General features: G+C 36.1%; 2 protein-coding genes and 6 long non-coding RNA genes across 10 annotated transcripts; 4 read left to right on the top strand and 4 right to left on the bottom strand.

Annotated features, from left to right (window-relative positions):
• Positions 1-2,347: 2,347 nt before the first annotated feature.
• LOC141704764 (uncharacterized) lies at positions 2,348-5,414 on the bottom strand. The gene is made up of 3 exons (XR_012568070.1): positions 5,148-5,414; positions 3,451-3,673; positions 2,348-2,714 (listed from the first exon to the last, which is right to left on the bottom strand). It is a non-coding gene; the product is annotated as an uncharacterized LOC141704764 (long non-coding RNA).
• A 2,516-nt stretch (positions 5,415-7,930) lies between these two features.
• LOC141704762 (uncharacterized) lies at positions 7,931-11,135 on the top strand. Of its 2 annotated transcripts, XR_012568069.1 has the most exons (3): positions 7,931-9,654; positions 10,353-10,792; positions 10,875-11,135. It is a non-coding gene; the product is annotated as an uncharacterized LOC141704762 (long non-coding RNA). The 2 variants fall into 2 exon arrangements; XR_012568068.1 differs by having other exon boundaries at positions 10,353-11,135.
• Positions 11,136-15,462: 4,327 nt separating this feature from the next.
• Positions 15,463-17,377, bottom strand: LOC141704758 (uncharacterized). The gene is made up of 4 exons (XR_012568063.1): positions 17,181-17,377; positions 15,947-16,071; positions 15,696-15,860; positions 15,463-15,566 (listed from the first exon to the last, which is right to left on the bottom strand). It is a non-coding gene; the product is annotated as an uncharacterized LOC141704758 (long non-coding RNA).
• An 8,186-nt stretch (positions 17,378-25,563) lies between these two features.
• Positions 25,564-28,450, top strand: LOC141704763 (putative nucleoredoxin 1-1). The gene is made up of 3 exons (XM_074507943.1): positions 25,564-26,225; positions 26,568-26,715; positions 27,443-28,450. Exons 1-3 carry the CDS (start codon positions 25,564-25,566, stop codon positions 28,448-28,450), a joined length of 1,818 nt encoding a protein of 605 aa, XP_074364044.1.
• Positions 28,451-33,678: 5,228 nt separating this feature from the next.
• On the top strand, positions 33,679-34,196 carry LOC141704759 (uncharacterized). Its single transcript, XR_012568064.1, has 3 exons — positions 33,679-33,778; positions 33,865-34,029; positions 34,158-34,196. It is a non-coding gene; the product is annotated as an uncharacterized LOC141704759 (long non-coding RNA).
• A 7,976-nt stretch (positions 34,197-42,172) lies between these two features.
• LOC141704761 (uncharacterized) lies at positions 42,173-45,942 on the top strand. The gene is made up of 4 exons (XR_012568067.1): positions 42,173-42,329; positions 42,715-44,445; positions 45,144-45,585; positions 45,668-45,942. It is a non-coding gene; the product is annotated as an uncharacterized LOC141704761 (long non-coding RNA).
• A 4,325-nt stretch (positions 45,943-50,267) lies between these two features.
• On the bottom strand, positions 50,268-52,095 carry LOC141704760 (uncharacterized). 2 transcript variants are annotated; one of them, XR_012568066.1, is made up of 4 exons: positions 51,990-52,095; positions 50,753-50,877; positions 50,501-50,665; positions 50,268-50,371 (listed from the first exon to the last, which is right to left on the bottom strand). It is a non-coding gene; the product is annotated as an uncharacterized LOC141704760 (long non-coding RNA). The 2 variants fall into 2 exon arrangements; XR_012568065.1 differs by lacking the exon at positions 51,990-52,095 and having other exon boundaries at positions 50,753-51,001.
• Positions 52,096-54,571: 2,476 nt separating this feature from the next.
• On the bottom strand, positions 54,572-57,405 carry LOC141704765 (putative nucleoredoxin 1-1). Its single transcript, XM_074507944.1, has 2 exons — positions 57,262-57,405; positions 54,572-56,539 (listed from the first exon to the last, which is right to left on the bottom strand). The coding sequence occupies exons 1-2, from the start codon at positions 57,337-57,339 to the stop codon at positions 55,532-55,534; spliced, it is 1,086 nt and encodes a 361-aa protein (XP_074364045.1). The 5' UTR covers positions 57,340-57,405; the 3' UTR covers positions 54,572-55,531.
• Positions 57,406-64,923: the final 7,518 nt, after the last annotated feature.

Here is a 64,923-nt window from a genome sequence, read left to right as displayed (position 1 = left end):
AGGAAGTATATAAACCGTGTTTTGGCCCGTGTTCTGACAAATGTGGACTTATTGCATTGATCAGGACGGATCGATTGTTAGAATGAAAAAAGACCCTGAACTTGGAGAAAATATGGTATTTCCCTTTTATCAGGATGGAGATATGGAAAACGAGGTCCGCTGCATGTGAGAGAGTACATTAACATTAAATGTAAATTAGAATGTGTAAATAAAGGGCCAGACCAGAAGACTGCTACATGACATAATGATAATGAAAGTAATTCTGGATTCTGGTTTTTGTATATGTACTGTGTACAATGATGATGAAAGTAATTCTGGATTCTGGTTTTTGTATATGCGTTTATATGAAAGTAGCGACCAATGGTTGTGTGCTTGACTTGGCTCTACAGCTGTAACGAAATCTATGAAGGAGGATCTTGGGCATCTGATATGGCAGCCTCCCAGGTAACTATATTTTCTTTGAATCTGTTTTTGGGCCTGAGTTGTTTTTCTTGATTTCGTTGTGGTTTCTCGCTTCGAGCTGAGAGCTGCTGTAGTTTAAGTTGCGGTTTTCGGAGGTTTCTGAGCAATTTGAAAGCCGTAGGTATTGTTAGTGCTACTTTGGGGTCTGCAGAATCAGGGTCTGTTTCTTGGTTTTGTGTTGTTATCTGTTGAAGCTATGCAGATGGGTCTGCAGGTTGCTTTGTGTTTTTGGGGGGTGGTTCGATCCTGGGGTTTCAATTTGCTGCAGATTTTTGAATATTTTCGATACTGGGGGGTGGTTCGATCATGTGGAGGTGCACCTATCTGTCATGCCATCCATTCTGAATTTGATGGTTTTCTCCGTTTATGTGTTCTAGCTTGCTGATATGTTAGCACAGGCTACATACTATATTTTCCCTTTTTTCATCTCTTTTCATGTAATTAAAAGCTTTGTCCGAGGGGTAGGTCTAGTGAGTTTTTGGTGTGTGGTTGGGGGTTTCGATGCTGGGTTGTAGTAGATCAGAGTTTTGGGTGGTTTTGGGACATGGGGAGTGCCCGAGGTGTGGATTCTGTCTGGAGTGGGGGTTTTATTTTGCAGGTTTTTAGGTCTGAAGGTTTAGATGGGTTCTGTAGTGCTGTTGCAGGTCGTGTAGAGGGTCTGGTTTTTTTCGAATGCTGGAGAGGTTTTGCTCATTTTCAGTGTGGAGTTTCGCTTCGAAGTCGTGATGCTGTAGTTTCAAGTGGTGGTGCTGTTGTAACTTCGAGCGAAGTCTGCAGAATAGGGGAGTTGTTCGTGCAAAGTTTCTCGTGGTGTGACTTCTGTCTGGGGTTTTGGCTGGGTTCTGTTATTGCTGGAATTTTTTTTGGGCCCGAGTTGTTTTTCTTGATTTCTTTGGTAGTTGCTCTACTCGTACTCTCAGGCTCATTGTCTGGTATTTATCACTCGCATCAGACCGTTCCTTGGGCTGTTATTTTGGCAATAATTTCGGTGTATTGCTTGTGTCAGTGTTTAAGCATTATGCTCAGGATTACAACCCTTGTACCGATATAAAGAAAAGCTTCAACCTACGCAGGCTTCTTGGTGATATGCCTAGCATTGAAACTCTTAAGGGCAATATCATCAGCCTCTGGATAAAAGTTTAACAAATTAGATTTCTTTCCTTTTCTTAAATTAAAATATGTCTCTTGTGTTTTAATTTAATAATGTACATACATAGTTTTTGGATCCAGGTTTAACTTTTCACAATTATCTAACCTCAACAATGGAGAACTTGAAGACACTGAAATTATGTAGTGTTGCATTTAATGACGTGTATGTGATTTCAAATGCTCTGTGCTTGCTCAGAAGTATGCCCATGTTGGAATGACTTGAGATAAAAGTGGTGAGTGCTAGTACTAAATTGTGTATTAATTGTTAAAATATTGCTGAAACTTAGATGAGGCACCAACTGATAATTTGTTCTTGATTTCAACTCACGATGCAATGTATATGTTACACTCTTGTAATGCAGGGTTGTGACATGAACTGTGGGAGAAACGTAGAGTTAACAGCTGGACAATATTTGGAATCACCAGATTGTGAGCATGTAACTCTAAACCAACTCCAAAATGTGAGCTCCTTTTATTAAAGCTTTGTGAATAGAAATTCAAATCTATGAGTTCAATGCACCTTAAATTACGTACAAAAGAGACAAATAAATTAGGACGGAGGGAGTATCTTGGAGGAGTTGATCTGGCCTCCATGAATTCTATGAATTGATAATAGAAAGTGAAGGTGACAGGACAAATATTCATGCAACTTAATTCCTGAAGGATAGAAAACATGACCAGGAATTGGTCTTTGAGACATGAGACCTATTTCTTAAAACAGGTACATTCAGTCAGAAGTATGTTCAGCTATTGAGCATTTCCCAAGAGCACCGTCTATTTGCATTCACTCGCTAGTCTTTCACCTCTATTGTTAATAACTCTCACAAACTGCAGTCAGATATTCTTTTTGTAATAAATTTTTGGATGATAAAACTACTAATCAAACTGAGCTTTGGACAAGCCAATTCACGATGCTATGTCAAATACAGAGTTACGTTTTTTTTCCACTGTCAAGGCACAAGGAAAGAAATTGATGATCAACATTCAAGTAACACTTTATTACTCTATTAAAAAACCCGCCATATATTACCATTTCACAATAGAGTTCTCTTCACTCAGGTCCATTGTCAAATACAGAAATTTTGTCTTCACTTATATCAACACTGCAATAAAAGTGACTGATCAGCATTGTATGTCAAGAATGTAGACTGTTATTAATTTCAAACAGTATCTTAAGCCACAAGTATGAGCATCAAAAGTACATAATAATTGAAGTAGTCAAAATCAGAACGTTGTTTTATAACAGAAAAAATATATTGCAAAATCCATGAAATCTGGTAACATGTGACTTAGAAGCAAGATTCTTAACAGAAGTCCGCTTATCCAAAAAAATTCCAGTTAAAATATACTGATAGCCAAGATAGAAACAAAAAATTTGAGCAGAGTAGTGTTTTCTACGATTTAATAGCTGATCTAGGTTGTTACATGAGTAAAATGCCAGCCCACAAAGACAGATTGCTTAGCTAACTATATTTTCATAGATTCAGAGGGGTTAGATTTTACCAATTGAGCATGCAACTGGTGGAAATTTATAATGACAATATACATTTCTTAAATTAAAGAATGCATAAAAGGGATAGGGTATTTCCTTCAGACAGTGTTCATGAGAAGCAGCATAATGCATTCATATTTGGTGTAAATGTTAGAAAAATAATACAAGGTCCCTAATGTAAGATTTGGTGTTGATTACAGAGGTACGCCAATTGAATAATAAACAAAGCTCTTTTACATTTAGGAAGGGAAAACAATCAATCACAATGCACTCTGATAAATTAATAAAAGCATAGGATGATTCCCATAATGCCAAATTAGATAATCAGGCCCTCGAGGATTTCTTACCTAATCAGCCTTGTCCTGTTATTCTTGGACCAAATTGCTTGTAGAGAATTGTCTTGCTGGCTGCGTACACGTCCAAGACAGCCTCTGACACTACAAGCAGCTCCAAGTCACGCATTAGTTGCTCAAGGATTGTAAGTGAAACTAGGTGGTTACCAACTGTCTTCTCTAGCTGTGAAACGTGAAATGTATCTACTCGACTCATCGACTGCATCATGAAAGTATTCTACAACAATCAAATGAAGTAATGAATGATTAAATCACATTAACAGTAGTGAGAAAAATGAAGCAACCAGCACAATCTACACAATGTCTAATCTTTTATAATCAAGTGACAAATTTATAAATCCTGCCCATAATTAGATTAAAAATACACCATCTTACAGTGAAAAAGAAACAAAAAGGAACACTTTAGAAGCCCTCAATCTGTGTACAAGTCGGAACATAAACTCATTATTGTGCATCGAGAGCACAACTCAACAAAAGTATCAAGTGATTTATGCATTCAACTCTCATTGAATCCCTCGAGTCCTTCAGCTGGGAGGAAGCTCTCCGTGTGGCTGAGAACTCCTAGGAGGAAGCTTTGAGATGGAAATTCAACGTACTTGGTCTGTTTCTTCCTGTAGTCGTACAACATTTCTCCTAATCTAGTTTTTCCAAAAAACTGATTTGCACCAGAGTAGAGAAACAACCAATCTATCTCCTCCGAACCAGTGCCAAAAGTGAACATTTTGTTCCAAACCACCTCACCAGAAACTGCTATTGGTGTCCACAAACTGAGCTCCTTTTCAACAAGTGACCCGTCAGGAACAGTTTTAAGGACCACAGCCACGGAGCCCTCAAAATTCAAAACGTTGGACTTCCTTGCATGAACAAAGCTTGGGTACGAAATCAGTCCAAACAGTTCGGTATGCAAATCAAAAGTTATAATGAAATCCACACCTTCCATATACAAAACCCCGTCAACAACGGGACCAGACCTCAAAACAGGGGATGGGGGGTAATAGAGAAAACTTGGTAACTCAGTATCGACCTTAATGACCCTCCAGGAATCAGAATTTGAAGAATACAAATGCGCTGCTTCCAAACCCACATGTTTATTATCAATTTTCTGATATTCAAGAAATAAAACCTTAAAGTCACAGGATACACAATCAAATCCAAACCCAACTTCAAATTTGTAGGCTTTTAGGACTGGTCGTGGGTTGTCGATGATAACAGTGAAGGGTGTGTGCGGTTTGTCAATAACAGGGGTGTGGTGGTGGGTGGAATATTGTATGTCTCCTCTCCTCAGTCATGGTGAAAGCCGCAGGTGGAAGCATGAGTTTCTTATACATCCTAGTTAGGGGATTTAATAGATATAAATCAGCTTTAAAGTTATGAAAAACACAACAACACCGTTAGAAGAGCTTACAAATTGTAATAAATCAAAAGGGGGCATCAAGGGGATATTCACCGAATAGTGTTTGAGAGAATCGGGGTAGAGAATAGTGGCAGCGTGACAGCCTTCATTATCGTCTACTCTAGAAGTAATCATAATAATAGAGGGTAATTTATTTACAGAAATTAGGTGGTGAGCAATGTGGAATTTAGGTGTTGAAATGATAGAATGCCATAACTTACAAACATATTTACATCTGAACAGCGAAATGACACAAGTGCGAGAGAGTATGTTGAATATAAGGTCCTTCGATAAATACCTCTCAGCACTTGAAGATAAGATCTCGGCCCCTGCATTGTCTTCTTGAGTTGCTTTTGCTTTGCCCGGATTGTTCCTCTTATTCTTGGATAGGATTGTGTCCTGGTCACAATTCATCTTTCTCTTTCTAACATATCTGATGGCCTTATACACATCATCATTATTTTTACTACTGGATGATGATGATGATTTGTTATGATGTTGTTCTCTAGTCGTATAGTTGAACATCTTTTTGTTGCGCCTCTTGTTCCTATTAAGAGAAGTTAAATGGTTCCTCTTTCTCTTATTAGATGATGATGATGATGATTGGTTCCTCTTTCTCTTATTAGATGATGATGATGATTTAGCGTAAAGATTAGATATCTTCTCTCTCTTCTTCTTGTTTAGACATATTGTTCATCTTCCTCTTCTTCTTCTTCACAACGGCACAACGGATTGAGGTGCCCAAATCACTCCACATCTTCTTCCTCTTGTTGTTGATGGTTGATGATTTTGATTTATTCTTCCCCTCCTCCTCGACAACATCATCATCATCATCATCATCATGTTTACACAAAATCCACTTTCCAGCAGGAGGATCCATCGATTGATTGATTGAGTTTAATTTTAATATCTGTATTATTCTGGGTTTTACTTGTTGTGTGTGTCTTGCCCCAAATCTTCCTTTGCTGTGTGTGTATATATATATAATATAGGCTTCAGGTCGTTTATCTTCTACTGCCTGTATACTTCCTATTTGGCTGCACATGGGTTTGAACAAACCGATCAACGACACCCAACTCAACCCTTTTTCAACCCGAAAAACCCCACCTAATGTAAACCGAATTATAGATGAATTGTTTTTTATCAACCCGACATAAATGGGTTGGGTACGGATTACAAATATTTTTACCATAACCCAACCCAACCCGATTCATTAATATATTCTCCATAATTTTATATAATTTTTTAAGTTTGACATATATTTACGCCTCTTCTCGTATGTTTTCACGTAACTATTATAGTATCTTAAATGTGTTGTGTATTATTTTCTCATCTCCAATATCATATTAAGTTTCCTGGGTAATAATTTTATTTGTTCAATTTATGTTTGCATATTCATTTTCATCTGTAGATGTATCGTTAAAACATTTAGTTATGCATATAATTTACGATATGATATACATTACTAAAATTATGATGTTAATCAAATTTAAATATTAGTACTTTAACTATAATTATACAAATTTCATTTTTATCTAAATTTTCAAGATGAGTGATAATAAATAGTATTAGAACTTTTTTTATCGGATCATTCAACACATCCAAACCAACCCAACCCGACCCAAACCGATGTACGACGGGTAGGGTTGGGTAACGAAATTTATTTTATGGGTTGGGTTAAAAAAATTCAAGTCGATTTAATTGGGTCGGGTTGTAAAATCGCCTTTAACCCGGCCAACCCGACCGATGTGCACCCCTATTTCCTATTTGGCCGGCCAACCCTTTTTCGGGCTTTGTTTCCAAATATTTATTTATTTAGTTTTCAAAAATATTATTTTATTTAGTTTTAAAACTAAATAAAATAATATTTTTTTAAAACTAAATAAAATATTTTTATTGTATTCATAAATAAAAATATGGTGTTTGAATAATAGTAGAATAATATAATTATATTTGATTTATGATCGTACTAAGGACATACTTTAAATACTTATTCTAATAAGATATTATTTTTAATCGTCTACTTTTAATTATAGAACATTAATGCTTGAGATTGTTTTGACAGTATAATATCAAATTTTTAAATAAAAAATTTCTTACGCTTATGTTATGTCATCTTTTAGCATGACAAATATTTTTTAATAATCCCGTAATTTATTAATTATTAATTATGATTAATTAATATTAACCTTAGGCAGTTAACATAAGGATTGTGAATAAAGGTGAAGGTTAATTTGATATGCGTGCAAATCAATTTCCACACAAGAATTTTTTGCAACAACTGCGGCACTACCTATTAGGGCCGCTCATGGATTACGTAACCCGTCAAACCCGACCCGACCCAACCCAATCCTGAAATGAGCCGTTTAAACTGAACCGTTTAAAACCGTGGATTAATTGGGTTATTTTTTATTTAACCCGTTTATAATGGGTTGGGTAAGATTTTATCCTTTTAAAAACCTAAACTAACCCAACCCGGTTATATAACTAGGCCCAACCCATTTTAAATATTTTACACTCCCTGATTCCCTGACCCCGACCCATTTACAATATTACTTCAGAACTTCCCCCAACTAAACCCTAGTTAGTCTGTATAATATTACATTTCATATTATACAGCCGCTCCTCACTCCTCAGTCCTCACTCGTCACTTCAGTTCTATCTCATTGGCTCCAAATCTTCAATTAATTTGTAAGATTCTTTTAATCTCTTCAATATTTTGTTTTATTCATATGATTTGCTGTAAGTATTGATTTGTTTTATTTGAGAGTTGTATGATTTATTTGTCAAATCTTTGATAATCCTCAATTAGTATTTTGGCTAATCTTAATCTTTGGTAACTTAAATGACCTGTGGATGTGGTGATTGTAACTAAATGAATGACTTGTGATGATTTAATAGGTAGTGATATTCATTTTAAACTTGATTTGATTTGTTTATTTTAAATCTTTGGTATGATTTGATTTGTTTCTTGATTTAACTTATTTATTTGTTTTTAATAGATTAATTTATAAAGTCTTGACTGAGTGCTCAATCTTTGTTTTGATATATATTTATTTATTTGTTTGGATTTAGGACAAAAATATGGAAAAACATTCCCGCCCCCGATATCTGATTCCACTCAACAAATTCCTCCAGTGATCTTAAACACCACCCAAAACCCAAACACTTTCCTAACCCCAAACTCTGATCAAAACTTAACCCCCTGATGAACCCTCGATTACTAATGGTGAACTTAAATCCCCTAAAAGGGAGACTGATGATGTTGACCCACTTACAACCAAGAGAAAACCTACCAGAACTTCTGATGTGTGGGATCATTTTACCAAAATAAAGGGTGGAAATCATAAGGGTCCAAGATGCACATGTAACTATTGTGGAGCGAACTATGCTTGTCATAGTACAAGAGTTGGAACAAGTAGTTTGTGGGCTCACTTAAAGAAATGCAAGAATTATCCAAAAAATATGGCTGATAGGAAGCAAAAGGTGCTTAGCTTTAAACGTAGATTTGAAGGAAAGGGCAGTTTGTTGGTAGCAACATTTAAAAAAGTAAGATGTCGGAATGCCTTGGCGAAGTTTGTGGTGAAGGATGAACAGGCCTTCAATGTTGTGGAGGGGGAAGGTTTTAAGAATTTGATCAATGAGCTGCAACCTAGGTTTGTGGTCCCAAGTCGAATGACTGTTATTCGGGACATTTACACGCTGTTTTGTAATGAGAAATCTAAATTGATGAAAGATTTGACAGCCGCTGGACAAAAGGTGAGTCTAACAACCGATTGTTGGACATCCCGAACTCAAATGTCCTACATGTGTCTCACTGCACACTACATAGATTCTGATTGGAAGCTATAAAAACAGATAATCAACTTTTGTCAAGTTTCAAACCATAAAGGTGAGACCATTGGAAAGGTGATTGAGGGCTGTTTGCTTGAATGGGGGGTTGAAAAAGTATTTTCTGTTACACTTGACAACGCATCAGCCAATGATGTAGCAATTGGTTTTGTAAGGAGAAGGGTCAATGCATGGAAATGTGTTGTTCTTGATGGTGAACATCTCCATGTTCGACGTGGTGCTCACATCATAAACTTAATTGTCAATGACGGACTAACAAAGTTGCATGACTCAATAGTTGCAATCCGTAATTCCGTGAGATACATTCGTTCATCTACAGCAAGGCTACTTAAATTCAGATGTTGTGTGGAGAAGAAGAGAATTGATTATAAGGGGGGACTGGTCTCAGACGTGCCTACAAGGTGGAATAGCACGTATATGAGCTGGATGCGGCTCTGAAGTTTGAAAAAGCATTTACAAGGTATGAAGAGGAGGACGACAAATTTTTGAGCTACTTTATGGAAAAAGAGAACGGTAAAAAAATGATTGGACCTCCATCGTCTAATGATTGGGAGTCAGCAACTGTTTTTGTGAAATTTTTGTCTACCTTTTATGAAGTTACGTTGAAGTTTAGTGGCACTTTGCACCAAACTTCAAATAACTTTTATCATGAAATATGTGAGATTCACACTATGCTGGCCGAGTTAGTAGATCAAGATCATCCTTTATTGTCTACCATGGCTGTTAGCATGAAGAGAAAATACGACAAATATTGGGAAAATGCGGATAATATAAATCCAATGTTGTTCTTGGCTGTTGTACTCGATCCCGGGTACAAAATGAGGTACTTGAAGTACTGTTTTGAATCTGTATATGATGCTGAGACGGTTGCTAGGATTGTTGTGAAGGTGGAGTCGATTTTGCACGGCTTACATGTTTGTTATAGTACTAGAGTTAGAGATGGTTGTACTAAGGTTAGTTTTCTGGCTGCACTGTACTTTATAATCTGTTTTCTGATTTCTGTAGTGTTGATCAAGCAGTTTTAGCCTAGTCAGTAGATTTCTGTAGTGTTGATTTATGTACTTTAGAAGAAGATAATAGCTTGGTATAAATTGGTGTTGGTCAGTATGCAGATGATTGAAAGAACTGAACATGATGGAAAACTAATATATTTCAAATGCCTAGTCACGAGTCATGACCACAAACACAGGGAAGTTAGTTTACAAATATTGTTACTTGCTGTATTTTGGCAAGTATTAGTTTACAGTTTTAGCCTTTGACTTCCTGGAATTTGAAGTTATGTACTAATTAATAGAAAATAATGAAATAGAGCCCCATATACTAATATTGGAGTCTGGAGATGCTAACCACACCACTCCAGCAGGAAAATTGTTTTTCTGATCACCAACTCTTCTAGTTTGAAGAATGTAAATAGCTATCTTGTGAACTACATGACTCACTCTTTGCTAGACATTTGACAGTGTTGCCCAACAACACCTTAACAGTTTTTAGATGCCATCTTCTTTTGGACAGTGATCATGTTTCTGTATTGACTGTGATATACTTATTGCTGCTAGTGAATATGTTTATTATCTAGGTTCAGTCATGTTCTGTACTTCCAGATTAGTAGTATAACATACATGTTTGACTTGTAAATGTTAACGTGTAACAGGACAGTGGAGGTCCTTCTCCAGTTTAAACTGTTGGCAAAGAAACACGGAAGAGAAGGTTGTTGGAGAATTATATGCAGCAGCAGCAAATGGGAACAACGGAGAAAAAGAGTGATCTTGACATCTACTATTCTGAAGAACCTCTAGACCCTATGACCGATAAGTTCAACATTCTTAATTGGTGGAAAGACAATACTAGCACGTACCCAACTTTATCTTTGATTGCTCGAGATATTCTTGCTATTCCAGTTTCGACTGTTGCTTCGGAATCTGCATTTAGTACAAGTGGACGAATACTGGATGCTTTTCGGAGTTCTTTAAGTCCAAAAATGGTGAAGGCGCTCATTTGTACTCAAAGTTGGTTGAAGGGTAGTCATGGTGGAATTAAATCTAATACTTATTTGGAAAACTCAATCCTACGAATTTCTTGAAGTTGAAGAAGGTGAAAAACACTTTTCGATACATTTCTTGAAGTAGATTTTATAACATGTTTTCTGAAATTTCAAATATTGTATATTTTGTAGATACTATTGGAAAAAAGAAAGGCAGTGTTGGATCAAATGAGAAGTGCAATAGTAGAGCCAATGTTATTAATCTCATTGATCACTGATTGTCACTATTCAGCCTATTTTGTTTAAATTTTAGACTGTTTTGTAGTATGCTTCGGGACGTACTATTGATGGGTGATGTAATATTTGGGATTGCTTAAACTATTTATGGATGATGTAATATTCTGGATTCCGAACTATTTATGGATGATGTAATATTCTGGATTCAGTACTTAATTTCCTGCTTTTAATTTTTTAATTTTTGTATTTTACAATGAACATTAGTTATATGTAATTTTGACAGCTTTATTTCTTTCAACCCGATTAACCCAACCGGCCCCATCACATAGTTAATAGGGTTGAATTTAATATTTTTTTTGAGATTAATGATTTAATATTTATGCCGCAATAAACGGGTTTGGTAATTAAATAGGTAAAACCGGCCCAAACAAGCCCTGTTACTATTGTTTTTGTAAACAATACAATTGTAAAAACTACAATTAAACCGACGGAACATCTCCGATTATCCAACGAGATTAACTAAATTTGTTGACTATAATAATTATTTAAAATATAGATAACAAAATATATGTATAAATTTTAAAGATATTCACTATAAATTTATCTATATTTTTTTATTACCAGTTTTTAGACATCGGCTATATATAACCATTCATAACCACTTATCTATATTTTTCCTAAAGATTTTATTTTACCTATCATCATTGGATTGCATCAATTGATAAAATGAGTGCCACATAAGCTATTACTAAGAGGTTATTTAGTTTTAAAACTAAATAAAATAATATTTTTGAAAACAAAATAAAATAAATATTTGGAAACAAAGCCCGAAAAAGGGTTGGGCGGCCCAATAGGAAGTATACAGGCAGTAGAAGATAAACGACCTGAAGCCTATATATATACACACAGCAAAGGAAGATTTGGGCAAGACACACACAACAAGTAAAACCCAGAATAATTCAGATATCAAAATTAAACTCAATCAATCGATGGATCCTCCTGCTGGAAAGTGGATTTTGTGTAAACATGATGATGATGATGATGATGTTGTCGAGGAGGAGGGGAAGAATAAATCAAAATCATCACCCATCAACAACAAGAGGAAGATGTGGAGTGATTTGGGGACCTCAATCCGTTGTGCCGTTGTGAAGAAGAAGAAGAGGAAGATGAACAATATGTCTAAACAAGAAGAAGAAGAGGAGAAGATATCTAATCTTTCCGCTAAATCATCATCATCATCATCATCTAATAAGAGAAAGAGGAACCAATCATCATCATCATCATCTAATAAGAGAAAGAGGAACCATTTAACTTCTCTTAATAGGAACAAGAGGCACAACAAAAAGATGCTCAAATACTACTAGAGAACAACATCATAACAAATCATCATCATCATCCAGTAGTAAAAATAATGATGATGTGTATAAGGCCATCATATATGTTAGAAAGAGAAAGATGAATTGTGACCAGGACACAATCCTATCCAAGAATAAGAGGAACAATCCGGGCAAAGCAAAAGCAACTCAAGAAGACAATGCAGGGGCCGAGATCTTATCTTCAAGTGCTGAGAGGTATTTATCGAAGGACCTTATATTCAACATACTCTCTCGCACTTGTGTCATTTCGCTGTTCAGATGTAAATCTGTTTGTAAGTTATGGCATTCTATCATTTCAACACCTAAATTCCACATTGCTCACCACCTAATTTCTGTAAATAAATTACCCTCTATTATTATGATTACTTCTAGAGTAGACGATAATGAAGGCTGTCACGCTGCCACTATTCTCTACCCCGATTCTCTCAAACACTATTCGGTGAATATCCCCTTGATGCCCCCTTTTGATTTATTACAATTTGTAAGCTCTTCTAACGGTGTTGTTTGTGTTTTTCATAACTTTAAAGCTGATTTATATCTATTAAATCCCCTAACTAGGATGTCTAAGAAACTCATGCTTCCACCTGCGGCTTTCACCATGACTGAGGAGAGGAGACATACAATATTCCACCCACCACCACGCACCCCTGTTATTGACAAACCGCACACACCCTTCACTGTTATCATCGACAACCCACGACCAGTCCTAAAAGCCTACAAATTTGAAGTTGGGTTTGGATTTGATTGTGTATCCTGTGACTTTAAGGTTTTATTTCTTGAATATCAGAAAATTGATAATAAACATGTGGGTTTGGAAGCAGCGCATTTGTATTCTTCAAATTCTGATTCCTGGAGGGTCATTAAGGTCGATACTGAGTTACCAAGTTTTCTCTATTACCCCCCATCCCCTGTTTTGAGGTCTGGTTCCCGTTGTTGACGGGGTTTTGTATATGGAAGGTGTGGATTTCATTATAACTTTTGATTTGCATACCGAACTGTTTGGACTGATTTCGTACCCAAGCTTTGTTCATGCAAGGAAGTCCAACGTTTTGAATTTTGAGGGCTCCGTGGCTGTGGTCCTTAAAACTGTTCCTGACGGGTCACTTGTTGAAAAGGAGCTCAGTTTGTGGACACCAATAGCAGTTTCTGGTGAGGTGGTTTGGAACAAAATGTTCACTTTTGGCATTGGTTCGGAGGAGATAGATTGGTTGTTTCTCTACTCTGGTGCAAATCAGTTTTTTGGAAAAACTAGATTAGGAGAAATGTTGTACGACTACAGGAAGAAACAGACCAAGTACTTGAATTTCCATCTCAAAGCTTCCTCCTACGAGTTCTCAGCCACACGGAGAGCTTCCTCCCAGCTGAAGGACTCGAGGGATTCCTCCTACGTGTTCATTTTTGTTGGTTCTTTTTCACTGTAAGATGGTCTATTTTTAATCTAATTATGGGCAGATTATAAAATTTTCACTTATTATAAAAGATTAGACATTGTTGTAGATTGTGCTGGTTGCTTCATTTTTCTCACTACTGTTAATGTGTTTAATCATTCATTACTTCATTTGATTGTTGTAGAATAACTTGCATGATGCAGTCGATGAGTTGAGTAGATAGCATTTCACGTTTCACAGCTAGAGAAGACAGTTGGTAACAACCTATTTTCACTTACAATCCTTGAGCAACTAATGCGTGACTTGAGCTGCTTTGTAGTGTCAGAGGCTGTCTTGGACGTGTATCGCAGCCAGCAAGACAATTCTCTACAAGCAATTTGGTCCAAGAATAACAGGACAAGGCTGATTAGGTAAAAAAATCCTCGAGGGCCTGATTATCTAATTTGGCATTATGGAATCATCCTATGCTTTTATTAATTTATCAGAGTGCATTGTGATTGATTGTTTTCCCTTCCTAAATGTAAAGAGCTTTGTTTATTATTCAATTGGCGTACCTCTGTAATCAACACCAAATCTTACATTAGGGACCTTGTATTATTTTCTAACATTTACACCAAATATGAATGCATTATGCTGCTTCTCATGAACACTGTCTGAAGGAAATACCCTATCCCTTTTATGCATTCTTAATTTAAGAAATGTATATTGTCATTATAAATTTCCACCAGTTGCATGCTCAATTGGTAAAATCTAACCCCTCTGAATCTATGAAAATATAGTTAGCTAAGCAATCTGTCTTTGTGGGCTGGCATTTTACTCATGTAACAACCTAGATCAGCTATTAAATCGTAGAAAACACTACTCTGCTCAAATTTTTTGTTTCTATCTTGGCTATCAGTATATTTTAACTGGAATATTTTTGGATAAGCGAACTTCTGTTAAGAATCTTGCTTCTAAGTCACATGTTACCAGATTTCATGGATTTTGTAATATATTTTTTCTGTTATAAAACAACGTTCTGATTTTGACTACTTCAATTATTATGTACTTTTGATGCTCATACTTGTGGCTTAAGATACTGTTTGAAATTAATAACAATCTACATTCTTGACATACAATGCTGATCAGTCACTTTTATTGCAGTGTTGATATAAGTGAAGACAAAATTTCTGTATTTGACAATGGACCTGAGTGAAGAGAACTCTATTGTGAAATGGTAATATATGACGGTTTTTTAATAGAGTAATAAAGTGTTACTTGAATGTTGATCATCAATTTCTTTCCTAGTGCCTTGACAGTGGAAAAAAAAACGTAACTCTGTATTTGACATAGCATCGTGAATTGGCTTGTCCAAAGCTCAGTTTGATTAGTAGTTTTATCATCCAAAAATTTATTACAAAAGAATATCTGACTGCAGTTTGTGAGAGTTATTAACAATAGAGGTGAAAGACTAGCGAGTGAATGCAAATAGACGGTGCTCTTGGGAAATGCTCAATAGCTGAACATACTTCTGACTGAATGTACCTGTTTTAAGAAATAGGTCTCATGTCTCAAAGACCAATTCCTGGTCATGTTTTATATCCTTCAGGAATTAAGTTGCATGAATATTTGTCCTGTCACCTTCACTTTCTATTATCAATTCATAGAATTCATAGAGGACAGATCAACTCCTCCAAGATACTCCCTCCGTCCTAATTTATTTGTCTCTTTTGTACGTAATTTAAGGTGCATTGAACTCATAGATTTGAATTTCTATTCACAAAGATTTAATAAAAGGAGCTCACATTTTGGAGTTGGTTTAGAGTTACATGCTCACAATCTGGTGATTCCAAATATTGTCCAGCTGTTAACTCTACGTTTCTCCCACAGTTCATGTCACAACCCTGCATTACAAGAGTGTAACATATACATTGCATCGTGAGTTGAAATCAAGAACAAATTATCAGTTGGTGCCTCATCTAAGTTTCAGCAATATTTTAACAATTAATACACAATTTAGTACTAGCACTCACCACTTTTATCTCAAGTCATTCCAACATGGGCATACTTCTGAGCAAGCACAGAGCATTTGAAATCACATACACGTCATTAAATGCAACACTACATAATTTCAGTGTCTTCAAGTTCTCCATTGTTGAGGTTAGATAATTGTGAAAAGTTAAACCTGGATCCAAAAACTATGTATGTACATTATTAAATTAAAACACAAGAGACATATTTTAATTTAAGAAAAGGAAAGAAATCTAATTTGTTAAACTTTTACCCAGAGGCTGATGATATTGCCCTTAAGAGTTTCAATGCTAGGCATATCACCAAGAAGCCTGCGTAGGTTGAAGCTTTTCTTTATATCGGTACAAGGGTTGTAATCCTGAGCATAATGCTTAAACACTGACACAAACAATACACCGAAATTATTGCCAAAATAACAGCCCAAGGAACGGTCTGATGCGAGTGATAAATAACAGACAATGAGCCTGAGAGTACGAGTAGAGCAACTACCAAAGAAATCAAGAAAAACAACTCGGGCCCAAAAACAAATTCCAGCAATAACAAAACCCAGCCAAAACCCCAGACAGAAGTCACACCACGAGAAACTTTGCACGAACAACTCCCCTATTCTGCAGACTTCACTCGAAGTTACAACAACACCACCACTTGAAACTACAGCATCACGACTTCGAAGCGAAACTCCACACTGAAAACGAGCAAAACCTCTCCAGCATTCGAAAAAAATCAGACCCTCTACACGACCTGCAACAGCACTACAGAACCCATCTAAACCTTCAGACCTAAAAACCTGCAAAATAAAACCCCCACTCCAGACAGAATCCATACCTCGGGCACTCCCCATGTCCCAAAACCACCCAAAACTCTGATCTACTACAACCCAGCATCGAAACCCCCAACCACAACACCAAAAACTCACTAGACCTGCCCCTCGGACAAAGCTTTTAATTACATGAAAAGAGATGAAAAAAGGGAAAATATAGTATGTAGCCTGTGCTAACATATCAGCAAGCTATAACACATAAACGGAGAAAACCATCAAATTCAGAATGGATGGCATGACAGATAGGTGCACCTCCACATGATACTCAAAAAGCTACTCACCCGTTAATGGTATGGATCCAGTATTGTAAACCTTATACGACAAATAACATCCAAAATAAGTTTAATAATAATGACACCACTATTGGTGGAATATTACCAAATATTGCACCTAAATTACAACTTAAGCAGTTCAGCAAAGCACATTTAAACCTAAAGAAATAGTATAAAGGGAAAATAAAAAGCAAAAATTGTTTATAATTACGCCTAAAAGAATTTAGATACACAATTGGGCTAAATTTAAGATCTCACGACAGCCTATTATAACTTCCTTTTTTATATGTAGACACATATTATTTGGAAGAGAGATAATAGAGCTAAATATATGATTTATGCTTTAAACAATCAATTTTAAATCGATCAGAGATTCAAGGAAAATATATAGTTACCTGGGAGGCTGCCATATCAGATGCCTAAGATCCTCCTTCATAGATTTCGTTACAGCTGCAGAGCCAAGTCGAGCACACAACCATTGGTCGCTACTTTCATATAAACGCATAGGATATTTCAATTTAGTTCTTTGCTTTTTCCTTTAATTTCGTCTGTTTTTACAATACAACACCACCAAATCTGAGGGATCTGATAGGAAGCCTGGAAAAATGTGAATGAATAAACTTAATGTGGCTGTTGAATTCAATAGCATGCCTTTATGCATAACGCATTGTGGTCACAATTAGCGGCCTGAATACTTAACTAAAAAGAGATGTTCATAGGCATCCTACATAAATAAGAAAATATCTAAAAACAGAGAAGAACAAAGACGTACAAAATTAAAGATAAATTAATTATGTCATGCATCTTATAATGAACAAACAAAGCTCGGAAGAAAGTGATTATATATTTAAGGTCCAAAGAGAGTATGAGAGCTCAACATAAACTTCCATAAGATGGATAATCCGCAAAACCCAATTTATATGGAGCTCAATATAAACCTAAACCCCCACAGGATTAATATGTAAACTTAAAGATAAAATAAACACTGAAAGTAAGCATAATGATACCATGGCTATGGTACCTGGCCACTTCCTGAGAATTCCAAGGGCTGCCTGCCCATTTCCTATGAACTGCAAGGACCTGCATACCCTCAAAATATATGCATAAAAAATTGTACACGTATACACATACATTAATTCATTGAAAAGAATTTTAAAGTAATTATACATAAAATTTGCACGATAAAATCAATTGTGTTTGAAACGGAGGGCATTTCCATTGTTTTTTTCCTTCAATATAAACCTAAACCCCCACAGGATTAATATGTAAACTTAAAGATAAAATAAACACTGAAAGTAAGTATAATGATACCATGGCTATGGTACCTAGCCACTTCCTGGGAATTCCAAGGGCTGCCTGCCCATTTCCTAAGAACTGCAACGGCCTGCATACCCTCAAAACAGATGCATCAAAAACTGTACAGGTATACACATACATTAATTCATTGAAAATAATTTTAAAGTAATTATACATAAAATTTGCACGATAAAATCAATTGTGTTTAAAACGGAGGGCATTTCCATTGTTTTTTTCCTTCGCTCTACAACTTGATTTGAATCTGATCGAGTTTGGGAGAGAGAAAGCAAAGAGTCCGAAACCAACATATATCCTATATGAAAATGGGTTTCATTTTCTTTTAATGCACTATATTGCTTTAAACTTTTCCGGCAGCCAAAAAATTCTTGTGCCAAGATAACTTAATTGTAAGTGGATCATCCAGGAACATGGAGCATCACTGATAGCAGGTTTAGTAAAGCTTTTTTCAATGTCAACTTGCCTCCTACAGAAGGTCTGCAATTATGTTTCATGTTGGTTTGTTCATATTCAATTGCTTATTACCTTGTCATCACGTAATTCAAACTGTGGTCCAAATGACCCTCTTTCTGATTTTGTATACACATGTGGGAAATAATGGAACATGAGATTAAAGGAATTTGGAAACTTGCAGCTTGGATCAAGATATTTCATGACACAATCTTTAGTATATTTAATATTTCTTCTTATTTATGCCTAAACTCTTAAAAATCTTTTATTTGTATTATCTCAAAATTTTATAAATTTACATATTTGATTTGCGGCATACATGACTAAGAGGATCCATACTGTAGCTTCTTAATCCTTTAATATTGGATCAAAGATAAATTTTTTCTTTGTTTAATATCAAGTTAACCCTTATTCTATTAGTTCAAGAATGGCTTTGTTTGAGGAGTCTGCGTAGAATGGCGTTGGTCTTATGGCTCGTGACAGCAATAAGAAGTTGCAGATTTTCCGACATCAGAGTATCATTGTCATGCAATCAAAATTTGTATATGAAACGAAATTAAATCCTTCATATGTATTTGCCAAATAATGCTCTTCTTATGTATACAGTGTTTAATAGCAAGGCCAAAGAAAAAAGCTCTAAACAGAAAACTACCAATTTAAGCACAACTAAGCAAACATTCCTGATAATTTGTAATGGAAGGAGCAGTAAACACAAAAATTGAGCAGAAGATACAAACCTAGAATTCTGAATCAATTTTTTGTCCTCTTCTTGCTTCTCCAGCCTACAACCCAGAATTTTTTGATGCGAGTGATTAATAACAAATAATGAGCCTGAGAGTACGAGTAGAGCAACTACCATGGCCCCCATACTCGAAAGCATCAGTGAGCGCCGTCCGACTTTGTCTAGCAAAAATGTTGATATCAGAGCAAAAATAGTTTTGCAGATTCCAATACCTATGGTGGCGAGTAGCTTGTGGTCATCTCTCTTTATCCCAGCCTTCTCAACAATTCGAGGACTGTACAAAACAACAGCATCAACACCTATGACCAAGTATTACAGCTAAAACCATTTAGAATCTGTCAAGCTCGAATAAGTGTGTCATATCTTTTGTAACCCCATAACTTGAGTTTGTCCAATAGATCCTTATTTAAAATCACTTTGCACTCCCATTTAAAATTTATGCATGCCTTCAAGGGAAATCCCCCTAATCATGAGCTCTGAAAATTAAGTAAAAAAATGAACCAAGATATGCATGAATATCTTTATATTAGTATAAAATCAAAGCAAAAAGAGCTCAGTTTGTGCTACCCTGTTTTGGTTTTTGTAAAGGATTTTTTTTTGGGTAAATGAGGTCGAGCCTCGTAAAATCTAATAGACTAAAAGAATATACAAAGAGTTTGAACTAGCCACAAAGAAGACTTGAAACAAAACTCCAAGAATTCTAAGGACTAGCTTGAGAAAGAGAAAAACACTAACTTAAAAAACAAAGCTAGTCTAAGCAAATAGACCAGCAAATTAAACAAGCAAAAGGCAGCATTCCAAAAGAGACCATGACATTCCAAATTAAACACCAGGAGAAAATTGCCAACTCCCAGCCAATAGATGAAATCCACGCAGCACTACCTATGCCTCCCATCCAAGAAGAGAAAAACATGCACACTCCAAACACCAACCACACACCAATCACCAACACAAAAAATAGTCCATGAGCTCGACAAATCCAGGAAAATGCAGACAGAAAAAATCTCTATCTGCTCCCAAGGACCATGTAAATCAAACGCAGCACAGCAAAAACATAAACCTGCCATACTCCAGCAAATTCTCTACACGCAGCTCGAGACGTGAAGCACAAAAACCCAAGACCCCTGAACTGCTATAATCCAGAAATTGAACAAAGCAACAGCAGAACCCGAAGCAAAATCTTGCAGAAAAATGAAATCCCACAAAAAACATTGCACCAAATCCTCCCAGACTCGAGACAAAAATCTGCAGCAAATTGAAACCCCAGGATCGAACCACCCCCCCGAAAACAGAAAGCAACCTGCAGACCCATCTGCATAGCTTCAACAGATAACACACACAAAACCAGAGAAACAGACCCTGATTCTGCAGACCCCACAGCAGCACTAAACAATACCTACGGCTTTCAAATTGCTCAGAAACCTCCGAAAACCGCAACTTAAAACTACAGCAGCTCAGCTCGAAGCGAGAAACCACAAAGAAATCAAGAAAAACAACTCGGGCCCAAAAACATTTTCAAAGAAAATATATAGTTACCTGGGAGGCTGCCATATCAGATGCCCAAAATCCTCCTTCATAGATTTTATTACAGCTGCAGAGACAAGTCAAGCACACAACCATTGGTCGCTACTTTCATATAAACGCATATACAAAAACCAGAATCCAGAATTACTTTCATCATCATTGTACACAGTACATATACAAAAACCAGAATCCAGAATTACTTTCATTATCATTATGTCATGTAGCAGTCTTCTGGGTCTGGCCCTTCATTTACACATTCTAATTTACATTTAATATTAATGTACTCTCTCACATGCAGCGAGACCTCGTTTTCCATATCTCCATCCTGATAAAAGGGAAATACCATATTTTGTCCAAGTTCAGGGTCTTTTTTCATTCTAACAATCGATCCGTCCTGATCAAATGCAATAAGTCCACAATTTGTCAGAACATCGGGCCAAACACGGTTTATATACTTCCTTGCTTCTGAGCCCTGATCAAGATGAGCATGCATAAACCATGGGAAAGATGCTACAATCTTCTTATCACGATTAATATAGACCCCCTATAGATGTGGATAACTTCGAACTCATCGTCGGTGCCCTTCATCCTAATATACCTTGCTTTCATCTCCCTCCAAAAACTGTTAAATGTACCAGGGACGTTCTGAAATAAGATTATGATTCTCTTGCCAATATATTGTGAAAATCGAACTCGGGACCCATTTGTGTGCATAAAGACAGTGTCCAGATCCCAGAACATCTCCAGCTTTAATTTTTTTAACATTTCAAGCTCTAAATTGACAGCACTGCGAAAGCTGAACGGGTATGCTGGAGCACCATAACTCAACAATATATGAGTGCCCAACAGTTCGATGAATTTTCCATGAGGTCCAATAATCACCATCCTTGCCGGTACTGGCACTCCGAGCTCTTGGGGTTGTTGGAAAATCCTCTGCAACTTCTTACTACAATTTGTGTCGTTAAAAGGAAGTGCCAACCAAGGCATTATCTTAATTTCATTCAAGAAAGAATCTTCAACCATGCGACCACATGTATCCTCATGATGCTCGCACCAGCCGTGTGTGTATATAAGAACAATCTCAAACTCTTTCGAGTTTTCTGACAACTCTTGATAAAGCTTCTTAAATGTCCCTGTGGTGTGTAATTCATCATGTTCATCTAGACATGGACAAAAATATAAGCCCACTGCCTTATGATCAAGACCATCGAGGGGTACCTGCCAAATTAAGTAACATTTGTAAAGAAAGAAACCGATATTAGTAAAAGTATGTATAGTTGAATGTACATATGAAAAAACTAGTAATACAAAACAGCATACTTGTCAAGGCATACAGAAGAACAAAGACAATAGCGAACTGCGTGGATGCCTAGGAGGTAAGGTGCCCTCCTAATCGTCCATTAGGGGAATTAGGCGTTTTTCTATATATATAGGCGTATATATTAGATATTTATGTGCATACATTTTAATTGATTCTAACAATAATTACATTATTAATTTAAAGATTAGTCTATTTGATTGAAACAAATAGATTTTACTAACTTTTGTTTGTTTAATTTTGAGACTCTTGTTAGAAGTATGATGGTTCAATACTTGATTGTACAACTTTATAAATTTAACCACTTAAAGACGAAAATAGGCAAAATCAAATCATATATTAAAAAAAGCACACATTTACGTAGAGCTGATTGCCTAAATCTCCTAATGTATGCCTAGGTGTCGCTCACCTAGACTCTGCCTAATTTGCCTAACCTAGTAGAATCAAGACGGTTGATTTCAGCCTAGACGACGACTAAGCAACGTCTTAATAACTATGCAAAACAGACAAATATCTTTATTTTTTGTTAAGAAAACAGACAAATTTGTCTGTTTTCTTAACAACAAAACAGACAAATTTCTAATATCGTTAAAATCAAAAAATGGTGATTTAGCATGCATACCTGGTCTCCATTGTTGTTGACGAGATAATCACGTTCAGGAGTGGCCAAGAGTTTTTGAATGGAAAGAGGCTGCTGCATAAGTAGATTATCTTCCGAATTGATGGATTGTATTCTTTCGTTGGTAAAAGGATAAGCAGCAGCTCCGTACCTGAGAAACAAAGGGTCGGCATCATATTGCAAAACAAAACCTGTTGGGTCAATGATTACAGAACAAGGCATTCTGTGATAATTGTTAAACAGGTTTTCAAGGCATTTCCTGCATTCTAAATCTGAAAATGGAATGGCAGGCCATGGCATTGTGGAAAACATTTTCATAAAAATTTGATGAGGATCGGGAGAAAAATGATCATTAATTGCAACAAGGACGATCTCGAAATCACCTTTGGGCTGTAACTTATTATGTATATCCACCAAGTGTTTTGACACTGTGCCCAAATCGTCGTAATAAGCTGCGAGTGTCATAAAATATAAAACAACAAACTTGCCTGACAGATCCTTGGCCTTAACCCGCTGTTGGTTGGATTTGATAAGAAAATTCCTTTTTTTGGTGAATAAAAGGGCCGACAAATCGACTGTATCACCAATTTTAATAATGTTGCAACTAGTATTGTGCACCTTGTCTGTTTTTGCTTTGCCCGGATTGTTCCTCTTATTCTTGGATAGGATTGTGTCCTGGTCACAATTCATCTTTCTCTTTCTAACATATCGGATGGCCTTATACACATCATCATTATTTTTACTACTGGATGATGATGATGATTTGTTATGATGTTGTTCTCTAGTCGTATAGTTGAGCATCTTTTTATTGCGCCTCTTGTTCCTATTAAGAGAAGCTAAATGGTTCCTTTTTCTCTTATTAGATGATGATGATGATGATTGGTTCCTCTTTCTCTTATTAGATGATGATGATGATGATTTAGCGTAAAGATTAGATATCTTCTCCTCTTCTTCTTCTTGTTTAGACATATTGTTCATCTTCCTCTTCTTCTTCTTCACAACGGCACAACGGATTGAGGTCCCCAAATCACTCCACATCTTCCTCTTGTTGATGGGTGATGATTTTGATTTATTCTTCCCCTCCTCCTCGACAACATCATCATCATCATGTTTACACAAAATCCACTTTCCAGCAGGAGGATCCATCGATTGATTGAGTTTAATTTTGATATCTGAATTATTCTGGGTTTTACTTGTTGTGTGTGTCTTGCCACAAATCTTCCTTTGCTGTGTGTATATATATAGGCTTCAGGTCGTTTATCTTCTACTGCCTGTATACTTCCTATTGGGCCGCCCAACCCTTTTTCGGGCTTTGTTTCCAAATATTTATTTATTTAGTTTTCAAAAATATTATATATTATATAGGTGATATGATATGATATATATGTGTTTGAACAATAGTAGAAGAAGAAAATTGATTATAAAGGGGGACTGGTCTTAGTACGATCATAAATAAAATATAATTATATTATTCTACTATTATTCAAACACCATATTTTTATTTATGAATACAATAAAAATATTATTTTATTTAGTTTTAAAAAAATATTATTTTATTTAGTTTTAAAACTAAATAAAATAATATTTTTGAAAACTAAATAAATAAATATTTGGAAACAAAGCCCGAAAAAGGGTTGCCCGACCCAATAGGAAGTAGAGGTGCACATGGGTCGGGTTGGCCGGGTTAGAGGCGATTTTACAACGCGACCCAGTTAAATCGACTTGAATTTTTTTAACCCAACCCATAAAATATAATTTCGTTACCCAACCCTACCCGTCGTACATCGGTTTGGGTCGGGTTGGGTTGGTTTGGATGTGTTGAACGATCCGATAAAAAAAGTTCCAATAATATTTATTATCACTCATTTTGAAAATTTAGATAAAAATAAAATTTGTATAATTATAATTATAGTACTAATATTTAAATTTGATTAACATCATAATTTTAGTAATGTATATCATATCGTAAATTATATGCATAACTAAATGATTTAACCATACATCTGGTAATGAAAATGAATATGCAAACAAATAAAATTATTACTCACGAAACTTAATATGATATTGGAGATGAGAAAATAATACACAACATATTTAAGATACTGTAGTAATTACGTGAAAACATACGAGAAGAGGCGTAAATATATGTCAAACTTAAAAAATTATATAAAATTATGGATATATATAAAAATATATACTAGCATAATGATCGTGCGAGACACATGTAATTTTCTAGTTTATTATATTATAAGGATATAATGAGACTACTTTAATATAAACCAAATTTAAAATATAAACTAGAAAACAAATATTGTTTTAAAAAGAATTACTTCGAAATATAACACATATTGTACCGTTTGACATTACACAAATATCTGAATAAAAATATATTTTTAATTAAATTATGCAATAAATAATTTATGTTTGTTTATAAATAAACATCAAATATCTTATCACTCTTAATGAAAAATCTAACTTTTACTACTTAGTGGTGTAATTTATTTATATTTTCAAAAATTTTGAAAAATGAATCGAGCCGGAAGGGTGGACTCAATTGGTTAAATAGATGAAAAATTGTGCTCCCGGTCACATATTCAAATCACGCATTTGGAAACAAAGCCCGAAAAAGGGTTGGGCGGCCCAATAGGAACTATACAGGCAGTAGAAGATAAACGACCTGAAGTCTATATATATATATATATATATATATATATATATATATATACACAGCAAAGGAAGATTTGGGACAAGACACACACAACAAGTAAAACCCAGAATAATTCAGATATCAAAATTAAACTCAATCAATCGATGGATCCTCCTGCTGGAAAGTGGATTTTGTGTAAACATGATGATGATGATGATGATGTTGTCGAGGAGGAGGGGAAGAATAAATCAAAATCATCACCCATCAACAACAAGAGGAAGATGTGGAGTGATTTGGGGACCTCAATCCGTTGTGCCGTTGTGAAGAAGAAGAAGAGGAAGATGAACAATATGTCTAAACAAGAAGAAGAAGAGGAGAAGATATCTAATCTTTACGCTAAATCATCATCATCATCATCTAATAAGAGAAAGAGGAACCAATCATCATCATCATCATCTAATAAGAGAAAAAGGAACCATTTAACTTCTCTTAATAGGAACAAGAGGCGCAACAAAAAGATGCTCAACTATACGACTAGAGAACAACATCATAACAAATCATCATCATCATCCAGTAGTAAAAATAATGATGATGTGTATAAGGCCATCCGATATGTTAGAAAGAGAAAGATGAATTGTGACCAGGACACAATCCTATCCAAGAATAAGAGGAACAATCCGGGCAAAGCAAAAACAGACAAGGTGCACAATACTAGTTGCAACATTATTAAAATTGGTGATACAGTCGATTTGTCGGCCCTTTTATTCACCAAAAAAAGGAATTTTCTTATCAAATCCAACCAACAGCGGGTTAAGGCCAAGGATCTGTGAGGCAAGTTTGTTGTTTTATATTTTATGACACTCGCAGCTTATTACGACGATTTGGGCACAGTGTCAAAACACTTGGTGGATATACATAATAAGTTACAGCCCAAAGGTGATTTCGAGATCGTCCTTGTTGCAATTAATGATCATTTTTCTCCCGATCCTCATCAAATTTTTATGAAAATGTTTTCCACAATGCCATGGCCTGCCATTCCGTTTTCAGATTTAGAATGCAGGAAATGCCTTGAAAACCTGTTTAACAATTATCACAGAATGCCTTGTTCTGTAATCATTGACCCAATAGGTTTTGTTTTGCAATATGATGCCGACCCTTTGTTTCTCAGGTACGGAGCTGCTGCTTATCCTTTTACCAACGAAAGAATACAATCCATCAATTTGGAAGATAATCTACTTATGCAACAGCCTCTTTCCATTCAAAAACTATTGGCCACTCCTGAACGTGATTATCTCGTCAACAACAATGGAGACCAGGTATGCATGCTAAATCACCATTTTTTGATTTTAACGATATTAGAAATTTATCTGTTTTGTTGTTAAGAAAACAGAAAAATTTGTTTTGTCTATTTTCTTAACAAAAAATAAAGATATTTGTCTGTTTTGCATAGTTATTAAGATGTTGCTTAGTCGTCGTCTAGGCTGAAATCAACCGTCTTGATTCTACTAGGTTAGGCGAATTAGGCGGAGTCTAGGTGAGCGACGCCTAGGCGTACATTAGGAGATTTAGGCAATCAAATATACGTAAATGTGTGCTTTTTTTAATATATGATTTGATTTTACCTATTTTCGTCTTTAAGTGGTTAAATTTATAAAGTTGTACAATTAAGTATTGAACCATCATACTTCTAACAAGAGTCTCAAAATTAAACAAACAAAAGTTAGTAAAATCTATTTGTTTCAATCAAATAGACTAATCTTTAAATTAATAATGTAATTATTGTTAGAATCAATTAAAATGTATGCACATAAATATCTAATATATACGCCTATATATATAGTAAAACGCCTAATTCCCCTAATGGACGACTAGGAGGGCACCTTACCTCCTAGGCATCCAGGCAGTTCACTATTGTCTTTGTTCTTCTTTATGCCTTGACAAGTATGCTGTTTTGTATTACTAGTTTTTTCATATGTACATTCAACTATACATACTTTTACTAACATCGGTTTCTTTCTTTACAAATGCTACTTAATTTGGCAGGTACCCCTCGATGGTCTTGATCATAAGGCAGTGGGCTTATATTTTTGTCCATGTCTAGATGAACATGATGAATTACACACCACAGGGGCACTTAAGAAGCTTTATCAAGAGTTGTCAGAAAACTCGAAAGAGTTTGAGATTGTTCTTATATACACACACGGCTGGTGCGAGCATCATGAGGATACATGTGGTCGCATGGTTGAAGATTCTTTCTTGAATGAAATTAAGACAATGCCTTGGTTGGCACTTCCTTTTAACGACACAAATTGTAGTAAGAAGTTGCAGAGGATATTCCAACAACCCCAAGAGCTCGGAGTGCCAGTACCAGCAAGGATGGTGATTATTGGACCTCATGGAAAATTCATCGAACTGTTGGGCACTCATATATTGTTGAGTTATGGTGCTCCAGCATACCCGTTCAGCTTTCGCAGTGCTGTCAATTTAGAGCTTAAAATGTTAAAAAAATTAAAGCTGGAGATGTTCTGGGATCTGGAAACTGTCTTTATGCACACAAATGGGTCCCGAGTTCGATTTTCACAATATATTGGCAAGAGAATTATAATCTTATTTCAGAACGTCCCCGGTACATTCAACAGTTTTTGGAGGGAGATGAAAGCAAGGTATATTAGGATGAAGGGCACCGACGATGAGTTCGAAGTTATCCACATCTATAGGGGGGTCTATATTAATCGTGATAAGAAGATTGTAGCATCTTTCCCATGGTTTATGCATGCTCATCTTGATCAGGGCTCAGAAGCAAGGAAGTATATAAACCGTGTTTGGCCCGATGTTCTGACAAATTGTGGACTTATTGCATTTGATCAGGACGGATCGATTGTTAGAATGAAAAAAGACCCTGAACTTGGACAAAATATGGTATTTCCCTTTTATCAGGATGGAGATATGGAAAACGAGGTCTCGCTGCATGTGAGAGAGTACATTAATATTAAATGTAAATTAGAATGTGTAAATAAAGGGCCAGACCCAGAAGACTGCTACATGACATAATGATAATGAAAGTAATTCTGGATTCTGGTTTTTGTATATGTACTGTGTACAATGATGATGAAAGTAATTCTGGATTCTGGTTTTTGTATATGCGTTTATATGAAAGTAGCGACCAATGGTTGTGTGCTTGACTTGTCTCTGCAGCTGTAATGAAATCTATGAAGGAGGATTTTGGGCATCTGATATGGCAGCCTCCCAGGTAACTATATATTTTCTTTGAATCTGTTTTTGGGCCCGAGTTGTTTTTCTTGATTTCTTTGTGGTTTCTCGCTTCGAGCTGAGCTGCTGTAGTTTTAAGTTGCAGTTTTTGGAGGTTTCTGAGCAATTTGAAAGCCGTAGGTATTGTTTAGTGCTGCTGTGGGGTCTGCAGAATCAGGGTCTGTTTCTCTGGTTTTGTGTGTGTTATCTGTTGAAGCTATGCAGATGGGTCTGCAGGTTGCTTTCTGTTTTCGGGGGGTGGTTCAATCCTGGGGTTTCAATTTGCTGCAGATTTTTGTCTCGAGTCTGGGAGGATTTGGTGCAATGTTTTTTGTGGGATTTCATTTTTCTGCAAGATTTTGCTTCGGGTTCTGCTGTTGCTTTGTTCAATTTCTGGATTATAGCAGTTCAGGGGTCTTGGGTTTTTGTGCTTCACGTCTCGAGCTGCGTGTAGAGAATTTGCTGGAGTATGGCAGGTTTATGTTTTTGCTGTGCTGCGTTTGATTTACATGGTCCTTGGGAGCAGATAGAGATTTTTTCTGTCTGCATTTTCCTGGATTTGTCGAGCTCATGGACTGTTTTTTGTGTTGGTGATTGGTGTGTGGTTGGTGTTTGGAGTGTGCATGTTTTTCTCTTCTTGGATGGGAGGCATAGGTAGTGCTGCGTGAATTTCATCTATTGGCTGGGAGTTGGCAATTTTCTCCTGGTGTTTAATTTGGAATGTCATGGTCTCTTTTGGAATGCTGCCTTTTGCTTGTTTAATTTGCTGGTCTATTTGCTTAGACTAGCTTTATTTTTTAAGTTAGTGTTTTTCTCTTTCTCAAGCTAGTCCTTAGAATTCTTGGAGTTTTGTTTCAAGTCTTCTTTGTGGCTAGTTCAAACTCTTTGTATATTCTTTTAGTCTATTAGATTTTATGAGGCTCGACCTCATTTACCCAAAAAAAAATCCTTTACAAAAACCAAAACAGGGTAGCACAAACTGAGCTCTTTTTGCTTTGATTTTATACTAATATAAAGATATTCATGCATATCTTGGTTCGTTTTTTTACTTAATTTTCAGAGCTCATGATTAGGGGGATTTCCCTTGAAGGCATGCATAAATTTTAAATGGGAGTGCAAAGTGATTTTAAATAAGGATCTATTGGACAAACTCAAGTTATGGGGTTACAAAAGATATGACACACTTATTCGAGCTTGACAGATTCTAAATGATTTTAGGTGTAATACTTGGTCATAGATGTTGATGCTGTTGTTTTGTACAGTCCTCGAATTTTTGAGAAGGCTGGGATAAAGAGAGATGACCACAAGCTACTCGCCACCATAGGTATTGGAATCTGCAAAACTATTTTTGCTCTGATATCAAGATTTTCGCTAGACAAAGTCGGACGGCGCCCACTGATGCTTTCGAGTATGGGGGCCATGGTAGTTGCTCTACTCGTACTCTCAGGCTCATTATTTGTTATTAATCACTCGCATCAAAAAATTCTGGGTTGTAGGCTGGAGAAGCAAGAAGAGGACAAAAAATTGATTCAGAATTCTAGGTTTGTATCTTCTGCTCAATTTTTGTGTTTACTGCTCCTTCCATTACAAATTATCAGGAGTGCTTGCTTAGTTGCTCTTAAATTGGTAGTTTTCTGTTTAGAGCTTTTTTCTTTGGCCTTGCTATTAAACACTGTATACATAAGAAGAGCATTATTTGGCAAATACATATGAAGGATTTAATTTCGTTTCATATACAAATTTTGATTGCATGACAATGATACTCTGATGTCGGAAAATCTGCAACTTCTTATTGCTGTCACGAGCCATAAGACCAACGCCATTCTACGCAGACTCCTCAAACAAAGCCATTCTTGAACTAATAGAATAAGGGTTAACTTGATATTAAACAAAGAAAAAATTTTTCTTTGATCCAATATTAAAGGATTAAGAAGCTACAGTATGGATCCTCTTAGTCATGTATGCCGCAAATCAAATATGTAAATTTATAAAATTTTGAGATAATACAAATAAAAGATTTTTAAGAGTTTAGGCATAAATAAGAAGAAATATTAAATATACTAAAGATTGTGTCATGAAATATCTTGATCCAAGCTGCAAGTTTCCAAATTCCTTTAATCTCATGTTCCATTATTTCCCACATGTGTATACAAAATCAGAAAGAGGGTCATTTGGACCACAGTTTGAATTACGTGATGACAAGGTAATAAGCAATTGAATATGAACAAACCAACATGAAACATAATTGCAGACCTTCTGTAGGAGGCAAGTTGACATTGAAAAAAGCTTTACTAAACCTGCTATCAGTGATGCTCCATGTTCCTGGATGATCCACTTACAATTAAGTTATCTTGGCACAGGAATTTTTTGGCTGCCGGAAAAGTTTAAAGCAATATAGTGCATTAAAAGAAAATGAAAACCATTTTCATATAGGATATATGTTGGTTTCGGACTCTTTGCTTTCTCTCTCCCAAACTCGATCAGATTCAAATCAAGTTGTAGAGCGAAGGAAAAAACAATGGAAATGCCCTCCGTTTTAAACATAATTGATTTTATCATGCAAATTTTATGTATAATTACTTTAAAATTATTTTCAATGAATTAATGTATGTGTATACCTGTACAGTTTTTGATGCATCTGTTTTGAGGGTATGCAGGCCGTTGCAGTTCTTAGGAAATGGGCAGGCAGCCCTTGGAATTCCCAGGAAGTGGCCAGGTACCATAGCCATGGTATCATTATACTTACTTTCAGTGTTTATTTTATCTTTAAGTTTACATATTAATCCTGTGGGGGTTTAGGTCTATATTGAAGGAAAAAAACAATGGAAATACCCTCCGTTTCAAACACAATTGATTTTATCGTGCAAATTTTATGTATAATTACTTTAAAATTCTTTTCAATGAATTAATGTATATGTATGTGTGTACAATTTTTTATGCATATATTTTGAGGGTATGCAGGTCCTTGCAGTTCTTAGGAAATGGGCAGGCAGCCCTTGGAATTCTCAGGAAGTGGCCAGGTACCATAGCCATGGTATCATTATGCTTACTTTCAGTGTTTATTTTATCTTTAAGTTTACATATTAATCCTGTGGGGGTTTAGGTTTATATTGAGCTCCATATAAATTGGGTTTTGCGGATTATCCATCTTATGGAAGTTTATGTTGAGCTCTCATACTCTCTTTGGACCTTAAATATATAATCACTTTCTTCCGAGCTTTGTTTGTTCATTATAAGATGCATGACATAATTAATTTATCTTTAATTTTGTACGTCTTTGTTCTTCTCTGTTTTTAGATATTTTCTGATTTATGTAGGATGCCTATGAACATCTCTTTTTAGTTAAGTATTCAGGCCGCTAATTGTGACCACAATGCGTTATGCATAAAGGCATGCTATTGAATTCAACAGCCACATTAAGTTTATTCATTCACATTTTTCCAGGCTTCCTATCAGATCCCTCATATTTGGTGGTGTTGTATTGTAAAAACAGACGAAATTAAAGGAAAAAGCAAAGAACTAAATTGAAATATCCTATGCGTTTATATGAAAGTAGCGACCAATGGTTGTGTGCTCGACTTGGCTCTGCAGCTGTAACGAAATCTATGAAGGAGGATCTTAGGCATCTGATATGGCAGCCTCCCAGGTAACTATATATTTTCCTTGAATCTCTGATCGATTTAAAATTGATTGTTTAAAGCATAAATCATATATTTAGCTCTATTATCTCTCTTCCAAATAATATGTGTGGATTTTAGGCAAAAAAATTTTTGATTCAAAACTTCAGGTTGCTCAAAGTTCCCTTACATGAAAATATTAATACCTTTAAATTTACTGCACATGGATGTGACCTTCTGAAACTGTGCAGTGCATAGGTCAACAAGTACAACCCAAAAGAGGTCGTGGCTATGTTTTTTTCCTGTAAATTGATATAAATACTTCTGTACTTTCATGTGGCTTCACATTTGTTTTAACAGAGAAACGTTTGACAATATGTGTCTACATATAAAAAAGGAAGTTATAATAGGCTGTCGTGAGATCTTAAATTTAGCCCAATTGTGTATCTAAATTCTTTTAGGCGTAATTATAAACAATTTTTGCTTTTTATTTTCCCTTTATACTATTTCTTTAGGTTTAAATGTGCTTTGCTGAACTGCTTAAGTTGTAATTTAGGTGCAATATTTGGTAATATTCCACCAATAGTGGTGTCATTATTATTAAACTTATTTTGGATATTATTTGTCGTATAAGGTTTACAATACTGGATCCATACCATTAACGGGTGAGTAGCTTTTTGAGTATCATGTGGAGGTGCACCTATCTGTCATGCCATCCATTCTGAATTTGATGGTTTTCTCCGTTTATGTGTTCTAGCTTGCTGATATGTTAGCACAGGCTACATACTATATTTTCCCTTTTTTCATCTCTTTTCATGTAATTAAAAGCTTTGTCCGAGGGGTAGGTCTAGTGAGTTTTTGGTGTGGTGGTTGGGGGTTTCGATGCTAGGTTGTAGTAGATCAGAGTTTTGGGTGGTTTTGGGACATGGGGAGTGCCCGAGGTGTGGATTCTGTCTGGAGTGGGGGTTTTATTTTGCAGGTTTTTAGGTCTGAAGGTTTAGATGGGTTCTGTAGTGTTGTTGCAGGTCATGTAGAGGGTCTGGTTTTTTTCGAATGCTGGAGAGGTTTTGCTCGTTTTCAGTGTGGAGTTTCGCTTCGAAGTCGTGATGCTGTAGTTTCAAGTGGTGGTGCTGTTGTAACTTCGAGCGAAGTCTGCATAATAGGGGAGTTGTTCGTGCAAAGTTTCTCATGGTGTGACTTCTGTCTGGGGTTTTGGCTGGGTTTTGTTATTGCTGGAATTTGTTTTTGGGCCCAAGTTGTTTTTCTTAATTTCTTTGGTAGTTGCTCTACTCGTACTCTCAGGCTCATTGTCTGTTATTTATCACTCGCATCAGGCCGTTCCTTGGGCTGTTATTTTGGCAATAATTTCGGTGTATTGCTTGTGTCAGTGTTTAAGCATTATGCTCAGCATTACAACCCTTGTACCGATATAAAGAAAAGCTTCAACCTACGCAGGCTTCTTGGTGATATGCCTAGCATTGAAACTCTTAAGGGCAATATCATCAGCCTCTGGGTAAAAGTTTAACAAATTAGATTTCTTTCCTTTTCTTAAATTAAAATATGTCTCTTGTGTTTTAATTTAATAATGTACATACATAGTTTTTGGATCCAGGTTTAACTTTTCACAATTATCTAACCTCAACAATGGAGAACTTGAAGACACTGAAATTATGTAGTGTTGCATTTAATGACGTGTATGTGATTTCAAATGCTCTGTGCTTGCTCAGAAGTATGCCCATGTTGGAATGACTTGAGATAAAAGTGGTGAGTGCTAGTACTAAATTGTGTATTAATTGTTAAATATTGCTGAAACTTAGATGAGGCACCAACTGATAATTTGTTCTTGATTTCAACTCACGATGCAATGTATATGTTACACTCTTGTAATGCAGGGTTGTGACATGAACTGTGGGAGAAACGTAGAGTTAACAACTGGACAATATTTGGAATCACCAGATTGTGAGCATGTAACTCTAAACCAACTCTAAAATGTGAGCATACATAAAATTTTGGGTTCGCCCCTTTCGAGGGGCGAGCTCCTTTTATTAAAGCTTTGTGAATAGAAATTCAAATCTATGAGGTCAATGCACCTTAAATTACGTACAAAAGAGACAAATAAATTGGGACGGAGGGAGTATCTTGGAGGAGTTGATCTGGCCTCTATGAATTCTATGAATTGATAATAGAAAGTGAAGGTGACAGGACAAATATTCATGCAACTTAATTCCTGAAGGATAAATAACATGACCAGGAATTGGTCTTTGAGACATGAGACCTATTTCTTAAAACAGGTACTATCAGTCAGAAGTATGTTCAGCAATTGAGCATTTCCCAAGTGCACTGTCTATTTGCATTCACTCGCTAGTCTTTCACCTCTATTGTTAATAACTCTCACAAACTGCAGTCAGATATTCTTTTTGTAATAAATTTTTGGATGATAAAACTACTAATCAAACTGAGCTTTGGACAAGCCGATTCACGATGCTATGTCAAATACAGAAGCAAGGAAGTATATAAACCGTGTTTGGCCCGATGTTCTGACAAATTGTGGACTTATTGCATTTGATCAGGACGGATCGATTGTTAGAATGAAAAAAGACCCTGAACTTGGAGAAAATATGGTATTTCCCTTTTATCAGGATGGAGATATGGAAAACGAGGTCCGCTGCATGTGAGAGAGTACATTAACATTAAATGTAAATTAGAATGTGTAAATAAAGGGCCAGACCCAGAAGACTGCTACATGACATAATGATAATGAAAGTAATTCTGGATTCTGGTTTTTGTATATGTACTGTGTACAATGATGATGAAAGTAATTCTGGATTCTGGTTTTTGTATATGCGTTTATATGAAAGTAGCGACCAATGGTTGTGTGCTTGACTTGGCTCTACAGCTGTAACGAAATCTATGAAGGAGGATCTTGGGCATCTGATATGGCAGCCTCCCAGGTAACTATATATTTTCTTTGAATCTGTTTTTGGGCCTGAGTTGTTTTTCTTGATTTCGTTGTGGTTTCTCGCTTCGAGCTGAGCTGCTGTAGTTTTAAGTTGCGGTTTTCGGAGGTTTCTGAGCAATTTGAAAGCCGTAGGTATTGTTTAGTGCTACTTTGGGGTCTGCAGAATCAGGGTCTGTTTCTCTGGTTTTGTGTGTGTTATCTGTTGAAGCTATGCAGATGGGTCTGCAGGTTGCTTTGTGTTTTTGGGGGGTGGTTCGATCCTGGGGTTTCAATTTGCTGCAGATTTTTGAATATTTTCGATACTGGGGGGTGGTTCGATCATGTGGAGGTGCACCTATCTGTCATGCCATCCATTCTGAATTTGATGGTTTTCTCCGTTTATGTGTTCTAGCTTGCTGATATGTTAGCACAGGCTACATACTATATTTTCCCTTTTTTCATCTCTTTTCATGTAATTAAAAGCTTTGTCCGAGGGGTAGGTCTAGTGAGTTTTTGGTGTTGTGGTTGGGGGTTTCGATGCTGGGTTGTAGTAGATCAGAGTTTTGGGTGGTTTTGGGACATGGGGAGTGCCCGAGGTGTGGATTCTGTCTGGAGTGGGGGTTTTATTTTGCAGGTTTTTAGGTCTGAAGGTTTAGATGGGTTCTGTAGTGCTGTTGCAGGTCGTGTAGAGGGTCTGGTTTTTTCGAATGCTGGAGGGGTTTTGCTCGTTTTCAGTGTGGAGTTTCACTTCGAAGTCGTGATGCTGTAGTTTCAAGTGGTGGTGATGTTGTAACTTCGAGCGAAGTCTGCCGAATAGGGGAGTTGTTCGTGCAAAGTTTCTCGTGGTGTGACTTTTGTCTGGGGTTTTGGCTGGGTTTTGTTATTGCTGGAATTTTTTTTTGGGCCCGAGTTGTTTTTCTTGATTTCTTTGGTAGTTGCTCTACTCGTACTCTCAGGCTCATTGTCTGTTATTTATCACTCGCATCAGACCGTTCCTTGGGCTGTTATTTTGGCAATAATTTCGGTGTATTGCTTGTGTCAGTGTTTAAGCATTATGCTCAGGATTACAACCCTTGTACCGATATAAAGAAAAGCTTCAACCTACGCAGGCTTCTTGGTGATATGCCTAGCATTGAAACTCTTAAGGGCAATATCATCAGCCTCTGGATAAAAGTTTAACAAATTAGATTTCTTTCCTTTTTTTAAATTAAAATATGTCTCTTGTGTTTTAATTTAATAATGTACATACATAGTTTTTGGATCCAGGTTTAACTTTTCACAATTATCTAACCTCAACAATGGAGAACTTGAAGACACTGAAATTATGTAGTGTTGCATTTAATGACGTGTATGTGATTTCAAATGCTCTGTGCTTGCTCAGAAGTATGCCCATATTGGAATGACTTGAGATAAAAGTGGTGAGTGCTAGTACTAAATTGTGTATTAATTGTTAAAATATTGCTGAAACTTAGATGAGGCACCAACTGATAATTTGTTCTTGATTTCAACTCACGATGCAATGTATATGTTACACTCTTGTAATGCAGGGTTGTGACATGAACTGTGGGAGAAACGTAGAGTTAACAGCTGGACAATATTTGGAATCACCAGATTGTGAGCATGTAACTCTAAACCAACTCCAAAATGTGAGCTCCTGTTATTAAAGCTTTGTGAATAGAAATTCAAATCTATGAGTTCAATGCACCTTAAATTACGTACAAAAGAGACAAATAAATTAGGACAGAGGGAGTATCTTGGAGGAGTTGATCTGGCCTCTATGAATTCTATGAATTGATAATAGAAAGTGAAGGTGACAGGACAAATATTCATGCAACTTAATTCCTGAAGGATAGAAAACATGACCAGGAATTGGTCTTTGAGACATGAGACCTATTTCTTAAAACAGGTACATTCAGTCAGAAGTATGTTCAGCTATTGAGCATTTCCCAAGAGCACCGTCTATTTGCATTCACTCGCTAGTCTTTCACCTCTATTGTTAATAACTCTCACAAACTGCAGTCAGATATTCTTTTTGTAATAAATTTTTGGATGATAAAACTACTAATCAAACTGAGCTTTGGACAAGCCAATTCACGATGCTATGTCAAATACAGAGTTACGTTTTTTTTCCACTGTCAAGGCACAAGGAAAGAAATTGATGATCAACATTCAAGTAACACTTTATTACTCTATTAAAAAACCCGCCATATATTACCATTTCACAATAGAGTTCTCTTCACTCAGGTCCATTGTCAAATACAGAAATTTTGTCTTCACTTATATCAACACTGCAATAAAAGTGACTGATCAGCATTGTATGTCAAGAATGTAGACTGTTATTAATTTCAAACAGTATCTTAAGCCACAAGTATGAGCATCAAAAGTACATAATAATTGAAGTAGTCAAAATCAGAACGTTGTTTTATAACAGAAAAAATATATTGCAAAATCCATGAAATCTGGTAACATGTGACTTAGAAGCAAGATTCTTAACAGAAGTCCGCTTATCCAAAAAATATTCCAGTTAAAATATACTGATAGCCAAGATAGAAACAAAAAATTTGAGCAGAGTAGTGTTTTCTACGATTTAATAGCTGATCTAGGTTGTTACATGAGTAAAATGCCAGCCCACAAAGACAGATTGCTTAGCTAACTATATTTTCATATATTCAGAGGGGTTAGATTTTACCAATTGAGCATGCAACTGGTGGAAATTTATAATGACAATATACATTTCTTAAATTAAAGAATGCATAAAAGGGATAGGGTATTTCCTTCAGACAGTGTTCATGAGAAGCAGCATAATGCATTCATATTTGGTGTAAATGTTAGAAAAATAATACAAGGTCCCTAATGTAAGATTTGGTGTTGATTACAGAGGTACGCCAATTGAATAATAAACAAAGCTCTTTTACATTTAGGAAGGGAAAACAATCAATCACAATGCACTCTGATAAATTAATAAAAGCATAGGATGATTCCCATAATGCCAAATTAGATAATCAGGCCCTCGAGGATTTCTTACCTAATCAGCCTTGTCCTGTTATTCTTGGACCAAATTGCTTGTAGAGAATTGTCTTGCTGGCTGCGTACACGTCCAAGACAGCCTCTGACACTACAAGCAGCTCCAAGTCACGCATTAGTTGCTCAAGGATTGTAAGTGAAACTAGGTGGTTACCAACTGTCTTCTCTAGCTGTGAAACGTGAAATGTATCTACTCGACTCATCGACTGCATCATGAAAGTATTCTACAACAATCAAATGAAGTAATGAATGATTAAATCACATTAACAGTAGTGAGAAAAATGAAGCAACCAGCACAATCTACACAATGTCTAATCTTTTATAATCAAGTGACAAATTTATAAATCCTGCCCATAATTAGATTAAAAAATACACCATCTTACAGTGAAAAAGAAACAAAAAGGAACACTTTAGAAGCCCTCAATCTGTGTACAAGTCGGAACATAAACTCATTATTGTGCATCGAGAGCACAACTCAACAAAAGTATCAAGTGATTTATGCATTCAACTCTCATTGAATCCCTCGAGTCCTTCAGCTGGGAGGAAGCTCTCCGTGTGGCTGAGAACTCCTAGGAGGAAGCTTTGAGATGGAAATTCAACGTACTTGGTATGTTTCTTCCTGTAGTCGTACAACATTTCTCCTAATCTAGTTTTTCCAAAAAACTGATTTGCACCAGAGTAGAGAAACAACCAATCTATCTCCTCCGAACCAGTGCCAAAAGTGAACATTTTGTTCCAAACCACCTCACCAGAAACTGCTATTGGTGTCCACAAACTGAGCTCCTTTTCAACAAGTGACCCGTCAGGAACAGTTTTAAGGACCACAGCCACGGAGCCCTCAAAATTCAAAACGTTGGACTTCCTTGCATGAACAAAGCTTGGGTACGAAATCAGTCCAAACAGTTCGGTATGCAAATCAAAAGTTATAATGAAATCCACACCTTCCATATACAAAACCCCGTCAACAACGGGACCAGACCTCAAAACAGGGGATGGGGGGTAATAGAGAAAACTTGGTAACTCAGTATCGACCTTAATGACCCTCCAGGAATCAGAATTTGAAGAATACAAATGCGCTGCTTCCAAACCCACATGTTTATTATCAATTTTCTGATATTCAAGAAATAAAACCTTAAAGTCACAGGATACACAATCAAATCCAAACCCAACTTCAAATTTGTAGGCTTTTAGGACTGGTCGTGGGTTGTCGATGATAACAGTGAAGGGTGTGTGCAGTTTGTCAATAACAGGGGTGCGTGGTGGTGGGTGGAATATTGTATGTCTCCTCTCCTCAGTCATGGTGAAAGCCGCAGGTGGAAGCATGAGTTTCTTATACATCCTAGTTAGGGGATTTAATAGATATAAATCAGCTTTAAAGTTATGAAAAACACAAACAACACCGTTAGAAGAGCTTACAAATTGTAATAAATCAAAAGGGGGCATCAAGGGGATATTCACCGAATAGTGTTTGAGAGAATCGGGGTAGAGAATAGTGGCAGCGTGACAGCCTTCATTATCGTCTACTCTAGAAGTAATCATAATAATAGAGGGTAATTTATTTACAGAAATTAGGTGGTGAGCAATGTGGAATTTAGGTGTTGAAATGATAGAATGCCATAACTTACAAACATATTTACATCTGAACAGCGAAATGACACAAGTGCGAGAGAGTATGTTGAATATAAGGTCCTTCGATAAATACCTCTCAGCACTTGAAGATAAGATCTCGGCCCCTGCATTGTCTTCTTGAGTTGCTTTTGCTTTGCCCGGATTGTTCCTCTTATTCTTGGATAGGATTGTGTCCTAGTCACAATTCATCTTTCTCTTTCTAACATATCTGATGGCCTTATACACATCATCATTATTTTTACTACTGGATGATGATGATGATTTGTTATGATGTTGTTCTCTAGTCGTATAGTTGAACATCTTTTTGTTGCGCCTCTTGATCCTATTAAGAGAAGTTAAATGGTTCCTCTTTCTCTTATTAGATGATGATGATGATGATTGGTTCCTCTTTCTCTTATTAGATGATGATGATGATGATTTAGCGTAAAGATTAGATATCTTCTCCTCTTCTTCTTCTTGTTTAGACATATTGTTCATCTTCCTCTTCTTCTTCTTCACAACGGCACAACGGATTGAGGTGCCCAAATCACTCCACATCTTCTTCCTCTTGTTGTTGATGGTTGATGATTTTGATTTATTCTTCCCCTCCTCCTCGACAACATCATCATCATCATCATCATGTTTACACAAAATCCACTTTCCAGCAGGAGGATCCATCGATTGATTGATTGAGTTTAATTTTAATATCTGTATTATTCTGGGTTTTACTTGTTGTGTGTGTCTTGCCCCAAATCTTCCTTTGCTGTGTGTGTATATATATATATATATAGGCTTCAGGTCGTTTATCTTCTACTACCTGTATACTTCCTATTTGGCTGCACATGGGTTTGAACAAACCGATCAACGACACCCAACTCAACCCTTTTTCAACCCGAAAAACCCCACATAATGTAAACCGAATTATAGATGAATTGTTTTTTATCAACCCGACATAAATGGGTTGGGTACGGATTACAAATATTTTTACCATAACCCAACCCAACCCGATTCATTAATATATTCTCCATAATTTTATATAATTTTTTAAGTTTGACATATATTTACGCCTCTTCTCGTATGTTTTCACGTAACTATTATAGTATCTTAAATGTGTTGTGTATTATTTTCTCATCTCCAATATCATATTAAGTTTCCTGGGTAATAATTTTATTTGTTCAATTTATGTTTGCATATTCATTTTCATCTGTAGATGTATCGTTAAAACATTTAGTTATGCATATAATTTACGATATGATATACATTACTAAAATTATGATGTTAATCAAATTTAAATATTAGTACTTTAACTATAATTATACAAATTTCATTTTTATCTAAATTTTCAAGATGAGTGGTAATAAATAGTATTGGAACTTTTTTTATCGGATCATTCAACACATCCAAACCAACCCAACCCGACCCAAACCGATGTACGACGGGTAGGGTTGGGTAACGAAATTATATTTTATGGGTTGGGTTAAAAAAATTCAAGTCGATTTAATTGGGTCGGGTTGTAAAATCGCCTTTAACCCGGCCAACCCGACCGATGTGCACCCCTATTTCCTATTCGGCCGGCCAACCCTTTTTCGGGCTTTGTTTCCAAATATTTATTTATTTAGTTTTCAAAAATATTATTTTATTTAGTTTTAAAACTAAATAAAATAATATTTTTTTAAAACTAAATAAAATAATATTTTTATTGTATTCATAAATAAAAATATGGTGTTTGAATAATAGTAGAATAATATAATTATATTTGATTTATGATCGTACTAAGGACATACTTTAAATACTTATTCTAATAAGATATTATTTTTAATCGTCTACTTTTAATTATAGAACATTAATGCTTGAGATTGTTTTGACAGTATAATATCAAATTTTTAAATAAAAAATTTCTTACGCTTATGTTATGTCATCTTTTAGCATGACAAATATTTTTTAATAATCCCGTAATTTATTAATTATTAATTATGATTAATTAATATTAACCTTAGGCAGTTAACATAAGGATTGTGAATAAAGGTGAAGGTTACTTTGATATGCGTGCAAATCAATTTCCACACAAGAATTTTTTGCAACAACTGCGGCACTACCTATTAGGGCCGCTCATGGATTACGTAACCCGTCAAACCCGACCCGACCCAACCCAATCCTGAAATGAGCCGTTTAAACTGAACCGTTTAAAACCGTGGATTAATTGAGTTATTTTTTATTTAACCCGTTTATAATGGGTTGGGTAAGATTTTATCCTTTTAAAAACCTAAACTAACCCAACCCGGTTATATAACTAGGCCCAACCCATTTTAAATATTTTACACTCCCTGATTCCCTGACCCCGACCCATTTACAATATTACTTCAGAACTTCCCCCAACTAAACCCTAGTTAGTCTGTATAATATTACATTTCATATTATACAGCCGCTCCTCACTCCTCAGTCCTCACTCGTCACTTCAGTTCTATCTCATTGGCTCCAAATCTTCAATTAATTTGTAAGATTCTTTTAATCTCTTCAATATTTTGTTTTATTCATATTGATTTGCTGTAAGTATTGATTTGTTTTATTTGAGAGTTGTATGATTTATTTGTCAAATCTTTGATAATCCTCAATTAGTATTTTGGCTAATCTTAATCTTTGGTAACTTAAATGACCTGTGGATGTGGTGATTGTAACTAAATGAATGACTTGTGATGATTTAATAGGTAGTGATATTCATTTTAAACTTGATTTGATTTGTTTATTTTAAATCTTTGGTATGATTTGATTTGTTTCTTGATTTAACTTATTTATTTGTTTTTAATAGATTAATTTATAAAGTCTTGACTGAGTGCTCAATCTTTGTTTTGATATATATTTATTTATTTGTTTGGATTTAGGACAAAAATATGGAAACAACATTCCCGCCCCCGATATCTGATTCCACTCAACAAATTCCTCCAGTGATCTTAAACACCACCCAAAACCCAAACACTTTCCTAACCCCAAACTCTGATCAAAACTTAACCCCCTGATGAACCCTCGATTACTAATGGTGAACTTAAATCCCCTAAAAGGGAGACTGATGATGTTGACCCACTTACAACCAAGAGAAAACCTACCAGAACTTCTGATGTGTGGGATCATTTTACCAAAATAAAGGGTGGAAATCATAAGGGTCCAAGATGCACATGTAACTATTGTGGAGCGAATTATGCTTGTCATAGTACAAGAGTTGGAACAAGTAGTTTGTGGGCTCACTTAAAGAAATGCAAGAATTATCCAAAAAATATGGCTGATAGGAAGCAAAAGGTGCTTAGCTTTAAACGTAGATTTGAAGGAAAGGGCAGTTTGTTCGTAGCAACATTTAAAAAAGTAAGATGTCGGAATGCCTTGGCGAAGTTTGTGGTGAAGGATGAACAGGCCTTCAATGTTGTGGAGGGGGAAGGTTTTAAGAATTTGATCAATGAGCTGCAACCTAGGTTTGTGGTCCCAAGTCGAATGACTGTTATTCGGGACATTTACACGCTGTTTTGTAATGAGAAATCTAAATTGATGAAAGATTTGACAGCCGCTGGACAAAAGGTGAGTCTAACAACCGATTGTTGGACATCCCGAACTCAAATGTCCTACATGTGTCTCACTGCACACTACATAGATTCTGATTGGAAGCTATAAAAACAGATAATCAACTTTTGTCAAGTTTCAAACCATAAAGGTGAGACCATTGGAAAGGTGATTGAGGGCTGTTTGCTTGAATGGGGGGTTGAAAAAGTATTTTCTGTTACACTTGACAACGCATCAGCCAATGATGTAGCAATTGGTTTTGTAAGGAGAAGGGTCAATGCATGGAAATGTGTTGTTCTTGATGGTGAACATCTCCATGTTCGACGTGGTGCTCACATCATAAACTTAATTGTCAATGACGGACTAACAAAGTTGCATGACTCAATAGTTGCAATCCGTAATTCCGTGAGATACATTCGTTCATCTACAGCAAGGCTACTTAAATTCAGATGTTGTGTGGAGAAGAAGAGAATTGATTATAAGGGGGGACTGGTCTCAGACGTGCCTACAAGGTGGAATAGCACGTATATGAGCTGGATGCGGCTCTGAAGTTTGAAAAAGCATTTACAAGGTATGAAGAGGAGGACGACAAATTTTTGAGCTACTTTATGGAAAAAGAGAACGGTAAAAAAATGATTGGACCTCCATCGTCTAATGATTGGGAGTCAGCAACTGTTTTTGTGAAATTTTTGTCTACCTTTTATGAAGTTACGTTGAAGTTTAGTGGCACTTTGCACCAAACTTCAAATAACTTTTATCATGAAATATGTGAGATTCACACTATGCTGGCCGAGTTAGTAGATCAAGATCATCCTTTATTGTCTACCATGGCTGTTAGCATGAAGAGAAAATACGACAAATATTGGGAAAATGCGGATAATATAAATCCAATGTTGTTCTTGGCTGTTGTACTCGATCCCGGGTACAAAATGAGGTACTTGAAGTACTGTTTTGAATCTGTATATGATGCTGAGACGGTTGCTAGGATTGTTGTGAAGGTGGAGTCGATTTTGCACGGCTTACATGTTTGTTATAGTACTAGAGTTAGAGATGGTTGTACTAAGGTTAGTTTTCTGGCTGCACTGTACTTTATAATCTGTTTTCTGATTTCTGTAGTGTTGATCAAGCAGTTTTAGCCTAGTCAGTAGATTTCTGTAGTGTTGATTTATGTACTTTAGAAGAAGATAATAGCTTGGTATAAATTGGTGTTGGTCAGTATGCAGATGATTGAAAGAACTGAACATGATGGAAAACTAATATATTTCAAATGCCTAGTCACGAGTCATGACCACAAACACAGGGAAGTTAGTTTACAAATATTGTTACTTGCTGTATTTTGGCAAGTATTAGTTTACAGTTTTAGCCTTTGACTTCCTGGAATTTGAAGTTATGTACTAATTAATAGAAAATAATGAAATAGAGCCCCATATACTAATATTGGAGTCTGGAGATGCTAACCACACCACTCCAGCAGGAAAATTGTTTTTCTGATCACCAACTCTTCTAGTTTGAAGAATGTAAATAGCTATCTTGTGAACTACATGACTCACTCTTTGCTAGACATTTGACAGTGTTGCCCAACAACACCTTAACAGTTTTTAGATGCCATCTTCTTTTGGACAGTGATCATGTTTCTGTATTGACTGTGATATACTTATTGCTGCTAGTGAATATGTTTATTATCTAGGTTCAGTCATGTTCTGTACTTCCAGATTAGTAGTATAACATACATGTTTGACTTGTAAATGTTAACGTGTAACAGGACAGTGGAGGTCCTTCTCCAGTTTAAACTGTTGGCAAAGAAACACGGAAGAGAAGGTTGTTGGAGAATTATATGCAGCAGCAGCAAATGGGAACAACGGAGAAAAAGAGTGATCTTGACATCTACTATTCTGAAGAACCTCTAGACCCTATGACCGATAAGTTCAACATTCTTAATTGGTGGAAAGACAATACTAGCACGTACCCAACTTTATCTTTGATTGCTCGAGATATTCTTGCTATTCCAGTTTCGACTGTTGCTTCGGAATCTGCATTTAGTACAAGTGGACGAATACTGGATGCTTTTCGGAGTTCTTTAAGTCCAAAAATGGTGAAGGCGCTCATTTGTACTCAAAGTTGGTTGAAGGGTAGTCATGGTGGAATTAAATCTAATACTTATTTGGATAAAACTCAATCCTACGAATTTCTTGAAGTTGAAGAAGGTGAAAAACACTTTTCGATACATTTCTTGAAGTAGATTTTATAACATGTTTTCTGAAATTTCAAATATTGTATATTTTGTAGATACTATTGGAAAAAAGAAAGGCAGTGTTGGATCAAATGAGAAGTGCAATAGTAGAGCCAATGTTATTAATCTCATTGATCACTGATTGTCACTATTCAGCCTATTTTGTTTAAATTTTAGACTGTTTTGTAGTATGCTTCGGGACTTACTATTGATGGGTGATGTAATATTTGGGATTGCTTAAACTATTTATGGATGATGTAATATTCTGGATTCCGAACTATTTATGGATGATGTAATATTCTGGATTCAGTACTTAATTTCCTGCTTTTAATTTTTTAATTTTTGTATTTTACAATGAACATTAGTTATATGTAATTTTGACAGCTTTATTTCTTTCAACCCGATTAACCCAACCCGGCCCAACCCATCACATAGTTAATAGGGTTGAATTTAATATTTTTTTTGAGATTAATGATTTAATATTTATGCCGCAATAAACGGGTTTGGTAATTAAATAGGTAAAACCGGCCCAAACAAGCCCTGTTACTATTGTTTTTGTAAACAATACAATTGTAAAAACTACAATTAAACCGACGGAACATCTCCGATTATCCAACGAGATTAACTAAATTTGTTGACTATAATAATTATTTAAAATATAGATAACAAAATATATGTATAAATTTTAAAGATATTCACTATAAATTTATCTATATTTTTTTATTACCAGTTTTTAGACATCGGCTATATATAACCATTCATAACCACTTATCTATATTTTTTCCTAAAGATTTTATTTTACCTATCATCATTGGATTGCATCAATTGATAAAATGAGTGCCACATAAGCTATTACTAAGAGGTTATTTAGTTTTAAAACTAAATAAAATAATATTTTTGAAAACAAAATAAAATAAATATTTGGAAACAAAGCCCGAAAAAGGGTTGGGCGGCCCAATAGGAAGTATACAGGCAGTAGAAGATAAACGACCTGAAGCCTATATATATACACACAGCAAAGGAAGATTTGGGCAAGACACACACAACAAGTAAAACCCAGAATAATTCAGATATCAAAATTAAACTCAATCAATCGATGGATCCTCCTGCTGGAAAGTGGATTTTGTGTAAACATGATGATGATGATGATGATGTTGTCGAGGAGGAGGGGAAGAATAAATCAAAATCATCACCCATCAACAACAAGAGGAAGATGTGGAGTGATTTGGGGACCTCAATCCGTTGTGCCGTTGTGAAGAAGAAGAAGAGGAAGATGAACAATATGTCTAAACAAGAAGAAGAAGAGGAGAAGATATCTAATCTTTCCGCTAAATCATCATCATCATCATCATCATCATCTAATAAGAAAAAGAGGAACCAATCATCATCATCATCATCTAATAAGAGAAAGAGGAACCATTTAACTTCTCTTAATAGGAACAAGAGGCACAACAAAAAGATGCTCAACTATACTACTAGAGAACAACATCATAACAAATCATCATCATCATCCAGTAGTAAAAATAATGATGATGTGTATAAGGCCATCATATATGTTAGAAAGAGAAAGATGAATTGTGACCAGGACACAATCCTATCCAAGAATAAGAGGAACAATCCGGGCAAAGCAAAAGCAACTCAAGAAGACAATGCAGGGGCCGAGATCTTATCTTCAAGTGCTGAGAGGTATTTATCGAAGGACCTTATATTCAACATACTCTCTCGCACTTGTGTCATTTCGCTGTTCAGATGTAAATCTGTTTGTAAGTTATGGCATTCTATCATTTCAACACCTAAATTCCACATTGCTCACCACCTAATTTCTGTAAATAAATTACCCTCTATTATTATGATTACTTCTAGAGTAGACGATAATGAAGGCTGTCACGCTGCCACTATTCTCTACCCCGATTCTCTCAAACACTATTCGGTGAATATCCCCTTGATGCCCCCTTTTGATTTATTACAATTTGTAAGCTCTTCTAACGGTGTTGTTTGTGTTTTTCATAACTTTAAAGCTGATTTATATCTATTAAATCCCCTAACTAGGATGTCTAAGAAACTCATGCTTCCACCTGCGGCTTTCACCATGACTGAGGAGAGGAGACATACAATATTCCACCCACCACCACGCACCCCTGTTATTGACAAACCGCACACACCCTTCACTGTTATCATCGACAACCCCACGACCAGTCCTAAAAGCCTACAAATTTGAAGTTGGGTTTGGATTTGATTGTGTATCCTGTGACTTTAAGGTTTTATTTCTTGAATATCAGAAAATTGATAATAAACATGTGGGTTGGAAGCAGCGCATTTGTATTCTTCAAATTCTGATTCCTGGAGGGTCATTAAGGTCGATACTGAGTTACCAAGTTTTCTCTATTACCCCCCATCCCCTGTTTTGAGGTCTGGTCCCGTTGTTGACGGGGTTTTGTATATGGAAGGTGTGGATTTCATTATAACTTTTGATTTGCATACCGAACTGTTTGGACTGATTTCGTACCCAAGCTTTGTTCATGCAAGGAAGTCCAACGTTTTGAATTTTGAGGGCTCCGTGGCTGTGGTCCTTAAAACTGTTCCTGACGGGTCACTTGTTGAAAAGGAGCTCAGTTTGTGGACACCAATAGCAGTTTCTGGTGAGGTGGTTTGGAACAAAATGTTCACTTTTGGCATTGGTTCGGAGGAGATAGATTGGTTGTTTCTCTACTCTGGTGCAAATCAGTTTTTTGGAAAAACTAGATTAGGAGAAATGTTGTACGACTACAGGAAGAAACAGACCAGTACGTTGAATTTCCATCTCAAAGCTTCCTCCTACGAGTTCTCAGCCACACGGAGAGCTTCCTCCCAGCTGAAGGACTCGAGGGATTCCTCCTACGTGTTCCTTTTTGTTTCTTTTTCACTGTAAGATGGTCTATTTTTTAATCTAATTATGGGCAGGATTTATAAATTTGTCACTTATTATAAAAGATTAGACATTGTGTAGATTGTGCTGGTTGCTTCATTTTTCTCACTACTGTTAATGTGATTTAATCATTCATTACTTCATTTGATTGTTGTAGAATACTTTCATGATGCAGTCGATGAGTCGAGTAGATACATTTCACGTTTCACAGCTAGAGAAGACAGTTGGTAACCACCTAGTTTCACTTACAATCCTTGAGCAACTAATGCGTGACTTGGAGCTGCTTGTAGTGTCAGAGGCTGTCTTGGACGTGTACGCAGCCAGCAAGACAATTCTCTACAAGCAATTTGGTCCAAGAATAACAGGACAAGGCTGATTAGGTAAGAAATCCTCGAGGGCCTGATTATCTAATTTGGCATTATGGGAATCATCCTATGCTTTTATTAATTTATCAGAGTGCATTGTGATTGATTGTTTTCCCTTCCTAAATGTAAAAGAGCTTTGTTTATTATTCAATTGGCGTACCTCTGTAATCAACACCAAATCTTACATTAGGGACCTTGTATTATTTTTCTAACATTTACACCAAATATGAATGAATTATGCTGCTTCTCATGAACACTGTCTGAAGGAAATACCCTATCCCTTTTATGCATTCTTTAATTTAAGAAATGTATATTGTCATTATAAATTTCCACCAGTTGCATGCTCAATTGGTAAAATCTAACCCCTCTGAATCTACTAAAATATAGTTAGCTAAGCAATCTGTCTTTGTGGGCTGGCATTTTACTCATGTAACAACCTAGATCAGCTATTAAATCGTAGAAAACACTACTCTGCTCAAATTTTTTGTTTCTATCTTGGCTATCAGTATATTTTAACTGGAATTTTTTGGATAAGCGGACTTCTGTTAAGAATCTTGCTTCTAAGTCACATGTTACCAGATTTCATGGATTTTGCAATATATTTTTTCTGTTATAAAACAACGTTCTGATTTTGACTACTTCAATTATTATGTACTTTTGATGCTCATACTTGTGGCTTAAGATACTGTTTGAAATTAATAACAGTCTACATTCTTGACATACAATGCTGATCAGTCACTTTATTGCAGTGTTGATATAAGTGAAGACAAAATTTCTGTATTTGACAATGGACCTGAGTGAAGAGAACTCTATTGTGAAATGGTAATATATGGCGGGTTTTTTAATAGAGTAATAAAGTGTTACTTGAATGTTGATCATCAATTTCTTTCCTTTTGCCTTGACAGTGGAAAAAAAACGTAACTCTGTATTGACATAGCATCGTGAATTGGCTTGTCCAAAGCTCAGTTTGATTAGTAGTTTTATCATCCAAAAATTTATTACAAAAAGAATATCTGACTGCAGTTTGTGAGAGTTATTAACAATAGAGGTGAAAGACTAGCGAGTGAATGCAAATAGACGGTGCTCTTGGGAAATGCTCAATAGCTGAACATACTTCTGACTGAATGTACCTGTTTTAAGAAATAGGTCTCATGTCTCAAAGACCAATTCCTGGTCATGTTTTCTATCCTTCTAGAATTAAGTTGCATGAATATTTGTCCTGTCCACCTTCACTTTCTATTATCAATTCATAGAATTCATAGAGGCCAGATCAACTCCTCCAAGATACTCCCTCCGTCCTAATTTATTTGTCTCTTTTGTACGTAATTTAAGGTGCATTGAACTCATAGATTTGAATTTCTATTCACAAAGCTTTAATAAAAGGAGCTCACATTTTGGAGTTGGTTTAGAGTTACATGCTCACAATCTGGTGATTCCAAATATTGTCCAGCTGTTAACTCTACGTTTCTCCCACAGTTCATGTCACAACCCTGCATTACAAGAGTGTAACATATACATTGCATCGTGAGTTGAAATCAAGAACAAATTATCAGTTGGTGCCTCATCTAAGTTTCAGCAATATTTTAACAATTAATACACAATTTAGTACTAGCACTCACCACTTTTATCTCAAGTCATTCCAACATGGGCATACTTCTGAGCAAGCACAGAGCATTTGAAATCACATACACGTCATTAAATGCAACACTACATAATTTCAGTGTCTTCAAGTTCTCCATTGTTGAGGTTAGATAATTGTGAAAAGTTAAACCTGGATCCAAAAACTATGTATGTACATTATTAAATTAAAACACAAGAGACATATTTTAATTTAAGAAAAGGAAAGAAAATCTAATTTGTTAAACTTTTACCCAGAGGCTGATGATATTGCCCTTAAGAGTTTCAATGCTAGGCATATCACCAAGAAGCCTGCGTAGGTTGAAGCTTTTCTTTATATCGGTACAAGGGTTGTAATCCTGAGCATAATGCTTAAACACTGACACAAGCAATACACCGAAATTATTGCCAAAATAACAGCCCAAGGAACGGTCTGATGCGAGTGATAAATAACAGACAATGAGCCTGAGAGTACGAGTAGAGCAACTACCAAAGAAATCAAGAAAAACAACTCGGGCCCAAAAAACAAATTCCAGCAATAACAAAACCCAGCCAAAACCCCAGACAGAAGTCACACCACGAGAAACTTTGCAACGAACAACTCCCCTATTCTGCAGACTTCGCTCGAAGTTACAACAGCACCACCACTTGAAACTACAGCATCACGACTTCGAAGCGAAACTCCACACTGAAAACGAGCAAAACCTCTCCAGCATTCGAAAAAAATCAGACCCTCTACACGACCTGCAACAGCACTACAGAACCCATCTAAACCTTCAGACCTAAAAACCTGCAAAATAAAACCCCCACTCCAGACAGAATCCACACCTCGGGCACCTCCCCATTCCCAAAACCACCCAAAACTCTGATCTACTACAACCCAGCATCGAAACCCCAACCACAACACCAAAAACTCACTAGACCTACCCCTCGGACAAAGCTTTTAATTACATGAAAAGAGATGAAAAAAAGGGAAAATATAGTATGTAGCCTGTGCTAACATATCAGCAAGCTAGAACACATAAACGGAGAAAACCATCAAATTCAGAATGGATGGCATGACAGATAGGTGCACCTCCACATGATACTCAAAAGCTACTCACCCGTTAATGGTATGGATCCAGTATTGTAAACCTTATACGACAAATAACATCCAAAATAAGTTTAATAATAATGACACCACTATTGGTGGAATATTACCAAATATTGCACCTAAATTACAACTTCAGCAGTTCAGCAAAGCACATTTAAACCTAAAGAAATAGTATAAAGGGAAAATAAAAAGCAAAAATTGTTTATAATTACGCCTAAAAGAATTTAGATACACAATTGGGCTAAATTTAAGATCTCACGACAGCCTATTATAACTTCCTTTTTTATATGTAGACACATATTATTTGGAAGAGAGATTAATAGAGCTAAATATATGATTTATGCTTTAAACAATCAATTTATAAATCGATCAGAGATTCAAGGAAAATATATAGTTACCTGGGAGGCTGCCATATCAGATGCCTAAGATCCTCCTTCATAGATTTCGTTACAGCTGCAGAGCCAAGTCGAGCACACAACCATTGGTCGCTACTTTCATATAAACGCATAGGATATTTCAATTTAGTTCTTTGCTTTTTCCTTTAATTTCGTCTGTTTTTTACAATACACCACCACCAAATCTGAGGGATTCTGATAGGAAGCCTGGAAAAATGTGAATGAATAAACTTAATGTGGCTGTTGAATTCAATAGCATGCCTTTATGCATAACGCATTGTGGTCACAATTAGCGGCCTGAATACTTAACTAAAAAGAGATGTTCATAGGCATCCTACATAAATCAGAAAATATCTAAAAACAGAGAAGAACAAAGACGTACAAAATTAAAGATAAATTAATTATGTCATGCATCTTATAATGAACAAACAAAGCTCGGAAGAAAGTGATTATATATTTAAGGTCCAAAGAGAGTATGAGAGCTCAACATAAACTTCCATAAGATGGATAATCCGCAAAACCCAATTTATATGGAGCTCAATATAAACCTAAACCCCCACAGGATTAATATGTAAACTTAAAGATAAAATAAACACTGAAAGTAAGCATAATGATACCATGGCTATGGTACCTGGCCACTTCCTGAGAATTCCAAGGGCTGCCTGCCCATTTCCTAAGAACTGCAAGGACCTGCATACCCTCAAAATATATGCATAAAAAATTGTACACGTATACACATACATTAATTCATTGAAAAGAATTTTAAAGTAATTATACATAAAATTTGCACGATAAAATCAATTGTGTTTAAAACGGAGGGCATTTCCATTGTTTTTTTCCTTCGCTCTACAACTTGATTTGAATCTGATCGAGTTTGGGAGAGAGAAAGCAAAGAGTCCGAAACCAACATATATCCTATATGAAAATGGTTTTCATTTTCTTTTAATGCACTATATTGCTTTAAACTTTTCCGGCAGCCAAAAAATTCCTGTGCCAAGATAACTTAATTGTAAGTGGATCATCCAGGAACATGGAGCATCACTGATAGCAGGTTTAGTAAAGCTTTTTTCAATGTCAACTTGCCTCCTACAGAAGGTCTGCAATTATGTTTCATGTTGGTTTGTTCATATTCAATTGCTTATTACCTTGTCATCACGTAATTCAAACTGTGGTCCAAATGACCCTCTTTCTGATTTTGTACATGTGGGAAATAATGGAACATGAGATTAAAGGAATTTGGAAACTTGCAGCTTGGATCAAGATATTTCATGACACAATCTTTAGTATATTTAATATTTCTTCTTATTTATGCCTAAACTCTTAAAAATCTTTTATTTGTATTATCTCAAAATTTTATAAATTTATATATTTGATTTGCGGCATACATGACTAAGAGGATCCATACTGTAGCTTCTTAATCCTTTAATATTGGATCAAAGATAAATTTTTTCTTTGTTTAATATCAAGTTAACCCTTATTCTATTAGTTCAAGAATGGCTTGTTTTGAGGAGTCTGCGTAGAATGGCGTTGGTCTTATGGCTCGTGACAGCAATAAGAAGTTGCAGATTTTCCGACATCAGAGTATCATTGGTCATGCAATCAAAATTTGTATATGAAACGAAATTAAATCCTTCATATGTATTTTGCCAAATAATGCTCTTCTATGTATACAGTGTTTAATAGCAAGGCCAAAGAAAAAGCTCTAAACAGAAAACTACCAATTTAAGCGCAAACTAAGCACGCATTCCTGATAATTTGTAATGGAAGGAGCAGTAAAACACAAAATTGAGCAGAAGATACAAACCTAGAATTCTGAATCAATTTTTTGTCCTCTTCTTTGCTTCTCCAGCCTCAACCCAGAATTTTTTTGATGCGAGTGATTAATAACAAATAATGAGCCTGAGAGTACGAGTAGAGCAACTACCATGGTCCCCACATACTCGAAAGCATCAGTGAGCGCCGTCCGACTTTGTCTAGCAAAAATGTTGATATCAGAGCAAAAATAGTTTTGCAGATTCCAATACCTATGGTGGCGAGTAGCTTGTGGTCATCTCTCTTTATCCCAGCCTTCTCAAAAATTCGAGGACTGTACAAAACAACAGCATCAACACCTATGACCAAGTATTACAGCTAAAACCATTTAGAATCTGTCAAGCTCGAATAAGTGTGTCATATCTTTTGTAACCCCATAACTTGAGTTTGTCCAATAGATCCTTATTTAAAATCACTTTGCACTCCCATTTAAAATTTATGCATGCCTTCAAGGGAAATCCCCCTAATCATGAGCTCTGAAAATTAAGTAAAAAAACGAACCAAGATATGCATGAATATCTTTATATTAGTATAAAATCAAAGCAAAAACAGCTCAGTTTGTGCTACCCTGTTTTGGTTTTTGTAAAGGATTTTTTTTTGGGTAAATGAGGTCGAGCCTCGTAAAATCTAATAGACTAAAAGAATATACAAAGAGTTTGAACTAGCCACAAAGAAGACTTGAAACAAAACTCCAAGAATTCTAAGGACTAGCTTGAGAAAGAGAAAAACACTAACTTAAAAATAAAGCTAGTCTAAGCAAATAGACCAGCAAATTAAACAAGCAAAAGGCAGCATTCCAAAAGAGACCATGACATTCCAAATTAAACACCAGGAGAAAATTGCCAACTCCCAGCCAATAGATGAAATCCACGCAGCACTACCTATGCCTCCCATCCAAGAAGAGAAAAACATGCACACTCCAAACACCAACCACACACCAATCACCAACACAAAAAACAGTCCATGAGCTCGACAAATCCAGGAAAATGCAGACAGAAAAAATCTCTATCTGCTCCCAAGGACCATGTAAATCAAACGCAGCACAGCAAAAACATAAACCTGCCATACTCCAGCAAATTCTCTACACGCAGCTCGAGACGTGAAGCACAAAAACCCAAGACCCCTGAACTGCTATAATCCAGAAATTGAACAAAGCAACAGCAGAACCCGAAGCAAAATCTTGCAGAAAAATGAAATCCCACAAAAAACATTGCACCAAATCCTCCCAGACTCGAGACAAAAATCTGCAGCAAATTGAAACCCCAGGATCGAACCACCCCCCGAAAACAGAAAGCAACCTGCAGACCCATCTGCATAGCTTCAACAGATAACACACACAAAACCAGAGAAACAGACCCTGATTCTGCAGACCCCACAGCAGCACTAAACAATACCTACGGCTTTCAAATTGCTCAGAAACCTCCGAAAACCGCAACTTAAAACTACAGCAGCTCAGCTCGAAGCGAGAAACCACAAAGAAATCAAGAAAAACAACTCGGGCCCAAAAACAGATTCAAAGAAAATATATAGTTACCTGGGAGGCTGCCATATCAGATGCCCAAAATCCTCCTTCATAGATTTCATTACAGCTGCAGAGACAAGTCAAGCACACAACCATTGGTCGCTACTTTCATATAAACGCATATACAAAAACCAGAATCCAGAATTACTTTCATCATCATTGTACACAGTACATATACAAAAACCAGAATCCAGAATTACTTTCATTATCATTATGTCATGTAGCAGTCTTCTGGGTCTGGCCCTTCATTTACACATTCTAATTTACATTTAATATTAATGTACTCTCTCACATGCAGCGAGACCTCGTTTTCCATATCTCCATCCTGATAAAAGGGAAATACCATATTTTGTCCAAGTTCAGGGTCTTTTTTCATTCTAACAATCGATCCTTCCTGATCAAATGCAATAAGTCCACAATTTGTCAGAACATCGGGCCAAACACGGTTTATATACTTCCTTGCTTCTGAGCCCTGATCAAGATGAGCATGCATAAACCATGGGAAAGATGCTACAATCTTCTTATCACGATTAATATAGACCCCCCTATAGATGTGGATAACTTCGAACTCATCGTCGGTGCCCTTCATCCTAATATACCTTGCTTTCATCTCCCTCCAAAAACTGTTAAATGTACCAGGGACGTTCTGAAATAAGATTATGATTCTCTTGCCAATATATTGTGAAAATCGAACTCGGGACCCATTTGTGTGCATAAAGACAGTGTCCAGATCCCAGAACATCTCCAGCTTTAATTTTTTTAACATTTCAAGCTCTAAATTGACAGCACTGCGAAAGCTGAACGGGTATGCTGGAGCACCATAACTCAACAATATATGAGTGCCCAACAGTTCGATGAATTTTCCATGAGGTCCAATAATCACCATCCTTGCCGGTACTGGCACTCCGAGCTCTTGGGGTTGTTGGAAAATCCTCTGCAACTTCTTACTACAATTTGTGTCGTTAAAAGGAAGTGCCAACCAAGGCATTGTCTTAATTTCATTCAAGAAAGAATCTTCAACCATGCGACCACATGTATCATCATGATGCTCGCACCAGCCGTGTGTGTATATAAGAACAATCTCAAACTCTTTCGAGTTTTCTGACAACTCTTGATAAAGCTTCTTAAGTGTCCCTGTGGTGTGTAATTCATCATGTTCATCTAGACATGGACAAAAATATAAGCCCACTGCCTTATGATCAAGACCATCGAGGGGTACCTGCCAAATTAAGTAGCATTTGTAAAGAAAGAAACCGATGTTAGTAAAAGTATGTATAGTTGAATGTACATATGAAAAAACTAGTAATACAAAACAGCATACTTGTCAAGGCATACAGAAGAACAAAGACAATAGCGAACTGCGTGGATGCCTAGGAGGTAAGGTGCCCTCCTAGTCGTCCATTAGGGGAATTAGGCGTTTTTCTATATATATAGGCGTATATATTAGATATTTATGTGCATACATTTTAATTGATTCTAACAATAATTACATTATTAATTTAAAGATTAGTCTATTTGATTGAAACAAATAGATTTTACTAACTTTTGTTTGTTTAATTTTGAGACTCTTGTTAGAAGTATGATGGTTCAATACTTGATTGTACAACTTTATAAATTTAACCACTTAAAGACGAAAATAGGCAAAATCAAATCATATATTAAAAAAAGCACACATTTACGTATAGCTGATTGCCTAAATCTCCTAATGTACGCCTAGGTGTCGCTCACCTAGACTCTGCCTAATTCGCCTAACCTAGTAGAATCAAGACGGTTGATTTCAGCCTAGACGACGACTAAGCAACGTCTTAATAACTATGCAAAACAGACAAATATCTTTATTTTTTGTTAAGAAAACAGACAAATTTGTCTGTTTTCTTAACAACAAAACAGACAAATTTCTAATATCGTTAAAATCAAAAAATGGTGATTTAGCATGCATACCTGGTCTCCATTGTTGTTGACGAGATAATCACGTTCAGGAGTGGCCAAGAGTTTTTGAATGGAAAGAGGCTGCTGCATAAGTAAATTATCTTCCGAATTGATGGATTGTATTCTTTCGTTGGTAAAAGGATAAGCAGCAGCTCCGTACCTGAGAAACAAAGGGTCGGCATCATATTGCAAAACAAAACCTGTTGGGTCAATGATTACAGAACAAGGCATTCTGTGATAATTGTTAAACAGGTTTTCAAGGCATTTCCTGCATTCTAAATCTGAAAACGGAATGGCAGGCCATGGCATTGTGGAAAACATTTTCATAAAAATTTGATGAGGATCGGGAGAAAAATGATCATTAATTGCAACAAGGACGATCTCGAAATCACCTTTGGGCTGTAACTTATGTATATCCACCAAGTGTTTTGACACTGTGCCCAAATCGTCGTAATAAGCTGCGAGTGTCATAAAATATAAAACAACAAACTTGCCTGACAGATCCTTGGCCTTAACCCGCTGTTGGTTGGATTTGATAAGAAAATTCCTTTTTTTGGTGAATAAAAGGGCCGACAAATCGACTGTATCACCAATTTTAATAATGTTGCAACTAGTATTGTGCACCTTGTCTGTTTTTGCTTTGCCCGGATTGTTCCTCTTATTCTTGGATAGGATTGTGTCCTGGTCACAATTCATCTTTCTTTTCTAACATATCGGATGGCCTTATACACATCATCATTATTTTTACTACTGGATGATGATGATGATTTGTTATGATGTTGTTCTCTAGTCGTATAGTTGAGCATCTTTTTGTTGCGCCTCTTGTTCCTATTAAGAGAAGTTAAATGGTTCCTCTTTCTCTTATTAGATGATGATGATGATGATTGGTTCCTCTTTCTCTTATTAGATGATGATGATGATGATTTAGTGTAAAGATTAGATATCTTCTCCTCTTCTCTTCTTGTTTAGACATATTGTTCATCTTCCTCTTCTTCTTCTTCACAACGGCACAACGGATTGAGGTCCCCAAATCACTCCACATCTTCCTCTTGTTGTTGATGGGTGATGATTTTGATTTATTCTTCCCTCCTCCTCGACAACATCATCATCATCATCATGTTTACACAAAATCCACTTTCCAGCAGGAGGATCCATCGATTGATTGAGTTTAATTTTGATATCTGAATTATTCTGGGTTTTACTTGTTGTGTGTCTTGCCACAAATCTTCCTTTGCTGTGTATATATATATAGGCTTCAGGTCGTTTATCTTCTACTGCCTGTATACTTCCTATTGGGCCGCCCAACCCTTTTTCGGGCTTTGTTTCCAAATATTTATTTATTTAGTTTTCAAAATACTATTTTTTAGTTTTAAAACTAAATAAAATAATATTTTTTTAAAACTAAATAAAATAATATTTTATTGTATTCATAAATAAAAATATGGTGTTGTTGAATAATAGTAGAATAATAAATTATATTTTATTTATGATCGTACTAAGACCAGTCCCCTCTATAATAATTTTTCTTCTTCTACTATTATTCAAACACCTATATATCATATCATATCACCTATATAATATATAATATTTTTGAAAACTAAATAAATAAATATTTGGAAACAAAGCCGGAAAAAGGGTTGGGGGCCCAATAGGAAGTATACAGGCAGAGTAGAAGATAAACGACCTGAAGCCTATATATATAACACAGCAAAGGAAGATTTGTGGCAAGACACACACAACAAGTAAAACCCAATAATTCAGATATCAAAATTAAACTCAATCAATCGATGGATCCTCCTGCTGGAAAGTGGATTTTTGTGTAAACATGATGATGATGATGATGTTGTCGAGGAGGAGGGGAAGAATAATAAATCAAAACTCACCCCTCAACAACAAGAGGAAGATGTGGAGTGATTTGGGGACCTCAATCCGTTGTGCCGTTGTGAAGAGAAGAAGAAGGGAAGATGAACAATATGTCTAAACAGAAGAAGAAGAGGAGAAGATATCTCTTTACATAAATCATCATCTCATCATCTAATAAGAGAAAGAGGAACCAATCATCATCATCATCATCTAATAAGAGAAAGAGGATACCATTTAACTTCTTTATAGGAACAAGAGGCGCAACAAAAAGATGCTCAACTATACGACTAGAGAACAACATCATCAAATCATCATCATCATCCAGTAGTAAAAATAATGATGATGTGTATAGGCCATCCGATATGTTAGAAAGACGAAAGATGAATTGTGACCAGGACACAATCCTATCCAAGAATAAGAGGAACAATCCGGGCAAAGCAAAAACAGACAAGGTGCACAATACTAGTTGCAACATTATTAAAATTGGTGATACAGTCGATTTGTCGGCCCTTTTATTCACCAAAAAAAGGAATTTTCTTATCAAATCCAACCAACAGCGGGTTAAGGCCAAGGATCTGTCAGGCAAGTTGTTGTTTTTATTTTATTGACACTCGCAGCTTATTACGACGATTTGGGCACAGTTGTCAAAACACTGGTGGATATACATAAAAGTTACAGCCCAAAGGTGATTCGAGATCGTCCTTGTTGCAATTAATGATCATTTTTCTCCGATCCTCATCAAATTTTTATGAAAATGTTTTCCACAATGCCATGGCTGCCATTCCGTTTTCAGATTTAGAATGCAGGAAATGCCTTGAAAACCTGTTTAACAATTATCACAGAATGCCTTGTTCTGTAATCATTGACCCAACAGGTTTTGTTTTGCAATATGATGTCGACCCTTTGTTTCTCAGGTACGGAGCTGCTGTATCCTTTTACCAACGAAAGAATACAATCCATCAATTCGGAAGATAATTTACTTATGCAGCAGCCTCTTTCCATTCAAAAATCTTGGCCACTCCTGAACGTGATTATCTCGTCAACAACAATGGAGACCAGGTATGCATGCTAAATCACCATTTTTTGATTTTAACGATATTAGAATTGTTGTTTTGTTGTTAAGAAAACAGACAAATTTGTCTGTTTTCTTACAAAAAATAAGATATTGTCTGTTTTGCATAGTTATTAAGACGTTGCTTAGTCGTCGTCTAGGCTGAAATCAACCGTCTTGATTCTACTAGGTTAGGCGAATTAGGCAGAGTCTAGGTGAGCGACACCTAGGCGTACATTAGGAGATTTAGGCAATCAGCTATACGTAAAGTGTGCTTTTTTTTAATATATGATTTGATTTGCCTATTTTCGTTTAAGTGGTTAAATTTATAAAGTTGTACAATCAAGTATTGAACCATCATACTTCTAACAGAGTCTCAAAATTAAAAAAACAAAAGTTAGTAAAATCTATTTGTTTCAATCAAATAGACTAATCTTTAAATTAATAATGTAATTATTGTTAGAATCAATTAAAATGTATGCACATAAATATCTAATATATACGCCTATATATATAGAAAAAACGCCTAATTCCCCTAATGGACGACTAGGAGGGCACCTTACCTCCTAGGCATCCACGCAGTTCGCTATTGTCTGTTCTTCTGTATGCCTTGACAAGTATGCTGTTTGTATTACTAGTTTTTTCATATGTACATTCAACTATACATACTTTTACTAACATCGGTTTCTTTCTTTACAAATGCTACTTAATTTGGCAGGTACCCCTCGATGGTCTTGATCATAAGGCAGTGGGCTTATATTTTGTCCATGTCTAGATGAACATGATGAATTACACACCACAGGGACACTTAAGAAGCTTTATCAAGAGTTGTCAGAAAACTCGAAAGAGTTTGAGATTGTTCTTATATACACACACGGCTGGTGCGAGCATCATGATGATACATGTGGTCGCTGGTTGAAGATTCTTTCTTGAATGAAATTAAGACAATGCCTTGGTTGGCACTTCCTTTTAACGACACAAATTGTAGTAAGAAGTTGCAGAGGATTTTCCAACAACCCAAGAGCTCGGAGTGCCAGTACCGGCAAGGATGGTGATTATTGGACCTCATGGAAAATTCATCGAAACTGTTGGGCACTCATATATTGTTGAGTTATGGTGCTCCAGCATACCCGTTCAGCTTTCGCAGTGCTGTCAATTTAGAGCTTGAAATGTTAAAAAAATTAAAGCTGGAGATGTTCTGGGATCTGGACACTGTTTATGCACACAAATGGGTCCCGAGTTCGATTTTCACAATATATTGGCAAGAGAATAATAATCTTATTTCAGAACGTCCCTGGTACATTTAACAGTTTTTGGAGGGAGATGAAAGCAAGGTATATTAGGATGAAGGGCACCGACGATGAGTTCGAAGTTATCCACATCTATAGGGGGGTCTTATTAATCGTGATAAGAAGATTGTAGCATCTTTCCCATGGTTTATGCATGCTCATCTTGATCAGGGCTCAGAAGCAAGGAAGTATATAAAGTTGTTGGCCCGATGTTCTGACAAATTGTGGACTTATTGCATTTGATCAGGAAGGATCGATTGTTAGAATGAAAAAAGACCCTGAACTTGGACAAAATATGGTATTTCCCTTTTATCAGGATGGAGATATGGAAAACGAGTCTCGCTGCATGTGAGAGAGTACATTAATATTAAATGTAAATTAGAATGTGTAAATGAAGGGCCAGACCCAGAAGATGCTACATGACATAATGATAATGAAAGTAATTCTGGATTCGGTTTTTGTATATGTACTGTGTACAATGAGATGAAAGTAAATTCTGGATCTGGTTTTTGTATATGCGTTTATATAAAGTAGCGACCAATGGTTGTGTGCTTGACTTGTCTCTGCAGCTGTAATGAAATCTATGAAGGAGGATTTTGGGCATCTGATATGGCAGCCTCCCAGGTAACTATATATTTTCTTTGAATTGTTTTTGGGCCCGAGTTGTTTTTCTTGATTTCTTTGTGGTTTCTCGCTTCGAGCTGAGCTGCTGTAGTTTTAAGTTGCGGTTTTCGGAGGTTTTGAGCAATTGAAAGCCGTAGGTATTGTTTAGTGCTGCTGTGGGGTCTGCAGAATCAGGGTCGTTTCTCTGGTTTTGTGTGTGTTATCTGTTGAAGCTATGCAGATGGGTCTGCAGGTTGCTTTCTGTTTTCGGGGGGTGGTTCGATCCTGGGGTTTCAATTTGCGCAGATTTTGTCTCGAGTCTGGGAGGATTGGTGCAATGTTTTTTGTGGGATTTCATTTTTCTGCAAGATTTGCTTCGGGTTTGCTGGTTGCTTTGTTCAATTTCTGGATTATAGCAGTTCAGGGGTCTTGGGTTTTTGTGCTTCACGTCTCGAGCTGCGTGTAGAGAATTGCTGGAGTATGGCAGGTTTATGTTTTGCTGTGCTGCGTTTGAACATGGTCCCTTGGGAGCAGATAGAGATTTTTCTGTCTGCATTTTCCTGGATTGTCGAGCTCATGGACTGTTTTTTGTTGGGTGATTGGTGTGTGGTTGGTGTTTGGAGTGTGCATGTTTTTTCTCTTCTGGATGGGAGGCATAGGTAGTGCTGCGTGGATTTCATCTATTGGCTGGGAGTGGCAATTTTCTCCTGGTGTTTAATTGGAATGTCATGGTCTCTTTTGGAATGCTGCCTTTTGCTGTTTAATTGCTGGTCTATTTGCTTAGACTAGCTTTATTTGTTAAGTTAGTGTTTTCTCTTTCTCAAGCTAGTCCTTAGAATTCTTGGAGTTTTGTTTCAAGTCTTCTTTGTGGCTAGTTCAAACTCTTTGTATATTCTTTTAGTCTATTAGATTTTACGAGGCTCGACCTCATTTACCCAAAAAAAAATCCTTTACAAAAAACAAAACAGGGTAGCACAAATGAGCTGTTTTGCTTTGATTTTATACTAATATAAAGATATTCATGCATATCTTGGTTCGTTTTTTACTTAATTTCAGGAGCTCATGATTAGGGGGATTTCCCTTGAAGGCATGCATAAATTTAAATGGGAGTGCAAAGTGATTTTAAATAAGGATTATTGGACAAACTCAAGTTATGGGGTTACAAAAGATATGACACACTTATTCGAGCTTGACAGATTCTAATGGTTTTAGCTGTAATACTTGGTCATAGGTGTTGATGCTGTTGTTTGTACAGTCCTCGAATTTTTGAGAAGGCTGGGATAAAGAGAGATGACCACAAGCTACTCGCCACCATAGGTATTGGAATCTGCAAAACTATTTTTGCTCTGATATCAACATTTTGCTAGACAAAGTCGGACGGCGCTCATGATGCTTCGAGTATGGGGGCCATGGTAGTTGCTCTACTCGTACTCTCAGGCTCATTATTTGTTATTAATCACTCGCATCAAAAAATTCTGGGTTGTAGGCTGGAGAAGCAGAAGAGGACAAAAAATTGATTCAGAATCTAGGTTTGTACTTCTGCTCAATTTTGTGTTTACTGCTCCTTCCATTACAAATTATCAGGAATGCTTGCTTAGTTGCGCTTAAATTGGTAGTTTTCTGTTTAGAGCTTTTTCTTTGGCCTTGCTATTAAACACTGTATACATAGAAGAGCATTATTTGGCAAATACATATGAAGGATTTAATTTCGTTTCATATACAAATTTGATTGCATGACAATGATACTCTGATGTCGGAAATCTGCAACTTCTTATTGCTGTCACGAGCCATAAGACCAACGCCATTCTACGCAGACTCCTCAAACAAAGCCATTCTTGAACTAATAGAAAGGGTTAACTGATATTAAACAAAGAAAAAATTATCTTTGATCCATATTAAAGGATTAAGAAGCTACAGTATGGATCCTCTTAGTCATGTATGCCGCAAATCAAATATGTAAATTTATAAAATTTGAGATAATACAAATAAAAGATTTTAAGAGTTAGGCATAAATAAGAAGAAATATTAAATATACTAAAGATTGTGTCATGAAATATCTTGATCCAAGCTGCAAGTTTCCAAATTCCTTTAATCTCATGTTCCATTATTTCCCACATGTGTATACAAAATCAGAAAGAGGGTCATTGGACCACAGTTGAATTACGTGATGACAAGGTAATAAGCAATTGATATGAACAAACCAACATGAAACATAATTGCAGACCTTCTGTAGGAGGCAAGTTGACATTGAAAAAGCTTTACTAAACCTGCTATCAGTGATGCTCCATGTTCCTGGATGATCCAACTTACAATTAAGTTATCTTGGCACAGGAATTTTTTGGCTGCCGGAAAAGTTTAAAGCAATATAGTGCATTAAAAGAAAATGAAAACCATTTCATATAGGATATATGTTGGTTCGGACTCTTTGCTTTTCTCTCCCAAAACTCGATCAGATTCAAATCAAGTTGTAGAGCGAAGGAAAAAAAACAATGGAAATGCCCTCCGTTTTAAACACAATTGATTTTATCGTGCAAATTTTATGTATAATTACTTTAAAATATTTTCAATGAATTAATGTATGTGTATACTGTACAGTTTTGATGCATCGTTTTGAGGGTATGCAGGCCGTTGCAATTCTTAGGAAATGGGCAGGCAGCCCTTGGAATTCCCAGGAAGTGGCCAGGTACCATAGCCATGGTATCATTATATTACTTTCAGTGTTTTTTATCTTTAAGTTTACATATTAATCTGTGGGGGTTAGGTTTATATTGAAGGAAAAAAACAATGGAAATGCCCTCCGTTTCAAACACAATTGATTTTATCGTGCAAATTTTATGTATAATTACTTGTTTAAAATTCTTTTCAATG

The sequence above is a fragment of the Apium graveolens genome, unplaced genomic scaffold (genome assembly GCF_009905375.1).
Source record: "Apium graveolens cultivar Ventura unplaced genomic scaffold, ASM990537v1 ctg8213, whole genome shotgun sequence".
Taxonomy (NCBI): Eukaryota; Viridiplantae; Streptophyta; class Magnoliopsida; order Apiales; family Apiaceae; genus Apium; species Apium graveolens.
Note: the sequence above shows the minus strand (reverse complement) of the source record. Positions and strands in the feature narration are given on the sequence as shown.

Excerpts from the sequence above, each read along its gene's own strand:
- LOC141704765 (XM_074507944.1), bottom strand. The coding sequence starts at position 57,339 with ATGCAGCAGCCTCTTTCCATTCAAAAACTCTTGGCCACTCCTGAACGT. Across the intron at positions 56,540-57,261 it reads TCAACAACAATGGAGACCAG|GTACCCCTCGATGGTCTTGA; the intron begins GTATGCATGCTA and ends TTAATTTGGCAG.
- LOC141704763 (XM_074507943.1), top strand. The coding sequence starts at position 25,564 with ATGGATCCTCCTGCTGGAAAGTGGATTTTGTGTAAACATGATGATGAT. Across the intron at positions 26,226-26,567 it reads CGGGTTAAGGCCAAGGATCT|GTACGGAGCTGCTGCTTATC; the intron begins GTGAGGCAAGTT and ends TTTGTTTCTCAG. Across the intron at positions 26,716-27,442 it reads TCAACAACAATGGAGACCAG|GTACCCCTCGATGGTCTTGA; the intron begins GTATGCATGCTA and ends TTAATTTGGCAG.